The sequence below is a fragment of the Glycine max genome, chromosome 13 (genome assembly GCF_000004515.6).
Source record: "Glycine max cultivar Williams 82 chromosome 13, Glycine_max_v4.0, whole genome shotgun sequence".
NCBI lineage: Eukaryota > Viridiplantae > Streptophyta > Magnoliopsida > Fabales > Fabaceae > Glycine > Glycine max.
Window position 1 is genome coordinate 38,296,952 of NC_038249.2, and position 72,089 is coordinate 38,369,040.

The following is a 72,089-nucleotide window of genomic DNA, read 5'->3' on the forward strand; positions in this document are numbered from 1 at the left end:
ACCCCCATCACTTAGGATGGTGGTTATGCTCGTCATGTTAGCACTTTGTCAGTATTGACTAAGTCCAAATCAACCCTTTGACTTTGACAAAAAAGGAAAAAGAAATAGAAAATAAAATAATTATATATATTAGTGAATAACTCTATTTTATTGTATTTCTTTATTGGCTTTGTTTATTCTTTAATGAGATTTTATTTTTGTCTTGTTAGTTAGTTTAATTAATATATTGTAAATATCTCATTATTCATCTTATTACTAAGTGTATTACCCATTCATTTGATTTCGTAGGACTGCCAATTATTTATTTATTTTTACAAATTCACATTAGCATTCTTTAGTACATGTTTTATACTATCTATACTCTATGTTGGGTCTCTGACTTCCTTAATGATATCTTCTCTAAAGGGTAACATTCTCAAATATATTCCTTCAATGTTACAAACACTCCATATTGGATCCTCGACTTGCTTGGTAGTGTTTCAATAAAGTGATTAAATTTTGTGAATGTCATGTCATGCTAGGTCTCCGACTTGGCTTGATTCCACAAAGTTTATCACAAAATCAAAATCTTTCAAAAAAAATAATGAAATAAAATCAACCCAATACATAAATTTTTTTCTACGATTTTCTTTTTCTAATTGCACGCACATGTAGATAAGTAGGAGCGAGGAAAATCCATCGTCCACCCACCTAAATTTTGTAATTCATGTGACATTGCACCTATTATTCAGCAATTTTTGTTACCAAATTCCTGAAATCTAGTGATCTAGTTGTTCTAGGAGAAATAAGAATTTTTAATTTACCAAATCCCTAAAATCAAGTCACCTACTTGTTCTCGGAGATACCAGAATTTGAATTTACCAATTTCCTAAAATCATGTGATTTAGTTGTTATAGGAGAAATATGAATTTGAATTTAATTAGCTTATCGCCTTATCCGCTGTATAATTCTAAGGCCAGGTGACGAATCCATAATCTTTATTCTGTTGTCACACAATTGAACATCTTTTGTTTTCAGGAATTCCTCTTCATCTTTTCCCCCTCATTGTAGTATATGTTACGGACTAGCTAGCCTTCAGTTTAATGTTTTGATTGGATGGAGGTTGTAAAATGTGGTCTATCTCGATTGGTTGTAAGATGTTTTAACCACCAAACTAATGCTGTTTTTTATTTTGGTTTCATTTATCATCACAGAATGATATGTCACAGAGAATAATAATAGCAGCGGATCCTTGGCATTTTCTTCTGAACAGTCTGCAGATACTACTTTGTGGGACTCTAGTTCCATAGACGTGATTTTTGAGTGATGGATTCAACAAGCAACGAGCGAGCTAGGGACCTTTTTATGGGGTTCTCAATATTTACCGAGCCAATGAAAACCGAAATCATCGAGCATGCACGTTCAGCCATGGAAGAGTTGTTAAAGATAGGCACTGCAGGGCATCTTTTATGGAAGCCGCAACCAAAGGATAGATATGACATTTTAAATCAAATTGAATATATGAGACAATTTGGTCAGGTTGATTCAACGCTAAATTCACCAACCTTTGCCACATATCAAACCGAGCAGCCAGCATCAATGGAAACTCCTACAGTAGCCCTACAAACTGAAGCTTCACGAGATATGGCATTTATTAACATGTCCCCAATCAGCATTGTTGAATTACTAATGGATGTGGTAAGTTTTTATTTCATCATTTTCATGGTTCATGCCTAGTAGTCAGTCGTAATTTCACTTATATTGCAACTGTTCAAATGGTGCTATCGTGGCATATAACTGCAAAGCTTCAAAAACTGCCTTTGCTTGCGATTGTGGCTTTAACTTAAAGCTATGGTCTCTTTCTATGAACATATTTTTTTTTTTAATGTGATTTTGTGATTTCTATCTCTCTCTAACTCAATTTTTTTGGGATCATTTTGTTGGTTATTATCTAGAATGAATGGTCGAGTGCATTTTACAACATTGTCTCAAAAGCAACAATTGTAGGAACTTTGTTAGGAGCCCAAGGAAGCTATAATGACAAATTGCACGTGGTAAGTTCAGTTTGTTATCCATTCTTGTAAATACTACATGTTATATGGTTTCATTTAGCACATGCATTTGCAACTTGAGTTCTTAGTTATTATCATGAATGCTTACTTGTTGTGCTCATCATATATAAATGATGATTAATTATATATTGAGATGATTTATTTTCAGAATCTATTTGAACATGTCAAGATTAATTACAAGATTATTTGAAATTAAGTACAAATTAAATTATCAAAAATTTATATAAGAAAATTCTATTTTCACCACGAAATATAAATTGTGTTGAAAATGTTAAACGTAATGATCTTTTGTACAAATTTACATTCATATACTTTTTAGTCTTATGTTCTATGTATTTAATTTTACTTAGTGGGATAAGATGATTGTTGTTGTAGTTGTTATAGTGTCATTATGTTTTTTTTATAATGATTATGATTGAGTACACGTGAAACTCATACTTATACCATTTATGTGTATATATTTTTGTTAAAGTGCAAACTATTTATTGTTTATAAAGAGATCATTGCTTTGATGAATCAGTATCATAGGTGGTCCACGATGGACCATGATTTTTACGTTATAGATTAATCTTCCTATCATGAATTCTTAGTTATTACATTTGTCGTTTTTTTCTTCTTATTTCTCTTTTCTTCCACCTCAAATCCACCACCAAAATGGAATGAACAATTATCTTTTTTCCTTAGAATTACACATCAAACAGATGGCTCCCATCTGTTCATCATAGGTGCTGTGCTAGGTATTGCTAATGGTATTTATGCAATATATATATATATATATATATATATATATATATTATAAGTCTTGCCTACTTTGATTGGTTTCAGTTATGCTAATCCTTAAGTTCTTCTCATTCATATACACATTTTTACAGAGAAATTTTATATATGTACAGCATTCTATATGCATCTGAAAATGCCAATCTTACACCAACTTCAGTCACACGCTTTTGTAGATTAATAAAGAATGCTGTTCATTAGAATTTCAAAATTAATGTGAATCTTCTAATTTCAATGCTGTTCTTTTTACAGATGAGCGCAGAACTTCATTTACCTTCTACTACTGTACCGATTAGGGAGTATTATTTTGGAAGGTACAGCAAGAAGTTCTCTCATAACATATGGGGAATTGTGGATATATCATTGGAGAAGTTTATTCCTTCCCCAACGAGTAATTTATTGAAAAGACCATCTGGCTGTTTAATTAGTGGAATGGCTAACGGACATTCTAAGGTTGTTTTCTTATAGTATTTAATTGATTGCATATTGTTCTTGATTATGTTCATTTTGGTAAGCAATAAACAAGGAAGCTAGTTAGTTATAATTTGTTTGCCATCTTTAGGTTGCATGGGTTGAGCATGTAGAAGCAGATCATAGTCATTTGGACAATTATTTCAAGCCTCTAGTCGCCTCTACTCTAGCTTTTGGTGCAAGCCGTTGGCTTAATTCCTTAAACAGATATGGTGAATGGTTACAAACTCTAAGAGCAACAACATTTGTTGCAGATGAAGGAGGTACACATCTCTCTCTCCTTTAATCTTTTTACGATATTTCATTATATGACTCTGCATCCTTTTTTTAATTTGTGCTTTCTTTTATACAAGTACTACTCAATTTCAATAAAAATACAAGCCTGTTCTTATTTGGTTTAATATCTTCTATTTTAAGTAAGATTAATATATATAGCACGTTTTAACTGCTTTTATTAAATTTGATTGTTTCTTTTTATATGAACAGTTCTTATACCCCAAACTGGGAGGACAAGTTTCTTGAAGCTGGGAGATAGAATGATGAAAACCTTTTGTGCAAATGTGAGTGCTACCGCAGACAATCCATGGATGAAAATAACTAGTTTTCATGGTGATTCAGATGTGAAAGTCATGATCAAGAATAATGTAGAAGATACTGCAATGCCTCCTGGTACATCTGCGGTTTTCACTACTTCTGTTTGGCTGGAAGTCTCCCCAAATCGATTATTCAACTTCCTACGTCATGAGAATTCCAGAACCAAGGTATGTTCAATAACTTTTTTCTGAACCTAACAAATATTAATATTAGCTTAAATTATTTTTTTAATCATTTACTTTATTATTTAAATTCGATCTAGTCTTTTAAATTTTTTGAGTTCAATGTGATTTTCTAATTTTTAAAGCTATTTGATCCTAAAATCTAAATTAAATTAATGATATTAAAAAATGTGATTTAATGATAATTTTAAATCGTTAGAAAATATAATTTTTTTAATATTATTGATTCAATTTAGACGATATAAGATCAAATTAAATGAATTTTAAAAATTATAGGATCAAATTAAATCTAAAAAAAACTATAAAACTAAATTAAATCTAAAAATTAAATTAGAGAAACAAAACGTAATTTAATGTTATTATTAATAGAGATATAAGGAGTACTCCAACCTTATATGTACCAAGAGAAAATACTTAAAACAAATATTAACCTAATTATTGAATATAATTCAATTAAAAATATTTATAAAATAAAGAAAGCTTAAAAATTAATTGAAAAGATAAGGCGCTTCAACGTAAGTATAACTGATATACTACCTCGGGTTGAAAAAATTAATTTTTAAGTTTTCTTTAATTTGAAAAATGATTACACTAGAGGCATTTACCATGGTGGGGAACTTTAATGCTGATTCTGTTTCTTTTTTTCAACAGACTAATTTAATTATGATGGCATCAATAAAGCTCAATGTAATGCCATTTATAGTGCCACATGTTCTAACGTGTTTGTTTGTTGATTTCGTTGAAAAATTACAGTGGGATATGCTTTCACATAGACTTGTTATTCGAAAAGTCGCGTCCATACCTAAGGGAGAAAATCCAGGGAATTGTGTTTCCTTACTGCGTGCAAATGTAAGCATCTGTAGTCTATCAGCTTTTACCTTTCATTTGAATTTCTTCAAACTCAATCTAAAACCTAATTTAAACCACCCTTTATTTGCCCTATATATTCTTAGACCTCACAGGGCAAGCTTCAGATCTTTTATCTGCAAGAGAGTTACACAGACTCAACAGGTTCCTACGTGGTATATGCTCCACTAGACGAGTCAGCTATCACAGCTATTGTAAAGGGAACAAACCCTGATAGAGTGATGATTCTACCATCAGGGTTTAGTATACTTCCCGGAAGGTTGCAAGGAGATGAAGATAGAGGCACCACTGGAAGCCTTCTAACTGTTGCATTCCATGTATTTGAAAGTGTCACAAATAAGTCACATATCCTTCCTGAGTATATCCACACCATGCGCAAAGTCATTACAGATACCGTTACCTCTATAAAGGACATAGTGCAGTATCATAATCGACCCAACAATTGGATGGAGGATTCAGATTTTCTAGTCAGATTCTAAATGGCTATATGCAGCTCCGGGTTTTATGTGGCAAAATGTAATGTAGTGTGTAGTGTAGACTATGATGTTACTTTGTTCTTTTGGGTATTTCAATGCTGAAGCACATGTACATTGCAGCTAGGTATTGTGGAAGTTGGTATATATATACTTTTCTCTCTCTCTTTTTTTTCCCGTGAGTAGTATTTGTACCGCAATGAATTATTGTTGGTTATTATTTTGAGAAATCTAGTAGGATGACCAAATAATGGTGAGGATGGTGAAAGTGTAAAAACACAAAACAGACTTCCTGCAATGTTTCGCGTGAGTTTGTTTTCCTTGATAATGTCTTGCTAGGGATCCAAGTTGGATTTCACACTCTAGTTTTTTTTTTTTTTTGAAGGTGGAAGGAAATTTCATTGAATAACGAAGCCATATTCCTATACGTCAGCAGATAAAGCTGAGTGAATCAGGAAACTCCTCCAAAACAAAGTAAAGGTTTGTAGCAAGTAAGGGAGCTACCATATTGCTTGCCCTACGTGCGTGCATAATATTTAAAGAAGCGAAAGTATGAACAAACATTTTTTTTTCAAGGAGAAATTAATTGTTAATTTATTAATTTTTATTAAAAAGAAGAATAAATTCACGATTTTTTTTATAATGTCTTTCTTTTTTTTTAACCACCAACTAATCTTATATTTTTCTCAACAATCATCTTACAATCATGAATAATAATCATAAAAAAATAATTAAGATTTGCTTATATTTAAAATTAACAAATGTCAATTTTTTTATATAAACATATATTAAAACTAATTGAAAATTTTATTTGATTGTCCAATAAACATATTTTTTTTTCTTGATACCTTTTTAAAATAAATAAAGATTTTATTATTTTTTTTTATTTTACACTTTTCAATTACTTCAACAATTAATTTACTAAACAATTCTAATTTAATAAGTTAGTTTTTCAGTTTCCAACTTATCAGCTAGTTGTGTTTATGTTTGACAAAATATTTCATTTAGATTTTAACTTTTTAACTAGTTGAAAAGTTTATTTGACTATTTGGTAAACACGCTTTTTTTTGTAATAATGTCATGTCTTGATAGCTTCTATCATTTTTTAACATTAATTTCTAGCTTTTAATATTTTCTTCCCTTTTTATCGGTAATATATTTATCAAATATTTTGCTTATCCTTTTTAAATAAATCATAATTTTATTATTTTTCAATCATTTTATATTTTTCAATTATTTTAACAATTAATTTTATTGAATCCTTAAAAGTTAACAAGTTAGTCTTTAGCTTCCCGCTAACTTTCTAGCTAGTTCTCTCAAACATGACTCGAAGGGCCAACCCACACTATATAATAAATATTAAATAAAATATAATAACTTTTTAATATAATTTATAATTTTATATTACATGTTATATTCTTTTAAAAGGAAAAACATATTCATTAAAATTAAGATAGGTGTCTACTAGATTAACAAACCCAAAACAATATTATTAATTTGACTATTCATTAGACATAATTTAAATGATTTTGTCAATACTTGTTAAGTGGCATGATGCATAATAAATAATTTTGTGCATTTGGATTTTATTTTTTTTACATAGAGTCATTTTTTATTAATTTTTAAATTGGCCTAATGGCCCAACAACCGGACATAGGACTGGACTAGGTCTAAGAAATTTCAATCTAAAAGAATATGGATTAGACTTAGATCTTTGGTTTAATTGGACAATCCCACTCATCCATTTTGTTAGTCCTAGGCTCCTAGTACATGATGAGTTAATTATATGAATCTATAAAATTTTATACACTGTTAGTGTATAATCCTTCTTTCTTTTAATATTTTTAGAGAAAACTAGTGTTATCTTTATATAGTAAAAGATATTTCTATATCTTTAATTTATGGAAACCTAGTTTACACAAACCTAATTAATATTTAAAATTATATCTTTAATTCAATAATTTTGCTTTATCATCTACCGAAATTTATATAGTAAAAGGGGAATAATATTTTGTTAAAAAAAGAAAAATACCATATCATATTTAAATTTATTAAATTTTAAAATATTATTTTATTTCATTAATTTATTCTCATTATACACTTTCTCTTTAATAAAAGAATGCCAATTATTATACTTTATTAATAAAATAATAATTTTAAAATGGTAATATTTTCAAATAATAAGATAATATTATAAAACATTGCATATTCCAGAAAAATTTAATATATGAAAAAAAAGGTATTTAATTTTGTAACTCTCCTTTGTTAATTTTCATATCCACCCTTTGTTACGAAATCATATTTTTATTTTTAGAAACAAACAATACTACTCTTTCCTAATTATTACTTATCTGATTAATTTTAAACATTAAAATTGTTATAAATATTTTTTTAGATTGAAAGTAGTTGAAGTTAAATTGGTTATTGTAAATCTTATTATTAATTAAATTTTTAAAATTCGATTCATATATCAAACATTTTTAAACTAAGAATATAATTTATTTTTATATATTATTACCTATAAATTAAATAAATTGTTTTGCCTCTCAAAAATACATTATTAATTCCATGCATAGCATGGGATACACACGCTATATATTCACACACACACAAAAAAAAAATATCACGTAATTTAATGGACATCACTCATCATGCAACTGGGAGCACAATCTCTCCTCATTTATGGTTATCATGCAATTGCATTTAATTTAATATTAATACTAATTAACAATTTATAAGGATCATCAAATATATAAATTGAGCATTTTCCATCTCCACTCGTTGCAACACTCAACAAATGTCGACAAAGGCACTCACAAATAACATGGCCATCATCTTCTACATGGCTCTGATTTTGTCAGGCATTACCTGGATCGCATGTATGAAGGAAGACACACACTACTCCAACACTTACCTCCTCCATCCTCGGCAACTTCTTCAAGAGTCATCATCAGTTGCAGATCCAAAGATACCTATTATACCGATTATTGGTATAGCTATCATAGGGGGTATCATTGTGCTGGCTATTGTGTATTACTTAGTACGTAGGTTTTGTTTTCCACCATCCTCTTCTAATCCTTCCCAGCCGAATTCCCCTCCACCAAGTCCATGATGGAGACACAAAATAATACATGCTACAAAAATAAAATTTACACGCGCACATATAATGTAACAATAATGTATCTCATTATAGTGTGTAGTTTATCAAAATAAAATTTATGGTTATCAACAAAAATTGTTTGTCTTCTCAGTTTTTTTTTTTTTTTTGGATTTAAGTTTCTTCTTTTTTCTTTTAAATTGCCGTAAATCTTTTAAGAAAATTGTTTTTTTAAATTTGTCGGGTTTTTTTTTTCTATTTCTTAAATTGTAAGGCTAAATGTACATAATATCACTTGGTTTGGTTATTGCACTTTTGTTAAATCATTGTTCATATTCTTTCATTAATTTTGTAAAGTTTGGCCAATTATTATGTGTGATCGATATTCAAAATTTCAATCATTTCTTCTCAAAAAAATTCAATCATAATTGCATCTTTGCTTTGTCTTGAGAAATTTAATTTATACTTTTCTTCACCATTTTAATTATGTGAATATGAATAAAGATACTAAACATATTTTAATTAATTTTATATCGATAATCTATATAAGATAAAATTATTTGATACACTATTACTTTTTTTGAGTTGATTACTTTGTATATATAAAATTATATATTTGAAAATGCTAAGGATAAAATTTGACACAAAATTTAAATGAAAATACATTCATATATAATTATTCTTAATGCACATTATAATTAGATGTTGTTATCTCGTTGGCAAGTACACCAAATTGTCGTAGTAAAGTACTCGGAAGTCCGAGTGTCGAATCCACAGGAACTTTGTTTGTACTTAGATTAATGCAAATCCAAATTTACAAGCAAGAGATAATAAATTTAAAATAAAAGATAAAGAAAGATAATAGATAAGATAAAAGAATTAAAGATAAAAATGATAAAAGATTAGAAAGATAAAAGATAAATTCAAGATAAAATAATATTAGGAACTAACTTGTCTTGTTTGCATATGATGTATGAGTTTATGATTTTTTCTTTACCAATTCAGGTTATTCTATCCCATACCCACATTTATTCATTTACTTGTCCCTGATGCCTCACAATGACAAGCCTATTTTATCTCCCAAATGTCTTTGCAAAGACTCATAGATAAAATACATGAAAGTTTTAATTCTAGATGTTTGTTTTGAGGCATGGGCATAATGCAATTGCTCTATGCCTATCAACGATTTTATTATGATATCTTTTTTTCTTGTTCTATTAGAAGTTATCCTCTCCTGAGCGTCTAACCCCTAGATCTTAAAATCTTGTTTAGAAGTTACCCTCTCCCGAGCATCTAACCCCTAACAGAATATAAAGATGAATATGTAAGATAAAAAACAGAAAAGAAAATAGGAAAGAAAAACCTGGTATTGCATTGATAAATAGTGAAGAGTACATCATACATCGCGTTGGCTTTTTAGGCCTGCCAGACCCTAACTAAGGGTTTAGCCACTCATGGCCATTGAGGGCTTTACAATGAGAAGGGGTGAAAGAAAGAGAGGGAGTAAATGAAACCCCTAGGAGAGGGGTTGTGTCGTAGTGTCAAATCCACATGGAATAAATTTAAAATAAAAGATAAAGAAAGATCCCTTGGACTGGCTCTCTATTTATAGCTGCTGAAGTGAACTTTGGGCCTTTGTAGGCGCGCTTAGCGCGTGTAGATCGCGGGCTTAGCGCGCGTGCTTCTATTGGATCGCGGGCTTAGCCTGCTTGTTGCAGGCTTAGCACATGTGCTTCCTGCCCGCTTAGCCCATGACGCGTGCTGAGCGTGCGTATTGGACTGGACCTTCTTCAAATTTTCTTCTTTTCTTCAATTTTTCTGCCCTTTTTGCTTGTTACACCTCTAATTTTTATATGTGCAACTAAAATCCAACAAAACATCAATTCTTTAATATTTAAGCGCAAATAACTGCTAAATAATTATTTTTAAAGACAATTTTACCTTATTTTCTATTATCAAAATACAATTATTTAGCAGTTATCAGATGTTTTTAAAATTGTATGAATAAAAATTCACTAAGGGTGCGTTTGGATACAGAATTTTAAGTAAGGAATATAAGAGAATTTAAATTTCTTTAGTCTAACACTACAAGAAACAAGCTCGTTTGCCAGGGGCGGATTCCCTGGGAAAAGAACAAAAAGCCCTGGGAAATGGACGTTTGCCAGGGGCTAAATCCCTGGGAAAAACGCCCATCGCAAATCAGTTTGCCAGGGATTTCACCCCTGGCAAAAAAACGAGGGGCTGGCCCTGGCAAAATCCCTGTCAAAATCCCTGTCTTAGCCCCTGTCTTCTCACTGACGCATCTGCACACTTTTCTGACGCGCTGCTGTACTGACACAAGTCAAATCATACAGTGCCAGGGGTTTTGCCAGGGATTTCACACACACTTTTCTCACTAACTTGTTGAAGCTTGAGAGAACAAATTCAGAGAGCAAGGAGCAGCAGGAGGAGGCAAATTTGGACACTGATACAATAAAAAATATTTATGTTAATAAGTAGTAACAAATAAAAACAGAAAAATATAATAAGTGAAAAGAGTGTTACCAAATTATAGAACAAGTGTATGAACTGAATGATAATGGACTGAAAATGAACTGGTGAGGATGGAAATGGAAACCGAAATTTTTTCTAAGTTTCAAAAACACAACATTGAGCATGAGGATAAACACGCGGTTTGGCTATATAGTGTAAAAAAACCCAGAGAATAACTCACGGAATGCCCCTCACAAAACAACAGAGTCAAAGGCTAACCTCCTAGCTTCAGCTATATGAGCAGAACGGTGTAGCTAGGAAAGCAGGGATTCCTTTTTGCCAGGGGCTGCAAGCCATTTCCGAGGGGTAACACCCCTGTCACGTCTGGGCCGCACAGCTTTTTGCAGTGCATGGTCATGTCGTGTTGACTTATGGGAAGATTCCGTCAGCTTTACAGAAAACGAGGGCATACCCGTGTGTTTGGCCGTGTGAAAACAACATGCTGTTTTAAAATTCATTTCCCGCTCTTTTTTTTGCCAAGGCTTTTGTATTTTTGCGAGGGACAAACCCCTGTGTAAATGTAAGTGGTCCCAGCCTTCTCAAATGTCATTTTGCCAGGGGTTTCCTTGGCTTAGTCCCTGGGAAATTTGCCAGGGGTTAATGTCCCTGTCAAAAATCCCTGGCAAATGGGCATATTTCTTGTAGTGTAAAATTCTTTGTTCAGATGTTTTTTATGAAGAATTTAAAGTTTTTAAATTTGAAAATAGAATTTTAAACAACTAAAAATGTGAAATTTTAATTTCTTCCTAGAAGCTGGAGAATTAAAATTCTCTTCTTAAAGAAAACTTTCCAAAACCTGTATTTCCTTTATAATCTTCATCTTGTTGGTGAACTATATTATACTTCATGACAGGATGATTTTAAACCTGTGCTACGTGAGCTTTTGGCAACTCATCCAGGGCTGGAGTTCCTGCAGAGCACACCTGAGCTTCAAGAGAGATATGGTTTGTCTTCCATCTTGGTTATAACCTTGCATTTAGGGGTTTATGTAAATTTAACTCTAGATATCAATAAATAAATTTGAAATTCTTTTTACCACCGTGAATGCTGGAAAGAGTGAAAATTTACAAGTATTGATTGACTTTTATTTTTTCCAACATTTTTACAGGATTTCTTGTCATTTGCTACTAAGGGAATCAATAATCAAATTGAGCAAGCTATCCTCAGGGCTGATAAAATTGGGGTTAAAGTCATCAGCCTTGCTCCATTGCTTAAGGTCTGCACGTTGAACTTTTTTTTCTTATTTAATCTGACAAGCATAGTAAAACAAACGGGTTAATTTATTGAATCTGGCCTTCTCTGAGCATAGTAAAACAAATTGAGCAAGCTATCCTCAGGGCTGTTGCCTTTTGTTGATTTTTTTAATGAGTTTTTTTTTTATTATTGCAGGAAAAATGCTTGGATGTTTTTCTGGAAAATGCTCTGGAAGCATCAGATCCATAGTCAAGCACCCTGAGCTACCTGTAATAGCTTCTTGTGGTGAGTGCTTCTCTTTGATTTCCCTTTATTGCATATTCCTTGAATATAAGTAAGGCTCTCTAATGCAGTTTTTGGGTTTGTTTCTAAAATTATTTTGGTTTTGTGGAACAAATTTATATCTTCTATTTCGTTATCTACTTTTTCTTGATTGCTCCTAAAGCTCATCCAAAATATACAAGGCGTGTAGCTACTGGATCTCATTTTTTCTTGGTCTGATAAAAATATATTAAGTTCCTGTCATCAATTCAATTTCATATTTTTCATTTCAGGACTGGACAACTATTTACGCCTTTGGGATACAAAGACAAGACAGCTTCTTTCTGCTGTAGGTTTTATACCCTATTTCTTTTTCCATGGCAGCATGCTATATAGTTGTTGTTAATGGGATATATATGTATGCCTGGAAAGTGGAAACTAAAATGATTTAGTGATATTTGTCCATTGTAATTTCTGAACTATTTATTGTAATATCAGATAAATTGACCCTGTTATAAAACCTATAAACTAAAGCCTATTAACCTGTGTTAAGATTAAACCTTTATTCTGGTAGGGACTGTTTTGTATTTCTTTTTACTTCAATTATTCCTATACTGTTAGAGTTACGAGGACCAGGGAAAAAAAAGTGGTATATTGTGAACAAACACAGGTTTTTTATGGCTGACATGGAAACCTTTCTACACTTTTCTACACTTGAACAATTGAACTAATTAACTAGGTCCCAAGAATCATTTATTTAATTTTTTACCTGGGCAGGTTTTCTGAAGCAACTTATAGTACCTTTTATTGAAAAATTGTGTTAGATTGTAGATATTTTTTTTAAAAAAATAGAAGATTATTTATCTAAAAATTATTTTAGAATAATACCTTTTCTAATATGCGATTTTAAGAATCCTCGGTGAAAACAGTCTGAGTATGCCAAAGAATCGTCGCGCTATTTTTTCTAATAGTGCCAATATGTTAAAGACGAAATACAAAAAAAAGTTGTCAGAAACCATATTCAAAATCTAAAATTTTCAGAAAAAAAATGTAATTAACTAAAATGCACATCTTTTTTTTCAAATCATGTAATAACTAAATAACTTTGAATCTTAACTATAGAGCTATTCCTCAAACTGCGAAACAGTAGTAATTCTTCCCCTTATAATTATTGAGTTTTGTATAACTATTTGCATCTGTAAGCAAGAAAGAGCAAATACATTCACATACAAATGATTTAATTTCTAAATAAATTCACATTATGTTTTAACACACATGCTATGCCTTTATGAATCGAGATGGGAGAAATAAAAAAATGAAAATAGATGAAAAATAAAGTAAAAATAAAATATATTGAGTCAAAGAGAAATGAGAAAAAAAGATAAATGAAAATTACTAAAAAAATAGAATAAAAAAAATACATATGGAAACCCACTCACTTCTATTTTATCATTTCTATTAAAAAAATAAGCCTAATTATTAAAAAAAAGATAAATGAAAATTATTAAAAAAAATTCTCTCATTTCTATTTTATCATACCAAATAAGCCTAATTATTTTCACCTCCTCTCCAACCCAACAATCTGTAAATTCACATTAGATTAATTCACAGCCAGTGAAACTCAGAATTAATTTAGAGTAAAGCACGAAGCTTGTCACACAAAATATCAACATGGAAGGACTCTAAATTGTTGCTTAGCAATATGTTTCTCACTTTTCTGTGATTTTCTCTCACCTGTCTCCCAAGCTCATTCTCATCATCCATCACAATTTTCACAGCTTTACATACACTTTCTTTTGTGAACGACCCATCATCTTCTTCACTTTTCTCCACTTCCACCCCAACCTTCAGCTCCCTACTCATCATTCGTGCAGTGATGACATAATCAGAACCTAGGCGAGGTAAAAACACCAACTGACACTCACTCACAAGTGCCTCAGTTATAGAACCAGCCCCGCAGTGTGTTATGAAACACCCAACAGAAGGATGCCCTAAAATCAATTGTTGCTGCACCCAACCTTCATACACAACCCCTCTTCCTTGAACCCTTTCTCTGAACCCTTCTGGAAGTGCTTCTTCAATAGACTCAAAACCATTAGGAGGCTTAAGTGCTGCAAGAAAGGGAAAGCCTGTTAGTTCAAGACCAAGCAACAACTCTAGAAATTGATTTTGCTGTAAAGTGGTTTCACTCCCATATGCACAGAAAATAACAGAACCAGGGTTGAATTCCTCAAGCCATTTGACCCATTTTCCCTCTAAAGTAGTGTTTGGTGGCTCAGGTAAAAGAGGCCCTGAAAGTAAAACAGGCTTCCCATGTTGTGTTTCAAGATAATCTACATAAGGCCCTTCTATTTCTCTGCAACCTTTGAACCCAATTGCATCCGACAACCTAGTACCGATGTCGAAACGGTCGTACATCAAAACACCACTGCCGAACTCCACCTTCCCCATGCGAACGACGAATTGAGCTTCGTGTTCGTGAAGCGTGATCGAAGAATCAGGGAACCCCGGAGAGGGTTTCGTGAAATCAGTTTCACTCAGGTCTCTTCCATTGTGATATCTTTCCGGGGAACCGAAGTAAGCCACTGAAACTGCATTAACTATGAAGTATTGGACGCTTTTGATTCCTAGGCTCCGAGCCAGGTTTGGAAGCCAGAAAGAGAAATCAAAGAAAACAATTTGCGGCTTCAGTTCCCTCAGTAGAAGCTCGATGTCCTTCTCTATGCGATCCATAGCGGTGGCAAGAAGAGGGAAGAAAGAGAAGAGCACGTCTGAAGTGGTTTCTGCATCATGAGGAAGGCCATCAACGTGAGGAACTGTGATGGGGACAAGGGTGATGAGGTGTGGGTGTTGGTTGAGATGTTGTATCTTGGTTTGTGTTCTTTTGGGGACTATGAAGGAGATTTTGTGACCTCTCTTTGCTAACTTGTTGGAGAGGTGAAGAAATGGGATAAAGTGTCCCATGGCAAACCATGGATACATTGCTATGTGCATAGGATTAGGAGGTGCGTTCTCCATGGCTAACTGGGGTTTTCTGCAGTATAATAAGATCACATTTATGAATGTTTGTAATCGTCACATTTATTTATGAATGTCTTTCAATCCATCTCTAGGAATTACTGAATCTTTCTTTTTATCCAAATGCTGAACCAATAACATTGATTAAAAATATTTAAATCAAATATTTTTATTAGGAGATAAAAAATTATATTATTCAATTAATATTTTATTATTTTAATTCTTTAACCAATAATTTTAAAAATGACTTTTTTTATTATAATTTATCTTCTTAATTATCATTTAATCTGTGTTATTTACAAAGCATTCTACCGCCACTTTTCAATTTAGTTTACTCAATATTTATTTCTTTCTCAAAAGCAACCTAATATAATGGCACTAGTGATCGCAGTCTGTTCCCTGGATATGTATGTGTATCCACGACTGGTTTGTCTGTCTTCCACCCATTTCCAATTAGTCTACTGTTCTATATGCGATTCAAAACGAATCTATCCTTTGTAACTTTAATTGTTTTGGTGTTTTTTCTTCGTCTGGTAGTTAATGTTGGTTGGCACAAATTAATTGCGATGTGATTCGGAAGTGATGATGACTGATGACAAAGAAATTCACACCTTATAGTCTCTCTATCAGCTGCAGGAAGACAGGAATGGAGTCCTGATATTGAAAAAAAAAGAGAATTAAAAAATTTATAAATAGGATAAGTATTATGTTTAAAGAGAAACTGATGTAAAAATGAGATAGAAGAAAAAAACTAAGAAGTTCATAATATCCCTACTAATTTATAAAATTTAATTTTTCAAGAAAAAATTCAATTTTGTTATATATATATATATATATATATATATATATATATATATATATATATATATATATATATATATATATATATATATATATATATATATATATGATTTCACTAATAAATTTCTTATTTTTTTAGTATAAGTGTAGTAACTAGTTATCACTAAATATCTTAACATATATAAGGGTATGGCCTCTTAACCTACTCATAATAAAAAATATATAAAATATATAAGAGTGTGTACGTTAATAAAGTAGATGTTGTTTGTGTGGGATTTGTTAATGTGGAAACTCTTATTTATTTAATATGAGTATGTTAGTTAACTCTAACGAGATAATATCTTAAAATATATTAATGATAAATATTGTATTAAAATAAAAAAAAATTAAAGGAAAATGATACAAAAATGAGATAGAACAAAATTAAGAAATTCATAATATCTCTGTTCATTGAAAAAAAAATTAATTTTTCATGATAAAATTTAATTTGATTATATATCTATATATATTTATAATCTTTCATTGTTTTAATATGAGATAAAAAAAATTACATATACTATTCTGTAATAATTATGAGTGTATATTATTATTAAAATATATGATTAATTTCATATATAAATTTATTAAGAATTCAATTAAGATGATGTGGCAATATATTGTAGATTTTTTTTAATTTCTAATTTTTTATCAATATGATCTATATGTTTATCATGAGGTGATGATGTAGCAATGACAAAATATAAAAATTAAAAAATTTAAGGATCAAAGTCAAGATTTTTTTTATTAGGAATTAAATTCAAAGTCTAAATAGTAAAAACATCTAAAAATTTCAAGAAAAAAAATCATATTTAAGACTTATAAATACAAATCATTAGATGTTATTTAAAAGGTGACGACTAAAACAAATACACAAGTTTTCCAAGTGATCATGTATTAAGTAAATAACTTTTAATCTTGAATATATATGTGTATGAGAGATTTTGCTAATATGTACATTCTTATTTTAGTATAAGTGTCTTAATAAATTATAACTAAAAAATATTTTAAAATACACAATATAACTTACTAAAACACCCATTCTACAAAATAAAGGTATGTATGTTAATAAATATTTGTGAGATTCATTCAATACAATACACACTTTTATTTTTATTTTTTTTAGTAAGAGTGTTTTAATAAACTATAACTAGATAATATCTTAAAATATATTAATTAGTATAACTTGTTGAGACACTCATACTAAAAATAAGATAAGAATGTATATGGTAAAAATTTATATATATATATATATATATTCTCATTTTTAATCTCCACAATAAGGTTATTCCTCAAAGTATGCAACAATAGTAACTATTTTACTTATAATTATTGAGCTGTGTATAATTATTTTTATCTGTAAGCTGCAACAAGAGCGTATACATTTTTTAACATACATGCTATGCCTTGTTTAATAGAGATCGAGTAGAGAAATAAAAAAAAATATAAATAAAAATAGGTGAGAAATAAAAATAATATAAAATATGTTTAGTTGAAGAGAAATAAAAAAAAATATGAAAAAAGAAACAAAGAAATGAAATAAAATAGATGAAAAACACATTAAGAAATTAGTGCATATGAAAACCGATTCAGAAAATGAAAACCCATTAAGAAAAGTACATTAATTAAGAATAAAAATTCTTCATTGTGGAACATTAATCCGATTTCCAAACTGCTCTAAACCTCACGCGGAAGAGATTTTGTCCATCTCACCCGTAATTTAATGCTGTTTCTCGGATCATTTAACCAGTTATTCCCCTGCATGCATGGTCTCATTCATTTGAAGCATGAATAGGGAAAATCCAATCAAGTGACAAATCTCTTTATTAAGCATAGTCTTGACTTGTTAAATTCTAAAGGGACTTTTCACATATTTGGTGATTCTTTTTTTTTCTTTAGTTGTTTTCTTTGATCTCAATAGTTCAACAAAAAAAATTATAGATAAAAGTTAACGTACACAACAACGTACGGGTACAAGTCCCAACAACTACGTGAGATCGTCGGAGTCTACGAAATGTGTGCTTTCCACAACAAATATTTGTTCTTTAGCTAATTTAGGACCAGACCGTAAATGTTGATGATATAGTAGTGTCTTTTACCTTGTCAGCACTGGAAAGTAAGTACATGCACCTTAAGAGGATGGTATTACTCTCTATGTGTATCGCAACTAGTTGTGCAACGCACAGAATATTTGATATCTTTTTACAAAAAATATTTTATATAAAGTAATAATAATTTTTAAGTAGATTATATAATTTCATTGTCAGCGTGAGCAATATCTATATATTGAGGTAAGGATTCAATATAGCCTAAGTTTTTTTGTGGGCGAATTGGTATAAAAATTCCCAACGTAGGATCCCCTAATGTTTTGTGCGTCCGTGATTGCCTTTATCCTGCGATTTCACGTGTCCTGCCTATTTGTTTTGTTGTTTTAGTTTTTTGTTTTTTCTCCAACCACATAGTGCTTTAGTGTTGGGTAGGAGTAGGACCACCCATCGATCTATATGTTTTCTTCCTCTTCTTTTCTTTTCTTTTGTTCTCAGCTCAGCCATTAGGACTTTATTTCATAATATATATATATATATATATATATATATATATATATATTATAATAATAATGGGAAATATACAACAACAACAACAACGCCTTATCCCACTAGGTGGGGTCGGCTACATGGATCAACTTCCGCCATAATGTTCTATCAAGTACCATACTTCTATCCAAACCATTAATTTCGAGATCCTTTTTTATAACCTCTCTTGTCTTTTTGGGTCTTCCTCTGCCTCGAATTGTTTGTCTTCTCTCCATCTGGTCTACTCTCCTCACTTTCTCTCTACATGCCCAAACCACCTAAGTCTATTTTCCACCATCTTCTCTACAATAGGCGCTACTTCAACCCTCTCTCTAATAGCTTCGTTTCTAATTTTATCCTGTCGAGTCTTACCACACATCCACCGCAACATCCTCATCTCCGCTACACCTACTTTATTCTCATGTTGGCTCTTGACCGCCCAACATTCTGTTCCGTACAAAATCGCCGGTCTTACCGCAGTCCGATAAAACTTTCCCTTTAGCTTGATCGGTACCTTTGCATCACATAACATCCCCGATGCTTTTCTCCATTTCATCCATCCTGCTTGAATGTGATGATTCACATCCCCTTCAATTTTTCCATCATCCCGTATTACAGACCCAAGATATTTAAACCGTGTGACTTGAGGGATAATATGGTCTCCTATTTTCACCTCTGAGTTAGAAACCCTTCTTCTTTTGTTGAACTTACATTCCATATACTCCGATTTACTTCTGCTTAGGCGAAAGTCATGTGTGACAGTTTAATTAATAACCAGATCTTCCACCGGTCAATGAGTACTGGAACAATTTTTAAAACATTGATTCAACCCAAGAAAATATAAAATATTTTATTCATCGGCAGCGTAGCTCGTATGTTTACATACTTATCAAGAAAAATCATGAGGTCCTTGGCAGAATCTATCAACACATGACGAGTCTTTTCAAATTAAGTAAATCATGAAGTCCTTTGCAGAAACCATCAACACATTCTGACTCTACGTTGTCGCTTAGTAAGAAGTTCCTCAGTTTGCTATGATTTTCTCTCACTTCTCTTCCAACCTCATTCCCATCATCCATCACAATTTTCACAGCTTTGCATACACTTTCTTTTGTGAACAACCCATCTTCTTCACCTTTCTCAATTTCCACACCAACCCTTAACTTTCTACTAAACATTCGGCAATTTATGAGTTGATCAGCACCCAGATGCGGTAAGAAAACCAACCTACACTTATTCACAAGCGCCTCTGTCAAAGAAGCAGCTCCACAGTGTGTTATGAAGCACCCGACAGAAGGGTGTCCTAAAATCAATTGTTGTTGCACCCAACCTTCATCTACAATCCCTCTTCCTTGAACCCTTTCTCTGAACCCTTCTGGAAGTGCTTCTTCAATAGACTCAAAACCATTAGGGGGCTTAAGTGCTGCAAGAAATGGAAAACCTGTTAGCTCAAGACCAAGCAACAACTCTTGAAGTTGATTTTGCGGTAACCGGCTTTCACTTCCATAAGCACAGAAAACAACAGAACCAGGGTTGAATCTCCCAAGCCATGAAACCCATTTTCCCTCTAAAGTAGTGTTCGGAGGCTCAGGTAAAAGAGGCCCTGAAAGTAAAACAGGTTTCCCATACACAGTTTCAAGATACTCAGCATATGGTCCATCAATTTCTTTGCAACCTTTGAATCCTATTGCATCTGCCATGCTCGCTGCAGTGTGGTACCGATCATAGAGAAGAACCCCACTTCCAAACTCGAGTTTCCTTACTCCAACGAGGAACCGAAGCTCATGTGGCTGAAACTTGATGCATGAATCAGGGAACCCCTGAGGGGGCACCATTAGATCAAGTTCAGTTAACTCTCTTCCTTTGCTTTTCCTTGGTCCGTTTGCGAAGTACGCTGTTGATAACGGATTAATAATGACATACATAACACTCTTGATGCCTAGTCTTCTAGTCAAGTTTGGTAGCCAATGTTGGAAATCGAAGAAAACAATTTGTGGCTTCAGTTCCCTTAGGAGAATTTCGATGTCCTTCTCAGTGCGATCCATAGCCTCGGCAATAAGTGGGAATAAAGAGAAGGGCACATCTGAAGTAGTTTCAGCATCGTGAGGAAGACCATTGACATGAGGAACTTTGATGGGAACAAAGGTGATTAGATGAGGGTGAAGATTGAGGTGTTGTAGTTTGGTTTGTGTTTTTTTGGGGCCTATGAAGGAGATTCTGTGGCCTCTCTGTGCAAGCTTGTTGGAGAGGTGAAGAGATGGGGTTAGATGGCCCATAGCAAACCATGGAAATATTGCTATGTGCAAAGGAGCTGCATTTGCGGTATCCATGGCTGCTCCTGTTTGAGTTATTTGCTTACTGTCTTCGAAAATAACGCATGCACGCGTTCAAATTAAATAGTCTCCATCAACTTTCTGTCTCTCTCTGATTGCAGAATTATCAAAGTTTGGTGCCACGTGAACTTCTTGCATCCATGTAATTTTTCTATCTTCATTGCCGGTCACATACTTTTCCCAAGGATAACACCACATGACTAGGTCAATTAAATAGATAGATTAAAATAAATCATTTAAATTATAATTATAATCATTATAATGATGGATTAAAAATAATTTATTTATACGTTTATGATCCATTAAACACTCGTTCATAATATGTTTGATAAAATCTATCTAATCCATTAAAAACTCGTTCATTATAATGAGTATCGTTTTTCGAATGAATATATTCAATTGATTCTTTAAGTACTTTTTTTAAAATTAAATATTTTTATAATTAATCAAAAGTATTCTCTCTATTTATATACTCAAAATATTTTTAACTATTCAAAAAATTATAAACTTTTTTAGTTTAATTAAATTTAAAAAATATTATTTGTTCTATTGATGTGTGATGGAGTGAAACATGAGTGTTGAGTGTCTCATTAATTCCTAAAAATTAAGAAAATGTCAATTTTTATTAAATCAACTTATGTGGTCACAAAGAGGCTTAGTACATATTGATATATAAAAAAGTACTAATGCGCCATAAACCCTCAAGCCAGAAATAATGAAATGTCAAAAAGATCCTTACATAAAGAAAGTAATAAAAATAAAGGCTTGATTGCAAAGTTGTGCTTTCTATTTTATCCCAGCTTATCAATTTGGTTTTCTTATAATATAATTCATCAATTGAATCTTTTTTTTTTTTTTACAAATCCAATAAATTTAATCCTCAATTCCTAAATTTAAATATTAATTTTTAATTTTTTACGTTGATCGTTACATGTCATGTTTTTATTGGACTTTAATTAAATGTACGAAATTTAATCTCCAATAAAAACATAACACATGCCGATCCATGTAAAAAGTTAACATTCAAATTTAGGATTGGAGATGAAGGAGATTTTGTGGCCTCTCTTTGCTAACTTGTTGGAGAGGTGAAGAAATGGGATGAAGTGTCCCATGGCAAACCATGGAAACATCGCTATGTGCAAAGATGGTGCATCCATGGCTGCCAGGACCTTGTTGCAGGTTCAACTACTAAACCAAATGAATGATTAGCACTAAACCCATTCAGCCATTTATCTATTAAACTAAAAGTAATTAAATGAATGTATTTCCAATGAAGTATTATACTAAAGTTGAAAAAAATTACCTCTAGCAAAAGTGGTGGCGGGCATCTAGAGTAAAAGAGTAGTTTCTCATCAACGTATGCAAAACTATCCATCAACAACTAATTGCTAATTGACACAGAAATAAAAACAGAAGAAAGAGAAAATTATGGATTCAATATATAATTTGACTAATCACCCTGGTAGGAATGAAAATGGATAGGATAAGACAAGGACCACCGGTTACTCACTCATTAGAGAAAACCTTTGCCCGCACATTACTTCTCGAGTATCTGTTTGAAAAATATTTATGGATTTTTTTTATACCAGCAAGTATTTATAAATACTCATAAATACTTTAAATTTAAAAAATAATAAATATGTTTAAAAAATGATTTTTAACATTAAGGAAAAAAACTAGTAAATTGAAAATCAAGAGCAAAAAAAAAAACAATGCATCACAAAACTAAACATGAAATAAGTATCTCTTTAAAATAAATAAACATAAATTCAAAGTAGAAATAAAATTACAATATTTAAAAAATATAAGTTCATAAAAAATATTTATATGATAGTATTTTTTTTAACTTCATGGGTAATGGATATCCGAATACTATAATATCCGCTTCCTATCCATTTATGAGCAGCTAAAAAAAATACCTACACCCATAAATAAAAAATATCCATTTAAAGTATTCATAATCTATTCATAACAAATTTTATCCACCAATATTAACATATACATATATTTTTTTGTCATCCCTACACCCTAAGCACGAAATTTTTGGAGTTAGCTCACTAGATGGTTCTTTGTCCCATTTTAACAAAAATCAATGTTAGTATAAATATTAGAGATTAGAGATTTATGCGATAGTATAATGATCATATAAATAAATTTAATAGACTTATAAATATATCAATTTTGTTTACTAACATTTTTTTTAATTAATATCATATATTATTTATTTAATATAAATATGTAACAATGTTTTTGTTTCTGTTAAATAAAAACTATATAATAAAAAATTAATCTAGTGTTAAACATTTAAACGTGACTTTTTTTAATGTTAATATTAATAATATTTTATATGTATTAGGTAGAGTCTTACTACTATATATTTTGTTAACTTTAATATTACTAAAGACGTGAGCAAGAATTGGGTGACGAAATATTTAATTTGCCATTATTGGATTGAGAATCTGATCAAGATTTGTGTTGTTTTAAAAATCTGCTGTTGAATAAGTATGAGAGAATATTCCAAGATAATGATTCCCATTAATTAATCTTTGTTTTAAAAAAATAATTAATTAATCAAAACTTGATCCTCACAGGCTTTTTCCTAGATGTCTCGTATCTCTCTATCGTTAAATTTTTGTTCGTATCTTTTTCATATAACACGACAACACACCTATATTAGACATTTTTTTTACCCAAATAATACAAATTAATTAATTATTTATCTAAATAGCTAAAAATTATTTACATGAATAATACAAAATATTATTTAAGATGAGAAATCGATTTGAAATCAATTGGCTTTTTGTCTGATGTTATATTATACTCATGACTCATCTATGTGGGCAGCAATTGTGTTAATTTTGTTGTTGCTGCTAGAAAATTGCGTCAATTCTATTTTAGCAGCAGTGATGAGCTTCGGCGTGTTGCAACCAATTTGGATCAATATATCAATCAGAGTTGAAGAGGTAAGTTAGAGTTTAGATGAGAAAGAAAGCTTGAGAAAAATAAGGAAAAAATGAAGGTAACTTGATCTTTAATTTAAAAGAATAACCTTTCTTTCTCTTTTCTATCTAGTTTCGGATGTATTGATATAATGAGTGTGTTCCACATTCCCCCCTCCCCTATTTCGCTTTATAAAATATTCCAGACTATAATAGATGATAGGTACATCTCATGCTTTTTTTTCTCGTTTGTCTATATAATTAATTTGTCTCTCTTGATTTTATAAGAGTGATATACATATACTTCATTTTATAAGAGTATTAATCGAATTATATTGATTCGACTAAATTTTACATTAGTTTGTATTACTTAGCTAATTAGTTTTTTTCCCTTTAAATCTTAGTCAAATTAATTGTAATTGATTTGGTTTTCAGATTGTTTTTTAACTTGACAATACAAAATAAACTAAATAAATATATTGTATATTTTAAACTTTAGAACAGTTTTTTTTTTTATTTTTGTCTTTTACTTTTACCCTTTCTTTCTTACTCATTCATTTTAGTCTTCTTATAATCTTATGTAGTATTAACAAAAATGTCTTAATTTGGAAATATTTTGTATGTGATTTTCTTTATTTTAATTTGTTCTCTTTTAACTATTAAAAATATCTTTTACAATGATCTGACATCACAGGGTGCTTGTAAATTTTTTCCACGTTATTTTAAGCTAAAATAAATATAAGAATAATTTGTAACATCTATATTTTAAGTTCTTAAAAAAAAATTGATAAATTAAAAAACTTTCATTACTAATACATAAACTTGGTAAAATTCTTAAATTGATATAACACATGATCAAAACAAGAATTAAGAAACTCAAATGTAGTTCAACATTGGAGACAGTTTACAAAGGAATAGTAGTTTAAGAAAGCTTGAAAATCACTTGAGTAAATCTCGAAGCTTCTGACAAAATCCATCAACACATGCGGACTCCAAATTGTGGCTTACTAAGAAGTTCCTCAATTTTGCATGATTTGTCCTCACTTCTCTGCCAACTTCATTCTCATCATCCATCACAATTTTCACAGCTTTGCTTACACTCTCCTTCGTGAACCAGCCATCTTCTTCACCCTTCTCCACTTCAACCCCAATCTTTAAGTTTTCACCCATCATCCTTGCATTAACTATATGATCACCATCTACCTGTGGCAGTAACACTATTTGGCACTTATTCACTAGTGCCTCAGTTAATGAACCAGCACCACAATGTGTTATGAAGCAACCCACTGAAGGGTGTTCCAAAATCAGCTGTTGCTGTATCCATCCACCGTGGACAATTCCTCTCTCTTCAACCCTTTCCTTGAACCCTTCTGGGAGAGCAGCTTCAAGTGTCTCAAACCCTATAGGAGTTTTTAAAACAGCCAAAAATGGAAGGCCAGTGAGTTCAAGACCCAACAGAAATTCTTGGAATTGATCATGTGGTAATTTCCATTCACTACCAAGAGCACAGAAAATAACTGAATCAGGCTTGAACCTTTCAAGCCATGAACCCCATTTTCCCTCTAAAACAGTGTTGGGTGGCTCAGGTATGATAGGTCCTGAAAGCAGAACAGACTTCCCAAACTGTTCTTCAAGGTAATCAACATAAGGCCCTTCAATTTCCCTGCAACCTTTGAATCCAATTGCATCAGATAGGCTTAAACCGCCGTAAAGACGGTCATAAAAGAGAACACCACTACCAAACTCCCAATTCCTCTTAGAAGCAAGAAACTTAGCTTCATGTGCATGAAGCTTGATGGATGAGACAGGGTACCCAAGAGGGGGTTGCATAAGATCAACTTCAGTTAAGTTAACACTGTTTTGCATCCTTGGTGGGGATGCATTGTAAGCTACTGTTGCTGGGCTAACAATCATGTATTGAAAAGATTTGATTCCCAAGCGGCGAGTCAAGTTTGGTAGCCAATATGTGAAGTCAAAGAAAACAATTTGTGGCTTTAACTCAATGAGAAGAAGCTCTATGTCTTTCTCAGTGCGATCCATGGCTGTCATAATGAGTGGACCTAAAGAGAAAGAGACATCAGAAGTGGTTTCTGCGCCATGGGGAAGGCCTTCAACATGAGGAACATTGATAGGGTAAAAGGTGATGAGATGTGGGAACAGGTTGAATTGCTCTAACTTGTGTTGCGTTCTTTTGGGGATGAAGAAGGAGATTCTGTGTCCCCTCTTTGCTAATTTGTTTGAGAGGTGAAGATATGGAGTTAGGTGTCCCATGGCAAACCATGGAAACATTGCTATGTGCATAGAAGATGCATCCATGTTTGTTTGCCTGGACAAGTTTGCAGCTTCTCTGCACATAATATTCAAGTATATTAAGCCAATGTCTCTACCTGAATCCTTAATTTTTTATTAGTAAAATGTAATAACTAAAAAACACATGTATGCTTAAAATATGAAGCGTTGAATTGAAAGCTACTTTGGATCCTTCTAGGAAACAACGGTGGTTTGATGCTTTAGTTTATATAAAATTAAGGTATGAATTGTAACGTGAGGAGTGACTGTGATTTGAAGTTTTTTTTTTCCACGTTCATGGTGATTTGAAGTATGTAGTAATATAAAACCAAACCAATATACATCTGTAGGATTCTTGAGATCCACAAATCTTCTACTTTTGAATTGAGATAAATCCTTAATTTTTAATTAAAATTAATGATCCCCAGTTGTTTATTAATTTGAAAAACATTTTATGTACATTTGTTGTTTATTTATGAATGAAGTGTGCCTCAGTTTTCTTAAAATAAAAAATAAAAAAATGTGCCTCGGTTGTATGATTGTGTGCCACAGCCATCATTATGGTCTGTCAAGCCACTCCATTCTCATTCGATTGAAATTTTGTGATTCTGGTCTGTCAATGGGCTTTGCTTGAGTATTGCTATGTGCACTCATTCTTTATACTAATATACTCCTCTTTTGATTTTATTTTCCAAAAATATCCTAAAAATGCACTCCTCTTCTACAACATTGAGAAACTGAAGACATGTAATAGCATATTAGGATTGGATTGAATTTTTTTCCAAAATCAATTCCAAAACCGTGTTGAAAGTCAAAACAACAAATGGTTGTTTCCACTTTTTCACCATGATTTAAAGTCTCATAATCGATTCTAGTAGTTATCCAAACAACTGTAAGTTGACTTAGACTTTCAGGTAGGTTTATGGTGATGAATTTGGAATGTGTATGTCTAGAAAAGCAAGATTCTAGAAACCAAAGATCTCCTATGTTGAGACACTCATTAGTTCATTATGCAACAAATCTATATAGCCTCATATTGGTGAGATGGTACTAACTAAGTTTTTTTGCCACAACTAAAGGTTTTAGAGGTTCTTAAGGTATCCAATTTGCTTGGTATGGATCCAATGAGGGAGGTCTCTTGAAAATAAATGTTTTGGAGCCTCATGTAGTCGCCAAGTTCATTAGTATTTCACCGAACAATAGGAAAGTGTAAATGGCAAAGGTTTCAAGGTTCTTGAATGTTCAACAGTGGTTGAGAAGACAAAGACTTATGGAGAGTAATGAAAGGGAGTGCATTTTTCTAGGGTGTTTTTGGAAAATGGAATCTAAAGGAGAGTGTATTAGAAAGAAGGAGGAGTGTAAGTAACAATTGCTGTTTTGCTTAACCCATTTCACTCCTTGAATTGAATCATCATGTTTTGGTTTTGGTCTTGGTCCATGCTATTCACACTCTCCTTTTACTTTTTGCATCCCAAGCGATTTTTTTTTTTTGTATTTGGTTATAAAATAATTTAATAGAAATTAATTTCCATAGTGTTCAATTATATTTAAAAAATACTTGTTCATATCTATAAGGAAAATAACTTTTTTAATTTAGTTAATTTATTAATTATTGGTTTAATTTAATTTTGATACATAAACGGAAGAAATGTCCAAAATCAATTTCATTCCATGTGAAGTTGTACTAGTTATCATAAGTGAACACTACGCTGGGTAGGCCTCTATAAACCAACTCATGAAGTTCAATAGCATGCGATAGTTAAATTACTAAAAACAAAGACTCAACATACGATTATACATGCAACTTCATAAAATTATTGAATTATTGTAAAACGATTGCCAGCCATGATTGAATTCATACGATGCATATCTCTTAAGCCTAAGGGCTATGACTGCTTTTCCCCCAACAAAAAAATCCATATATATATATATATATATATTATCGAATGATTTAACAATGAAGAAAAAACTTAAAACTTATGCATATGCTCCTCTATTACAAACATAAGGACTCTCCGTTGTTGTAACTACACTGACAAAATCAACGTATCCAATCACTAACCTGTATTTCATTTAAAGAAAAACCATAAAAGTGGTTTGTCTTAAACATTTTTATGACTTATTAAAAGTATGTGGTTGCAACAGTAAAAAAGAAAAAACATCTATGACTGGTAGCTCAATTTTATGCAACACATGCACACGGGATTACCACAAAATACTCACAAACACCTAGCTATTTGTGCCAAATATATATATATATATATATATATATATATATATATATATATATATATATATATATATATATATATATATATATATATATTTTAAATATTCAAAACATTTATAAATACTCAATAAATTGCACTTTTAAAAAATAAATACTACCTCCTATCCTTATTAATTATAAGGTCGAATTAATTATTCACCAAAAGATTAAAGAATTTATATCTTAAAAAAATTAAAGAATTTAATTAATTTAGTTAAAAACATTAAATTTATTTAAATTAATATTTTCTTCCAAAACTATTATTTATGTGAAGAAAACTAAAAAGATTATTTATTTGCACATTATCCATCAACTAAAAGTTATTGTTGGTGTGATCTTTTAGATAATTATAATTAAATTTAAGAAACTTATTTGTAGATTGTAAAATTGTTTTATAATACGAGTGTATTGTGTATAATTTATTTGTTATAATAATAATATTATTATTGTAGCGTGGGTGGTGAGAAGGAAAAAGCGCGTAAAAGTAAAAGAGGGAAAGCAAGAGGTGCGGGAAGAAGGGAGAAAGGAAAGGAAAGGAAAAGAAGAAAACAAGAAGGGTTTGGTAGTTTGTTTGATTATCTACGGGTTGTTATCATTTCCATCCATTTAATTCCCCACAACCACGCTCACCTAAGTTTCAATTTCAATCCCTTTTCTTTTTCCGTTACAAAATAATTCAAAATTCCCTCCCTCATTTACCCTTGTTTGTGTAAAGTAGTAGCAGAGTGAGACTAGGTATCATCGATGGCAGGGTACAAGGGCGATGACGAATACGATTACCTCTTCAAGCTGGTTCTCATCGGCGATTCCGGTGTCGGCAAGTCCAACCTGCTTTCGCGCTTCACGAGGAACGAGTTCAATTTGGAGTCCAAGTCCACCATAGGGGTTGAGTTCGCCACCAAGAGCTTGGACATCGATGCTAAGGTCATCAAGGCTCAGATTTGGGACACCGCTGGCCAGGAAAGGTTCTTCTTTTTTTCTTTTCCTTTTCCTCACTTTTTAGTTAATTGCTCTCTCTCTCTCTCTCTCTCTCTCTGGAAACTTCGATCTTTGCTTGTTATTGTGATTGGTTTTTCTGTTGTGAAGGATTGAGAAAATTTTATGACTTTGTGATATCGGATACTGCTTAGATTGACAAGGACATGAGTTTGCTTGATTAACTGTTTTAATTGCTTTATTGATTGCATTGTATGGTGTTATGTTCAAGGATTGAAGTTTTGTTGCTCTGGTACGGCGTTATGTTCAAGGATTGAAGTTTTGTTGCTCTGGTACGGCGTTTGTGGATTTGTATGCTGAGAATTTACATATGGTCTAGAAATTAGAGGTATTTTTTTTGTGAGAGTGTGATCAAAATGTATAGACGTCGTGATTCGTGAATCATTGATGACTGGTGTAAAATTCATGCAAAAGCACGGCCTAACTATTCGACGTTTTGAGGAAATACTTGGTTGGGGAATTTACTTCTTTGAAATGTATTTCATGTTATTGCAAGGAAAGTTCTGGTTGTTTCTTATAGCTCTGGTTGATTTGATACTATGAAGTATGATAAGTTCTTCCGAGTTTTTATTTTTTATTTTTTAATATTAAGTCATCTGTGGAATTATTGTAAGTTTGGTGTATCTGATAATGCTTCAATCGATAAAAAGAGCATGAGATTGGTTGTGTAACGGGTTATTTTGCAATTGACCATTTAAACTGCTTGATTACATTTTTTTTTTTAAAGAGCCATGTCAAATTTTATTAAAAACTGCTTGATTACATTATATAATGTTTGAAGGTTGTTGTTCCTCTAGTACCCCTATATAGATTTGTAAACTTCAAATTTTTGTGTATACTTGAGAGTGTTGGGTGTCTGAGTATAGATGTATATATTGTAGTTCTTAATCCAAGTAGCAGTTTGGAGTGGTTGACCCCAAAATGCTATGCATGATAGTGGGATGACTGCTATTTTGAAGTTTTAAGATACACATAGCATAAATCATGTAAGAATAAAAATCTAAAATTAATGACATTCATAATTAATGGTCAAACATCAGAATTTGATAACTAAACACACATTTTCTAAAATAGCAAGGCTGAAATGGTAATGGGCTGGCCTGAACAGTGATGAGCATGCTGGAAAGTGGTTGACAAAAGATGTGTACCAACAGAAACTGGTCAGAAATTATGTGTGCTGCCAGAAATCTTGCCAAAGAGAGCTGGGTCTTAGTTGAGGATGGTGAGGCTAGGGTTTCAGACTTGGGGGTGCACGAATGATGATAGTGGGACTAGACATGACAATGGGGCGGGGCGGGGACGGATATTGTCTCCCCAATCCCCGATCCCGACTCCCCAACATATCCCCATACCTGTACCCGATATCTGACGGGTTAAAATTTATTATCCCATCCCCGTACCCGCTGGGTATCAGGTATCCCCGACCCTGTCCCGTAATTCAAATTAGAAAAATAATTTTTTCTTGTAAAGAAAATATTAAAAATTTGATTTTAGAAAAAATAAATTGATTGTTAAACATTTATTTTTAACTACTTATATATCAATAAATTTATCATAGCGCATGTGTCTACAAAAATCGTTAAGAAAAGAATATTAAATTATGTAAAAATTCTAAAATAAAATGAACTAGTAATAAAAATTCTAGGCCTTTTGATTAAATTATGCAAAAATTCTAGAATTTTAAGTGGCGGGACGGATCCGGGTTCAAGGTCGAAGCGGATGTAGTAATCCCATACCCGACTTTTGGTTATCGGGGAAAACCTGTACCCATACCCGGTTAACTCAGGTATTACCCGTCAAAGTCGGGACGGATTCGGACGGGTACCCACAGGTATGGGTTTTCTTGCCATGTCTAGGTGGGACCTGGTTAAATGAGCAGGTGGTGATGGGGAGGGAAAAGGGTTTCTGACATGATTTCTGCCACAACTACTCACTGATAGTCTTTGAAGGAACATTACTTCAAGTTTTGATTATAACCAAACAGACCAGATCAATTGGTTCTGCCTAAAAATTGGTGAACTGTTTAGATGTCTAGTTTATTTAGCCCACAAAACTGGATGAACAAATAACCAGAAGAACTGGATAAACCAGTTGAAATAGGTGAATTGGTGAACGCCAGTTTATGTTTAAACTTTTTGCCATTTAACTAAACTATTTTTGGAGTCTAATGAATGCCTGTGTAAGAAACAATGGTTTGCTCCCATCTTAGCTTTCGTATATGTTGTAAGCGTGGATGCTCCATTCAATATCTTATGTGAAAACTTGCAAGTATACCTCCTCTTAGCTTTAATGATTAGTTTGATTTTGAAGAAGCATACTCTGATGTTGATAATTAGAGTACACAAGTTTATTTTTAAGTTCATATAAGTGTTTTTTTTGCTTAAAAATGATTTTAATATCTAAATATTGTTAGCAAGTAACAAGTTGCACAATGTACACTGTCACTTCTGTGAGGTATTACTCTTTGCATTGCTGAGACTGAACCTTAAGGAGCTTCTAATTTCATATTATTTTGAAGGTTAGTTTCTTAACAACATACAAGGTTATATAATATATTAATAATATAGGATAACATGAAGATGCTATTATCTTTTATCTTATAGCTTCCCTGTGAATTTTTTCATAATTCATTGTTTTAGGAACATAATCAACATGTACATGCAAGCATTGAAAATCTGAACATTTGGCCAAGGAATATATGTCATTTTTCCTTAAATTCCCTTATTTGGACAGCAGTCCAATTTGGCTCTGAATGTACATTTGTATCTTGCAAGCCCCATCCATACTAATTATGAGCCCCCGATGGACTTATCTTACCTAGGTGTGATTAAATTTTTATGTGGCTAGGATAATAGGGTGGAGCTGATTACATCTTTCACGTGTTGTAAGTTATCCTAGAAATATCTATATATAATTATAATACACTAAGGGGCATTTGGAACAGCTTATTTGCGCTTATAGAAGATTAGAAATGGCTTATGACCTTTCTATAAGCTTTTTAAAAAAAAACTTATTTTAATAAGTTTCACGGAGAAGCTTTTAGCTTTACTCAAATAAGCTTCAATTTTAGATGCCCTCTAAATAGATATATGGAGAATAGAACCAAGTATGTAGCTGCTGAATCTAGTTGCATTGACTCCCATTAATCAAACAGGAGGTTCCTATTTCCTAGTTAATATGAATTCCTGCTCCCCTAAAATCAGTTATTTACCACTTATAAAAATGGAATGAACTTAAATGAAGTTAGTGTTCCATATGGATCTGATGATATTCTGTCAAATCTACTCTTTAAAGATAACATTTTTCCAAGCAAACTATTTTCTGCAGAGGTTGTTCTAATTTTGAAAAGGATAAAATTTAAGTGTTATTCTTCAATTAAACTTGGTTTTTCCTGGGTCATGCTGAGCTGTAATTCCAACCATTAATAAGCAGATTAATATAGTAAAACTCCATTTTTTATTGAGAAAAACAGTACCACTAGTACTTAAGATACTACACTTAAGTTTTGTCTTTTTAAAAAAGCATCCTCTCTTTTCTCTCATGCCTGTCATTAAGACTTAAAAAGTACAAAGGATTTTCTGATGTCTATGAGAAGCTGAACTAGACCTAAATTTCTGTTGCAATGCAGTAATAGAGGGTGTTTAATCATACCAGATTAAATGGGCGGAGAAGTTTCTCTATTGCTGTGCCTGTTATTACATCTACTCACTTGAATTGTGTGTTTCTGTATTAGGTACCGTGCCATTACTAGTGCTTACTACCGAGGAGCTGTTGGTGCCTTACTTGTCTATGATGTCACACGCCGTGCTACATTTGAGAATGCTGCAAGGTGGTTGAAAGAGTTGAGAGATCACACAGACCCCAACATTGTGGTCATGCTTATTGGAAATAAGTCGGATCTTCGACACCTTGTTGCTGTCCCAACAGAAGATGGAAAATCTTTTGCAGAGAAGGAATCTCTCTACTTCATGGAGACTTCTGCTTTAGAAGCAACAAATGTTGAAAATGCATTTACTGAGGTTCTTTCTCAGATATACCGCATAGTGAGCAAGAGAGCAGTTGAGGCCGGCAACAATGCCAGTTCTTCTGCTGTCCCGTCCAAAGGACAGACAATAAATGTGAAAGACGATTCCTCAGTTTTGAAGAAAATTGGATGCTGCTCAAACTAGATGCATCATCTATGGCAGTTGGTTTTTGTAGACTGTTTCATCTTGTAAATGCCTACACTGGAATCGTGATATCATGTAGAATAAGGCTAGTCTTGCATATTGTTTTGAATTTACAATTTACAAGCATCATCCATACATAGGATTATGTTTCCGTGAAACGGTCATTCTAAAGACGTGCTTGAAACAAATAGGTCTACATCAAAGTTCATATAGCTTAAGTTTTATTTGAAGGATTTTGATATTTGCTATGCTCTAATTATGGTGCAGCTAGTAACAATTCGAACGTCTGCTTTAAAATTGAAGTTTCAATGTATGGAGCTTGTGTTTAGTTTCGTTGAAATGTCTTCAGACAATATGGATCTTCGTGGTCATGGTAGAAGTTAGTTATTATTTTTTATGGCCAAATAGAAAATTAAAATTAAAATCTAAAGTTAATATATTGGCTAAATTCATTTGAATTCGATTTAGTAAAGTTTTCTTCCTCTTTTTAGTTTCCTTCCTTCGGTGGTTATTCTCTTCTGAAGTTTTTACGGAAACGATAAAATTACTACCACTTGAACTTTGGGCTTTTATTTAAACTCTCACTCATTCTAAACATCAAAACAAGGCTTGTCAATCATAACAAACTTTTTTTGTTTCTGCCAAATATAACTTAACAAATTAATTTGAACTTTTTATCAAGGCTGAGCTAAAATTCACTTATGAATGACTTGATATTAATATATACTTTTAAAAGAATAAAAAAAATATGGATAACCTTTTGTTAATTTGAATTCATCTTGTACTTATCATTTTAAATTAAATTTAGTATAGTGGAAATAAGTTAAGCACTGTAAGGTCAAATAAGTTGATGTTTTAGTTATTAAATTGTTAAAAAGTTAAGATACAATAGCTTCGTCACAAGTTATATTCGTGTTGTCTTGTTTATACGATGGAGACATCTCGTTATGGACCATGGAAGGAAAGGTTCACGAGTTGCGTATAAAACATTACTTGCAATGGAGGAAAATGCTACGAATTTCCAAATGACGATGAGCATGATGAGCATATACGGGTGGAAATAAGTAAGGTCGACCTACAAAGACGTACGACCTGACCTACATAAAGTTTGGTTTGAACTGGCCTATTTAATTAAAAGGTTAGACTCATTTTTTTTTTAAAGTCTATTAAATTAAATAAATCAGGCTTAAGCTGATTAAAAAGTCTTATAAATCTAATAGGCCGATCTATATAAATATATATATATATATACATTTATATTATTTTTTGAATACAATTAATTTTTTTTAAAACTAGCACTTTGATTACACATTACTGCTCCATAACTTTCATTTCTATAATCAAATAAGATTTTAATTATTAGGTGTGAGTCATGTGCCCTTTATATTCCTCATTATTTTTTATTGACTTTCATATTTTTCGCGATTAATGTTGTCTTTTTTATTAGGTTTCCTTTTCCTTTTAATTTTCGTTCCTATCCCTATTTCAGATCAAACAAAAATCATATTCTTTTCACTTGCTTTGATAGAGGTAAAATTTCAAAACCTTACCATTTTTTCTTGCATATTCTTATTTCTTTAACATTTTTTATTTCATCTTCTTTTTACCTTTTCTTTTTCATGCATATATTCTTTCTTCCCAGTGAAAGACTACTAGCTCTTCTCCTCCATGAAGGAATATTAAAGATTTAATGTGAAAAATACTTTAAAAAAGACTATCAAAGCTTTTAAAAAGACAAGGTCGAGCCAAAATAAAAATATTTGATAGGTTATAGGTCAGGTTCAGCCTCAAGAATTCATTGTAGGCTAGACTCAAGCCTTTTAAAGCCTGATCTGACCTATTCTCACCCATGTTAACAGATTCCCTGAAATGACACTATATGAAACAAATGTGAAACAAATGTTTAACTCGCATTCCTTCCAAACATTCTACGGAATAAAAAAATGGTAATTATAAGAAAGGAATTTTTTTTTAACATAATATACAATTGATCACAAATTATATTGCATATAAGATAAAGAATTCTTAAATAAATGATTTAAGGGGGAAGGCCGCCCTTGAATGCAAATGTAGTCGCCCTTGTACATGACAGCAAAATAACAAATAATAGGAATTTTCCTATAGTTGAATTTATTTGTAAGGAATTTTTATTTGTACTTTTTATCCTACGATTTAAATTTAACTTAAATGTTTTTAATCCTAGAATTATGATGGTTTCTTTTAACTCTTTATAAATATTATATCAAATTTCAGTTTCAACATTTAATAAAAGTAACGTGATATAAAACAACATAATTTTAGCAATTATTGAACATTAAAAATATATTTTTTATAAAAACTAAAAACTAAAACTAAAATGCATCATATTCTTATGAATTAGAGATATAAACTAGAGTGAGAATTTAGCTGTATTACGGATAAGATCCTCATTTGTTCTTCCGGAGAGAATCTCGGAACAAATGATGGTGGATTTTCACTATAATGAGGTGCATGTGGATGCGGTGGTGGATTCTAAATTCTAATCTACAAAACAAGAAAAAACAATGGCTGATCAATTCTGCAGAAGAAGAAGGTAGCTTGCTGTAATCAATTGTTTATTCAAATGTACAACGCAAGAAAAAAAAATCCATGAATTATAAATTAATTTATTTAATTAATTATTTCTTTACTTTTCCAACTTTTTTTTTAATAGCGCACGACTTTCAGGCGGCGAATATAATATAAATCACTACGCAATGACGCGACACAAAAGAAAAACGGGTCCACCCGCGTTATCCTGTGATGCCGCCGCACCGGATCGCGCTGGTCGCCGGAATATTCATCCGCCGGAAAACCGCCGAGCACTCCGGCAACTCGCCGAGATCGGCGAAGAGCGACTCGTCCTCCTCCCTCATCGGCACCGCCACGTCATCCACCTCGCCGCAGATCGGGCTTTCGAGGACGCCGGTGGACGTCACGTCATCGAACCACCCGAAGTGGTGGTGGTGGTGGTGGCTGAGCAGAACCGCCGCGTCGCCGGCGAGTTCGAGGTCTGAGTCCGTCGCGAACACCTTCATCTCCTCCTCCGGCGGGTACCTGGCGGCGGAATCTGCCGGTGAGGAGGAGGTGGCGCCGTCGCTTACAGCGGCGGAAGCCGCGGAGGAATTTGATTTTGGGAGAGGGAGGGAGTGGTTGTGTTCATATGCGTAGGTGACTATTAGCTTTGTGGGGTCCACACGGCTTCGCTCAACTTGCTTCCTTGCGGGACACCCCTTTGAACTGCTGCATCGGTAATATCCCCTGCATTTTCAGATTCAAATTAATTATTAATTAATAACTACCTAATTGCTAATTAATTAAAAATTATGATACTATGTGAAAAGAAAATTAGTAATGGAAAATGTTGAGAGAGAGAAGAGTGATGTGGATTGGTATGATAATCCAAAGTCCAAACCAAATGAAAATGGCACTTTCATGGATTTTGCCGTATCTTAAGCGCGTGTTTCACAATCCCTATTTCTTAATGGAGGGTTACGTTCAACTTTTTCTTTTTCTTTCAATTTTTCTCAATTAATCATTGTGCAATGCCTAACTATTAATTAATCATTACTTGAAATGTGAAACTCGAATCCGGAACCCCCCCTTTGCATGCTCAATATAACGTGCTATCCTAATTATTTCATTACATTAACATTTTTTTTGTAACAAACTGTCATTTATTTTACAAAAAAATATTAAATATTTACAAGAAACGAAATTAAAAAGAATTTTACAAAAAAAATGATTTTATAAAATTCAAAGCAATAATAATATCTGCTGCAAATGGTTGTAATTTTTTCTTCTTCTTCGCATACATCTCATTTTCCCATACATTTATATGCAGCAATTATGATAAGTAGTGACAGATATGTATGTGCATACAAAAGTTGACATCAGATTATTCAAAATTCATTATTTGTTGCATAAAAAAAATTGTTTATTTGTTGGCAAATGTACTGATTTTTGTTTAGTTGCCAAGTTATCCTAACTTATTTGATAATGCAGTTGACGCAATTATAGACACTGTTGCCTGTGTTGGTGCACACAATGTTGCATGAAAAACATACATGCACAATCTCACATGCTCTTATTCTGGTTAGTGGTAAGCAAAATTTGTTTACCTATGTGAAGTTCATAAAACACAATTATATAAATGAAATGAGATAACTGAAAAGAAATGAAGAAAAAAGTTGTTCTCATTCAGAAACAAAAAAAGATCAAACATAGATAATGACGGCTTCCGGCTCCAGAGATTTTTATATTCCGTAATTATTGTAGCGTGAAGGCAACGCGGTTCAGAGCCCGCGTGTGCTGTCATAGCACCCTAACTACCACCACAACCCCGATGCGCATTTTGGCACAGCCGCCTCTAACCGGGTTTTTCTACGCTAGCGGCGGCGCCGGCCACAAATTCCACCGTGCACTTCCACTTCTAGAACACAACTTTTACATAATTAACTTCTAAATTGGATTCTTATTCCAAAAGATATTTAGCATTCTTCGTTCCAATTCACACCCCCTCAAACTTAAGATGATTAACATGTGCTAATTAATTACTTAGCTAAAAAATCGTGGTTAAGGAAAATAATTAAGATAAATGAATGTGTATATATTATAGTTATTACCTTGGGTAAGGGGAGCCTTTGATGGGCTTTTGGCCGTACTTCCTCCAGGCCCATGAATCCGACGGTGGATAATTTTCTCCTTTGCTCTTAGATCCATCCACGTCACCGATCGGTATCGTCACCACCCTCTTCTTCATCTCCCTCCTACGTATGGTTTCATGAACATACATGAACCCCTTCAACGTTTAACTTCCCAATTCACATAAAAACAAAATAAAATAGAAAAAATAAATAAAAACCTTTTCTTGGGTGACGGTGCTTCAGTTTTTGTGTCTTCACCGGAAGAAGGAGAAGCAGGCCCAGCTTCTGAGGCGGGCTCGGGCCCGGACTCAGGCTCATCTGGGTCAGCCACATGTATTAATTTGCTGAATCTACGGTGATGCATGATGGGTTGGAGTGAAATTAAATCTGGGTGGTCGATGTATATATATAATTTGCTATTGCTATGTTATAACTATAACTATAACTATAATATGATAGAAATAGTGAATAGGTGAGTGGGGAATGGATTGAGGAGAGAAAAATGGTGAGAGTGAGAGTGAGAGAGGAGAAGGGGTAGGTGTTTAATAAGAGCCGCCATGGTGACAGATTGGCAGCAGTGTAGTTTATTGTGGACGTGCGAGCAAATACTCAATTAATAAAAGCGTACTACATGGGAGGGGTTTTATTTGATGGAGTTAGGTTCATGATAAACTTTACTTTTGGATTCATTCATTAATCGGTTGCTCTCTGTCATGACCATATTTAGTCTATGTAATAATAATAATAATAATAATAATAATAATAATAATAATAATAATAATAATAATAATAATAATAATATATGTATGTATATTGTATTATTAGCTAAGGTTAGTAGATGCGTAATTAATGCTACAATATTATCATATTTTCGATCATATTATATATAGGTTGTGTTTGGTGGCACGGCATCAAGGTTTAGAGATCAAGTGATGCGATAATACCAAAATATGTGCGAGTGTTTTTAGTGTTTCTGGGATTTATGGTGTGGTGCTTCGTGGAATAAAAAGTCTTTTTGGTCTTGTGCTATTAAAACTAACAAGTGAAATTTCTGAGATTTTTTCAGTGACTTGTGAAAACAAAAAATTATTTTTAGCTTGTTTATGATACTCTTTAATAAAAAAATTGGACTGGCTTTCATCTTTTATTGATATAATTAATGCTCCTCAGCCTTTTTTATATATATTTTTTTTCTTTGAATCGAACTCTCGAACCTAGTCGTCGTTAATAACCTTTTGGGTTAATCTTTTGGGCCGAGTTATTGTCGACCTATTGAACCGATATTTTGAGTCAAGTTGTTGCAAACCTCTTGAATCATAATTAGTACTATTGCTAACAATTCTGAATATACTTTGATTGTTAGAACCAAAGCATGGGACATGATCACACGAGGATATATGCCCCCGCTATACAAATAGTTACTTTAGCTTAGAGATAAAGTACTCCCTCAGCACAACGCCCAAATAGATAGGCTAAAACATACTCAAATGAGTAAGCCATAGAAGATCTTCGAATTAATCTCTAGAGGTTTTTCGTGATTCAAATAATTTTCATATCTATAAAATACAAAAACAAACTATGTGTTTAGACACCTTTTAAACACAACACTCATTAAACATGGGTTGAACACTCTTCTATCACGTCATATTAATTAAATAAGCCTTCAAGAAAAAGTTGAAGATTAGGACAACTTGTTTAGCGTGCATGACAGGTCTAGTGTGTCTTCTCACTCTGTGGTCAACTTCGACTTAGCACGAAGAAGACCCGTGAAGAAGCTTAAAGGCCCGCTTAGTGCGATGTCGAGTGAATTTTAAGCTACACTAAACCTATAAAAGGAGAAGAAAGCAAAGGAAAAAGACACACAGAGACTTAAAGTTATCTAATTAATACATTCAAAGTCTGAACATCTCAAATAGGGGAAACCCTTCATCTTTAGTCATTCTCCATTTTTCTTCCATTATCCATCACTCTTCTTCTTCTATTTGCATCAGCTCCTAAAGTGTAAAACCTCCCATGGCAATGAGAAGCTAAACCCTCATTGTTGGGAGCCTAAGAGTCAAATGCCCTTGTAATGTAATCTTTACTTACTATCTATTGAATGCAATGCTAATTTTTATTGTTTCTTTCATGTGTTTTATTGTTATTATATGTGGTTTGATCATACATGCATCTGTCTAGGGATTAAGTATTGGAAAGTGTTTAATTTCAGGCATCTAAACAAATCATTGGTAGGGATAGAGTGATATTGTTTAACCTATGCATACATCTTTAAACTTCATGCAATTTACTATTTTATCTCTGCAAAGGGATTTGAGAAAAAATAGATAAATTAGTTTATTCAACGTGAGGGGTTAGGATTGGGTATCTTAATAGATGTAGGTGAAAATTGAAATAGTATTAAATACAAAAACACATTAACATTGCATCAAGGGTAGTTAAGTATGTTAGGCCCTAACATATTTAAATTCTGAAGTCATCTTTTGCATTCAAATTATTGTTTATTTTTCTTGTTCTTTTATCTTCTACTTTTTTCTTTAATTTTTCACTTTCAATTCTTTATGTCTTTCTTGAAAATTGGGTTTGCACCAATCTAAATACAAGCAAAGTTCATGTGGACTCAATACTCGAACTCCCGTTTTACTTTATTACTTATGACAATTTGGTGCACTTGTCAATGAGTTAACAATCATATGTCATATTGATTATATGTATAATAAAATGTGCGTGTGTAATTTGATATGAAATTGATTTATAGTTAAACATGTTATAAGAACTTAGTACCACTCCTTTAATTTCTTTCTAACACAAAATTCCTATTAATTACAAGTTTTTTTTTATCAAGCACAATTAAAATCGTTCAAATGAACAATGGAGGGGAAACCGGGAATATGATGGTAAATTAGAGGGTGTCAGCCATGCTGCCGTGGGATCTCCTTGTGCATGGTACATCAAAGAGCAGTACAAAAGAGCTAGCATGCAAATGGAATGCGTATTGGATTTATATTGAATTATATATGTAGAATAATATAAAAATATTAATTAATTAATATGGTTTTAAGTAAATGATTAGATGCTTGATTTTCAATTGAAGAATTAATTAGGAATATAAAATTAATTTTGAATTGAAATAACTTTATTATCATATTATTATATTTTGTTATAATAAAGTGAATTTCTATTAAATACCTATAAAATTGTATTTGTATATAAATTAAACTCTATAAAAAATATACTCATAAGTATTCTCTAATAATAGTCTAGTTAATCCAAAGTAAAATGCCTGGAGTTTTAAATTAACAAGAATCAATTTCACTCAGCCCTATGAAAAATATAAATTTTGTTCTTGTTGACGCCCTCATATCTCGGGTTTTAAATAATTCATTTGTTTAAGTAAACTGTGTGCTTAACTCCTGTTTTGTAATCAGGTTATGCTAAAAAAGGGACAAATACTAATAAAAAAAGTGACAAATTTCGGTTCAAATGTTTGTTGATAGAGATGCTCACATTTGATAATTTATGATACGAGTAAAATTATCTTTTACAAAATATTTTTGTGAGAGAAAAACCTGAATTAATAGTATAACAAAACTGTAATTGATGTTTTGTCAGCTAGGGAAAAAATGTCCGTTTAATTTGATCGTTTATATACTTCCGCATTAAAAAAAGGCCTTATTTTAGTTTTAAAAAAATGTTCTTATAAAGCAATAATAAATAAAGTCTTATTAGTTATTACGTATACATGAATGAAGACATTTTGATTTGTATATGACTAATTATTGCTCCGATTCTTTCGCTTGGATTTCATTATCCTTTGGTCTAGTTGACTTATATATAATTAAACTGTTGCAATCATATCCTATAACTATGCCAGCTGGTTGTTTTTTTATCACAGCATTATTTTTCTAAGGTACTATATACTTAATAATATAACGTTGTGATATCTACTCGAATAATAATAATAATAGCATTGTGATAATGAACGATTATTAAAAGGCTAGGTCTGACATGAAGAAATATATTAGTTTTTTTTTTTACAGAAGACATATGTGTTAGTTTTAGTTACCTTGTAATTTGGATTCAAATAGCGATTAGATTAAGCAAGAAAGTATTTGTTTTCTTCCTTGGACGGGTGGTTGGGAAATTAAATAAGAAAATAATTCATTTTGAATTCTAGGGTTTGAAATCCACCTAATTCTGTTGGGACTTTGGGCAAATTAAGATCGCAAGACAATGGAAAGTCCGGAGAAGTTTGAGATTAATTAATTAAAGCATTTTATTAATATTACATTCCTTTCCGTTGCATCACATCTGGATAAGGATGACATCAAACGATTTTTCTTTTTTGAAAAAGATCAATAATTTATGAGATTTAAAATTAAGAGCTAGAGCCTTTTATTTGCTTGTTTTTCCCACAGGAAAAATATATGTTCTGTAATACAGAATCTGTATTCACTCAGAAATGTCAGATTTAATCGTAAAATAGTTATTAGAAATAAAATAAAACTACGCCATATTTAACTTTAACAAGTCTATTTTATTTAGTATATGGTATTCATTTTGGAATTTCCTTTTATTGGTGATCATATTGTCAATATTAATACTTCAGCTTAATTGTTATTTTTACTTTCGTATCATATGATCAAAGGAATTTTCGGTGAACGAAGCAAAACAAGGAAAACAAAAAGTATTTATTTATTTTACCATTTCAAGATTCATTTTCCAGTGTAATGACAGTGATAAAATTTAAACTTAAGAGCTCATGTTAACTATCCAAATCATTTCAAAACTCATTAACAACTTCCACACTGTGCACTTTATTGCGATTAGTTTTATATATAGGGCACTTTAGAGAGATTTTTTTTATTTTTAATAATGTGTTTGATATGATTAAATAATATTAACTATTTTTTAGTTAGCACAAAAATGAGTTAATTTTTCATATATTTGAGTCAGGCGGAAGTATATTAATAAGAATTTGATAAGATTTATTCTCTCAAAATAAATGCATCCTATCAATCACACAATCACTTGTTATTATATATAGGAACAATGATATATATATATATATATATATATATATATATATATATATATATATATATAACTACATAATATTTCTATTAAAAAAAACTATACAATCATATGTAAATGACTAATACTACAATTAAATAAAAGTGATCTTGATATATAGTTAAAATTTATTATTCTCATAAATAAGTGGGAGTTAATAATTCTCACTAAACACTTTAATTACAGTCACTCATTTTGATTAAATGACACTAATTAACGATTATTTTTTCATATGTTGTCACTTGACATATTTTCTAAATCCTGATTAAAATCAGATTATGAGAGGAAAAGAAGAAGGATGAGAAGAAAGTGTTGCAACTAAAACTTTTACAAGAATGATGTATGTGCTGGTCACCCATATATGCATGACTCATTTTAGATCTGATAAGAGAGAGACTTACGTATCACATTATTACAAATAAGACATATAACAAAATAGAATATTTTTATTAGAGAAATTATTTTCTAGGGTAGTGGCCGGGTTAGCTAGCTAGCTTTCACATGCAACAATTCTTTAGGTAAACTTTACCTCCATTAATTTGGCCATGTGAGAATCATGGCTTAAGATATGTCTCAACAAACAATTCCTTATACAAACTTTAATTACCTCCATTAACATGTAGATTAACATCATTTAATTTCTGCGTTTTGTTGATATATATAAGTATATTTTGTCACATCTGTTTGGAGGAGGTTGGCTAGTCATTGTATAAATTGTACCATCCTTGAGACCTAAACTAACAATATGTCAGGTCTTGTAATCTCAACAGCATATATAGCTCGGTATTCCTCTTTGTTCATATAGAACGTTTTCATTGGCTGTGTTAAGTAAAGAGGACAAAGATACGTGTATTATAAAGTGTTTGTGGTGCCTTTTCTTTTCCGTAAATTAAGCTGTACTTTTCTAATTCCGTGATTAAAGTAACGCAACAATCTTCGTCAAAAGAATTTAATTGTTAATGTTCTTTTTTATATTTAGACAATTTATGGAGGCAAATAGTTGTATTATAATCATACTTAATTCAATGATGGATGATGAAAGAGTTGGAGATATTGACAAACAAGGAGTGCTAGCAGCTTAGCAACTTATATTATATTTCTTCATTAGCACATTTAGTTAAAATTTATTAAAGATTATCAAATTATAAGTGAAATTAAAAAAAACAATTGTGAATTCTAATAAATTTATCTAATAATAAAAAAATGTTAAAAAATTGTGTCATTAGGATTTTTCATGACAGATTTATGTGTTGCCGCAAGAACACAAACATTAGCTTTTGGGGGTTAAGGCTGAGCTTAAGCACACAAAAACGAAGCTTACTTAAAATCCAATAATTCTGCACTAGTCACAATTAAATTTACTATTATCATTTAATTTGAATTTCACAGAAAAAAATCCATAAATAAACTATTCTAGCATACATCGAATATAATTTACAATACTGTTGGGAAAAAAAAATTGCCAATATGTAACGAAGTCCGTCGTTAAATGCAGAAAAACCCTGTCCTTCGTTAGTTCTTATTTTATTTTTTTTTATTTTTGGGTCCAAAATGCATTAATTATTGTTTTTATTTTATTATTATTGTTAAACCTATCCTTCGGCCATAGTCTTGGGGCGCTGCTTGTTTACTTGTGAGGTCAGGTCCATTTCCATTAATTATTATTGTTAAACTTGTCCTTCGCCAATAGTCTTACAGCTTCTTCTTTTTTTCTGAATACTTGCAGCTTCTTCTTTTACTAATCATCTTAATTTATTTTTTTAAAAAATCCCAATTTAATTGATGAAATGGAAAAGAGCCATTTATCCCTTTTTTTAATACAGTAAACACAAGTTACTTTAGCCTTATTGGAGACCTAAATAACTTACAGTCTATTTAAATTTATTTGTTGAAATAAATATTTATTTTAATAAAATAAGTAATTTTCTATTTTTTTGTGTTTATATAAATTACTTCTACTTAAAATATTAGATTTTAGCTTATTTTAATAAGCAAATTTTATATACTTAAAAATACTTATATAAAAAACATTTATTTTAAAATAATTTTTTAAAAAATTTAAATAAAATCGCCCTGAATTTAGAAGCATAGTAGTTATATTTATTAAAAGTAGTGCTTAAAGAACTAAAGCTAATTCAAAAGATTGTATTTAAGGATTTAATGATATCTTAGAAGTGGTTTTTTTTTTGTCCGAGTAAGAAACTATGAATGTCTTCTAATTTATTATATTAAAAATTAATCTCAATCATAATACATGATTGTTTTTTATCTAAAAAAAATTATATAAAAAAATTAAACATAATATTTTTCGTTAAATAGACTATAATCACTATAGATTATATGCGGGAAGAGACTACTCAACGAGTTCTATGGCATGAGATAATTAAATATTTTTTAAAAAATATAACCACTAAACAAAATTACTAGTTAAATGAAGAATATAAAATTACACACATGTAAAACACATTCAATATAGAGACTTTAAATTTAAATGAGTTGAACTAACTCATTCTCTCACATGCGGACAAGTCTCTACCTAACTATAATACACATGAAAAATCAACAAGTATTTTTGGATGAGGGTTTTGAAGAAAGAAACGGTATTTTTGAGTTATTAAACGTTTGTAAAAAAAAGAGAAATTATTAAAATTTATATGATATTTGATTTTGTTTTTACTTTTTAAAATAAACTAATGTTTACTTAAAATTAAAATTTGGCCTTTTTATTTCAAAATCTTCAAACTTTCCCTAAAAAATCAAAATTGACGTTAGCATATAAGTTAAAATGTCTATTTAAGTATCATTTTCGTATTCTAATATGCACGTGATATAAAAATACTATACTAATTGGTTTTGTGTCATCTCATTTATTCATTGTATCATCCTAATTATTATTGAATCGTTTATCTCTTTGTAAAATACATCGGTAACATGTAAACTTCGTGGCAGAGAGCATTCAAAAAAGAAAGTTTTTTGCTTATAGTTCATATTCACACTTATATAGGAGGAATGAGGATTGATCTAGTGCAATAAGATATAAAATGTCATGATTTAAGGTTTAAACTTTTTATTAAGAAAGATATGTATGGAATTGTATCATATGAGTTTTGGGTCGACATCTCCAATGCCGATCACTCATGGCCTACGAGGCAAGCACTTCGAGGATTTTGGATAATCTTCATATTAAGAATTATTAGAATTTTAATCTCATTTGCTTGTTTAGCTCAAGATGGAAAGATTGTGTATCTTCTTAAATTTTGGGACAATCTTCTTAAGATTGACCACTCATGCTTACAAGATCAACCTCTTCAAGACTTGAGACTGAACTTGTATTTATTTATTAATTAAGTCTAAGAGAGGGACCTGATAAAAAGATAAATATAAGTTTTTTTAGAACAAATAAATATAAGGGACATAATTAAAAAAATTAAGAACCTAATTAAAAATGATCAAATAGCCTAGGAAAGTGACCTAATTAAAAAAGGAAACAAATACAAATTTAAAAATCTGATCAAAAAACACTTCTTGGACTAATTAAAAATTATCAGACAATTTAGGATATACAGATTAATTTATCTTTAAATATTTCCTCATTCCATTTTTATTTATTTTATTTTAAATTCAAAATTTTAAAATAGTTTGTCTTTTAGTATAGGTATGTCATTGGACAAAAAAATATCAAAGTTTAAAAATTACTAAACAAAAATTTAAACAACGTTAAAAGATAATTAATTTTTTAAAATAATTTAATATATTACAAAAATTATTAAAACTAATTTCATTTTAATTATTATATATATTAAATTTAAATTAGTATATATTTGTTAGATTTTTAAATTTAAATTTAATTTAATAATTAAAAAATTATTTTTAATTACAATATGTTTCATTTTTATTTACCTTCGTATTAGGTTCATACCGCACTACATTTAGCACCGCTTCCAATGACATACACGTTTGAATTACGATCACAAAAACACAAGAGGATGAAAAAACATCCTCAATCTATTTTTTGCTTTTTTAGTTTTTAAATATTTATTTTGAAAATAATTTGATATCTTAATGGATTTTAGATGATAAATTAATTATTAAATGAGAAAATGGCTTATTCATATTTTTTTCACTAAAATATAAAAAAAACTATATTATCATTTAATTATAAATTTATCAGGTGATATTTATATTAATAATAATTTTTAATTAATTAACAGTAGAAAAGTTTTACACCGACCATACATAATTATTAAAATTTTATTAAATAACATAAAATTATTTTAAAAATATATAATTTTTAAACATTTTAATTAAATTATTTATATAAAAAAAGTCATTTTTATATTATTATCTAAAATTTTATCTTTTTAAACAAAGGAGTTGAAAAGATTTTATGATTCAATTTAGGACGTATCATTGGTCTCATTCCATTAACCATACCTTCCCGGTATCCAAGAGAAAACAACCGATCCCATGCCACCAACAGAAAACAACTCAATATGAAGGTTCAACCAAAAACCAAAAAAAAAAAAAAAAGGGAGAGAGAAAGGGGAGCATTGATGCCAGATTGTAGATTCCTGTAGCGATGCCTTGTTCAAATGTATTCGTGAACGGAGTGATGCAATTAGCAAACCACAAGAGCTTGTTGAAGGGTTCAAGAAAACAAAGGATCCTTCTAGTACTGATCTAACCATAGCTTTGGAGGGGCTTGATGTCGCCACATTGCCCCCTCCACGCAAATAAATCTAGTTGGTTTTGAAGGGAACTACGGCCAAGTTGAGTTTGGGCATGAGCTAGCTTCTATTGGAGAAGCTTTTGAAGGTTTCAATGATGCTTGCCGTGATCGACTTTATCCTTCTTTTTTGTTGGTGAGGTGAGTTGTTTTTTTTGTTCGATAAGGGGAAGAAGGGATTGGAGGAAAAGAAAAGAAAGTGATGATATGATAAGAATCTGATAAAATTTGATGATGTGATATTTTATCGCTATCATCTAACAAAAAAGGAACTAACAATGTATTAAATTGAAATATAAAATTTGTTTGGATACTTAATTAAAAAAATAAATATTAAATAATAATTTAAAAATGATTTATTTTTTAAGGTATGAATAACTTAATTAAATTTTTTAAATAAAATCTTGGAGAAAAGGGTTCTAGGGATCCATTAGTGCACATTGCAATAAAATGGGAGCTATAAATGCACAGAGTAAGGAGCAATCAAGCAATGTCACTCAGCATTAATTCTTGATTATTGGATCCTCATCTTCTTGTCCCCCAAACATTTATATTTTATGCAGGCCATTGTAATTCATCTGAAAGCAAAGCAATGGATGCCAACTGGTTTGAGACAACAATTTTCACCAACAAAACCTCTCCACCTTTTCATTCAGCACTGGATTCAACCCCAGAGTCTCATGTGAAGGAAGTGCTTACTATAGATTCAAAGCTCCTGATCAGCGTTCCAACACTTCAAGTGAGGTCTTTTAGTGACCAAAACTTGGGGTCAAGTATAGGTGTTTTCTCTGATTTTCCTTCCCCAAATTCTGTCCTCACACCTCAGAAGCTGAGGCCAATTCTTTCTGGGAAGGAAGTGGAAGATTTTCCAGAGGAAGAAGGTAATGGAAATCATGAACTTGAAGTGGAATAAGTAGCCACTAAGAAAAAGCTAGGTCATGGTCATAGAAGAAGAAGAAGATTCAGAAAAGGAAAAGCAACTAGGAGCCTCTCAGACCTTGAGTTCAAGAAGCTAAAAGGGTTTATGGATTTGGGTTTTGTGTTTTCTGAAGAAGACAAGGATTCAAGATCGGTTTCTTTGATACCAGGGTTGCAAAGGCTAGGAAAAGAGGATGATGGAAGGAACTCAGAACAAAACATTGATGAAACTGTGATTTGCAGACCTTATTTGTCTGAAACTTGGGATGTTTTAGACCAAAGGAAGGTTGTGAATCCATTGTTGAATTTGAGGGTACCAGTTGTAGGCAATGAGATAGGCATGAAGGACAATCTTAGGTTCTGGGCTCATACAGTTGCATCCATTGTAAAACATTGAAAAAAGCTTCCTTTCTGGTGGATCTTCTGAGTGCAATCTTGTTTCCTTTGTTTTGAATGTCCTTAGTTGTATATGTGTTTGACTCTATCTACAATCATAGATGTACATTTTCCAAGTTATTTATGTACCCTTTTTCCCTCTATTTTTCCCATGTGCAGTTTTATCGATTTGTTTGGGAAATGAAGCATGTGATATGAAGAGAAGGTACATCTGGACTGAGGGATATGCCTTGATATTTGTTTTGGTTTGGTCCATTTTGCCATCTTGTTTGGATCAGAAAATTTTCCTGAAAAGATTTTTTTTTCCAACTGCATTGAGACACTCTTAATGTTCCTTTAATTATTTGTTTTCTCTTTTCTAGATAATTGAACAACTCAATGGGTTGAACATTAGGTTTTTAATCATGTGGTTAACACAGCTTCATACCGACCCAAATTGCATAAATAATATTGTTTAGTGAAAAACAAGAATGGCTGGCTGGGCCTTAGTGATGGAAACAAGAAGATAAGCAGGAGCACTAGTAATTATTTACACTTGAGTGGATGCAGCCACTTTTAGTATAATGTTCTATTGGCTAATTTTAAGACTCATGTTGTTATCGCACTTTAAATAAAATAAACAAAAAAGGAAGTCATCTCCACTTTCCATCCACTCATGCAACTCCACTTGCAAATGGGGTCTGATGATTGTATCAGACAGTACTGAAAAAGCATTCTTTAAGGAAGTTATAGATTAAATTCAGACTTTTTAATGATTATGTTTCTCATTTCTGAATAGGTGATGTTGCTCCAATACCTAACCAAAGGCCAACTACACTACCGATAAAAAAATGGTGATTGCTACTGGACGATCAAATGGGTTTTAGAATTTATTAACAAGATCAGTCTTATTTTGATATCTTAACTATTTTTTTTATAGATTTCTCAATATTATATCACTCTCAAGATTTTCTCCATTATAATGATTTTAGCAGTAAATCTCATCTTAAAATTTTAAACCATTTTTGTAAGTCTCCATGAGACCTTCAAATTAAAATCTCTGACTGAAGACTATCCTAAAGATGCATACCTTACCGGCCTTAATCTGATAGAGTATCTCCAATTAAAGTTGAAGTTAATTAGACAATGAATCAAGTATTATACATCATTGTGAAGCTCCATACATTAAAGTCCATTATAAATGTCGTGAGAACTAAGTATATTCTCTCAACTCTCAAGTATTGCTATGGGCTGGAGTATCGGGGTGCTCTGCTCTCAAGAGCATATAATAATGCTAATAATTATGTGATGATACAAATTTGATTATTCATGGACAAACTCAGACTCACGTACTTCTTCCTTGTCTGTCAAGAGCCAGCCAGAAGTGATTATCTTAAACGATTCTATAGCTGGTTCATATGCTGTAGAAAAGATTTATCATATATGATCTCACATGATTTTGATGTTTTACTAGTATACCTTGCATTACATGTTCGTCTATATTAGGTTGCATTATTAAATTTGCAAAGAGAATTTAAGAGAAAACTCATTTGAAATTATTGTGTAAAGAAGATGCACGTGAGAGAATATTCTGCTACCAGGATTCAAGACCAAGCTATTATTTAAAAATAAAAAAGGATGTGCTTAAATTAAGCAACAAAGTAAAGTATTCGTTCTTTGAAATTTCCCCAAGAATTAAGCATCGATATAGACCGAGCACACTGCAACCATAATTATGATTTTATAAACAAGCTTTCTTATATTTTCCAAAGTATTACTATGGTTCATCTATTTCTAAAAATTTACCTTAATAGGAGTTGCTGCATATACAATCATGGGTAGTAGAATGAGAAAGAAGATCTCATTGGTTTAACTTAGGAGGCTATAAATGAACTAATTACACGGGACTAAATGATATAGTAGAAGGTAAATGAAGTACTGTTCACTTGTCCTTGCCAAGGCTTGCCTCTGGAAGTTTAAATGTGGGAGGCTTATCAACACCTCTACTTGAGTATTCCCTCCATCTTCGTGCCGCTGAAGCAGCTCTTTTTGCTCTTTCTTCAACTTCCTCATCTGCAAAATAATTATCATTTGAAAGACTAGACGATAATCAACATAATCCTTGTACTTATTACAGTAATTGTCACAGCATATGGTAAATATGGCCGCTAGGGACAATGTTTCTTAATAGAAACTTCCAACATTTAGAAATTACAAATATTAATCCTATAACAGAGATATTTGAAATCAAATTGTTATAATTTCCAATGATAATTTGAAGTTTATATCACTTGTGTACTTTCACATCCCCCGTACCTGAACTTTGATAGTCTTTCTGTTTGCCCCAAAGATTGTCCCAGTACGAATTTTTCTTATCAGAACCTTCTTCCCTCATCATTCTCAATTTTGCTTTTGCCTGCAAGAAGCTCGTGAATATTTGATTGTGCTTGAAACCAAATTAATCATGTGCATCAAATGTTTTAGAGCGCTGAAGCAAGATTGGAATTTCACATGACAAAATTTGAGATTTTGTAGTTCCTTAGTCAGTTAGTCTGTTCTTAAGAGCTTGGTCTAACGTATAATATCACGAATTTTGTACCAGTTCTGTACTGTTAAGCAATTATTATTTATTACAACATCTTAAACTGCAGAGCCTCCTATTTTTATCTTAAGGAAATAAGGAATAGCATGCCAGAAGTAAAATGATCTTTTACTTGTGTGGACCACTATGGATTGCATCATTGGATTGTTTAAATTTCTTCATTTAAATTCAATATTAATTAACAAGTCTATTCAGACACACATTTTCTGAACCACTCATTAGTCACTTGCACTTAAGCTCCGAGTAATTAGTCACAGTGACTTATTAAAGAGTAAATCATATCAGCACAATAAGGACCAACTAATTCAAACTTCTCAAATATTCATTACAAGGAGAAAATTTATGCACACTGTCTTTTAACTTTGTAATTTCAAATTGTTTAAGTTCCCAATTCCCATCCACTCTCCAAAGAGTAAAAAGGAAAATCTTTTATTATTTCAAATAATAATATGATCAGGAGCCAATTCAGGAATAACGATAATAAACAATTCAGATTCCAGAGAGAAGTAAACACAATCATAAAATTTAATTGCATGTAAATAAGTGACGCTTCACATATTAACCAAAAAATGAAGGCATTGAATATAAGAGTTCTAACCAAGACTTTTGACTGCCTCTTTTCCCATCTGGAACTTGCCTGTCAATAATACATGCAGATCGTGTTAGACGAGAACAGAACTAAGTCTGCTTGAAATTTAAGATTGAAAAATGAAAAGCTATTACTTATAATAATATTCTGAAAAAAAAATGTTTTCTCAATTCATGTTACGTTGACCTTTTAATCACTGCTTTAAAGTCAGAACAAAGAATGTTCTATTCACAGTCTTGCGATATGGTCATACATTATGCAGAATATGATTGTTGCAACCCAAGAAATTATCAACCCACAAATATCCACTAAATTTAGATAAAATAAAAAATACTAAATTTGAAAAAAAAAACTGTGAACATTTAAATAATCTTGATCTTTTAGTCATTGGATTATTCTTACCATTCTGAAAACATCAATTGATGCTGTTCCCATTCCTGATACCATTAGGGCAACCTGCTCCAACAAGAATCGGTAGATATATAAATAGTATGAAACACGTACGAGATCATAAGCATTTCCGTGTCCAGAATCAATTTAGGAAGAGAATGTTATAGCATTTAGAGTATACAACAAAGAACCTTTAGTTGGCGGGAAAACCTATGCCAGCAATTTTCCCTTCCAAATCACTAGTTAGTTTAATAATTTCATAGAGAAGTTGAGTGTCTATTTTTCTTTTAAAAAATTAACTTAGGAGGTAAATCTCCATGTATTAAAAACAATGAACAAGTAGTACGCTAGAGACTTAATATCGAATAACGTTGAGGCCATGCCTGATTATACACTAATTTATAAAATAAAAAATAAATAAACAAAACCGTTAAGATAGTCAAATTTGAAAACTTCAAAAGCATGTACCAAAAAGGAAGTGATGATTTTGTTTCTTTTCCCAAAGAGGTGATTTTTTTAACAATGTGAAAAGAACTTCTTTTATTACCATAACAAAGGACCACCATAACTGGTACAAGATGTGATGAAATTATCTTAGATAGAGATTGAGCTGGAAAAAAAAAAAGAATCTGGAAGAATTATGTTATAACTGAGGCCTTACATTGACTCTTTCTACACGGCGCATCTCATCTTCCAGTAATGATAGCTGTGCAGAAGATGTCCAATGAATGCAGCTAACAGGGCTTTATTCAAAACATAATAAAAAAAAGTTAAATTAGTTCCAGCAATCTTCATAGGCTTAGTTGCTTCTGCTTTCAGAGGCGATAGCATTGTGCTACAAAAGGTTCTAAACCTCAAGTACCTACCAGTAATAAGAAATTAAACTACATACCATAGAAGCTTGATTTATTAAAGTTGAATGGATTATTGTTGTCGGTATAGTTATACAATGTAGCCCATTGGTGAGAAATGTTTTTATTTAGAAAGGCATTGGTGAGAAATGTTTAATCTTAAATTCTTAATTTTTATATAATAAAAAGGGGGAAATCAAAAGGAAGGTTCACATTAAAACAATAGTGGCAATTTTAAGACATGTCAAATTATGTTAATCATCATCCAGCATTTTATGGTTCCTTATTTATTTAGATATATTATTTTCACCCTAAATAGTATGAAAGCTAATTCAGATTAATTAGAGTAATACGCATAGACATACCAACTGTCAATCGCCTGTTGAACTAATTCAGGGTCCCCACATTGGTTGTATGCTCTGGCTCTTCCAAAGTCTTCCTCAATTGCAAACACACCAGGGGCTACATTGGCACAATTTTTGCAGCCTGTAGAAGGATTTGCAGCACCGCTATATAACATGCTTTGTAATTTCTCAATGCAAAACTTTCTAGATGTATAATTGGTGTCCACAATGAAGCATCACTTAAGACACAAAAGAGTAAAGCATATATTATGTTAAGTACTTAACACACAGAAATTTAGATGTCAGTGTTTGTCTATATTCCATGATTTTACTGAATCCTGATAGATTGAAAAAGGTTTATTCTATTCTCAAATTTTTTTCTGTTTATCTCAGTGCATCACATCACTAATTTTATCACACATTTTTATCTCTTCTCTTCCTACTCCTAATTGCAGAAAACATGAGTACAAGTAGAATTTCTTGTTGAAAAATTGTTTTTATCTCAGAATAATTAAGGTAACAATGAATGACTGAGCAAAGTAAGTACCTATGCAGCTGAATTCATCAACAAAGGCATGATCCCTTGGGCTTGAATCATCCAAGAAAGGATTGATTGAAGTTAAAGAGTAGCCATGAATTTCATCATAAATCATGCGTTGGACGGGATCGCTGAGCACCTGCACTGCAATAGTCAATTTCCAATAATAGCACAGGACAAAACTTCAACAACATTTACCCCAAAGCTTAAACTCTAAGAAATTTAAAATAGAACCAACCGTGTAGACTTCATTGATGAACATGCAGAAATTTGTGGTCTCAGGATCATTTCCACTCAAATCCGGGTGGCAAGATTTCATGCAATTGTAGTATGCCTTCTTGATCTGCTCTGGTGTCGCATCTGGAAGCTGATAAATCAGACCAACCAAATATTAATTATTATACATGCTATATAATATATTACATATATGCATGTATTAGTATATATCTCATTATCATACATAAGATTTAGCAAAATTCACCCGACTTTACTAAAGGGTAAAAAAAACTATACTTCCCTTTATCAAAAATATCAGATCATAGCTAATGATTACAATAAGCTCAAGCCTCTTAGTTTTTTTTCCTTCTCAAAAAGACTTCTTAAAGTAAAGGGGAAGGAAGTGATAGTTTGATGCATCACCAGTCCAAGAACTTCATAATAGTCATCTGCAATGGTCTCAGAGGGAGAAACTGAGTCTTCAGCAGTAACTCTTACTTTGCCAAACCCTCTTCGCTTACTACCACTGTGTGTCAGAAAGGTGCAAGGACTTGCACCCTTCACCAGCATCCGCCATGAGCTTCTTGAACAAAGATTCAATGATGGATTGTGGATTTTCAGAGCCTCCATGCATACTGGTGACAATAACTGAGCCATAATTCTAAAAATTCAATTGTATGGAAAAGAAGCTTATTCCAAACAGATGTGAACTTCGGTTGCTGAAGTTGTAAAATACTGGACACAATCTCAGCCATAAATATTGCTACAATTATTATTATTATTATTATAAAGTAAAAATTAGACAAGGACTGTTGAATGCAAATGCTGCACCTAAAAGGATGCTGAAGTTGAATAGAAACATAATATAATGTTGATTAATGATTATACAGTTTATTGGAAAATTGTATATTTTAATTTTTGAGGAGGAAAAAAATTTGGCTGAGAAGTGAGAATCGAGAAAAGGAAAAATTGCTGACATGTCACCCTTACAGCCACAAGGCATCCTTAGAATCTGAACAAAACAAAATTAAGGTGAATCTAGCCAGCACGAAATAAGAGGCATTCGGCAATGATTCCAAAAAAAGAACAATAAAGAGGCAATGAGCCTTTTAATTTGAACCGTGCCACTTGCTTTTCAATTTGGATAATCCGTTGTAGCTCGGTCAATTACAAATTAAATTTTTTTTCTTCTTTAATTTGTAACAGGCTAAGTATAGTTTAAGTTGATAAATAAATATTAATTAATTAATTGTTACCAAAAAGAAATGAATGAAATATAATTGTTAATTATGAAATTTGTAAAGTTATAAATTTACTAAGATGAATCTGTATCAAATTGGATCAAATCAAGCCCGATTAAATGTTAAATTCGACTACAGTATATTTTTCACTTTAGTTTTATTCATTTAGTCCAAATACTTTTGTCATGCCGTGCACGCTTGGTACGTTTTGTGTAAATTGTCTACGGTCGACACATGTTTTGTTGCTTCAAGCAAAAGATAGCATGCAACCGATATTTGAATGGAGTATTGGAATTTAAGGCAAGAAAACAAAACAGATATTTGATTTAAACTTAAAGCTCGTTTGAAAGTAAAAAAAAAATTCATTATTTTAGGTTGAAAAAACCACCCGAATTCTGGTTATCCTTATCCACAGGGATGGATTGAAAAACATAATAAAGTTTCACATTCAAGAACGGATCTAAAGGATAACAGATAAGGGTCTGAATCTCTCTCTCTCTTAAAAATGTATATACATATATTTTTAAATTAATTAGTGTAAAATTATATAAAATTAATTTTGTATGTTGTTAGTATAATAATGATTAAGATTAATTAATATAAAATTGTGTAAAATTAATTGTATTTATTGCTTTTTTAATGTTTAAAGTGATAATTAGTATATGATTGTATAAAACTAATTGGATTATTGTTGTTATTATAATTTAATATAAAAATTAGTTTTAATTTTATATGTAAAAAAATTTTAAAAATGTTATTTATTAAAAATAAGACATTTAAACAATATCTAATCCCTCCTCATGAGGTTTTTAGATCTCACATTGGCTGAGGGGGTTGAGTTACAATAATCACCTACTCTTGCTAAATATACCTTAGTGATTGTTAAGTTAACCCCCTTTTTTTAATTAAATTTGTTATTATCCATGATACCCTTTTAACCCTGTTTCTACACCCTCCATGAATATGTTCTTCCTTTAACCTAGAATTCACACGTTACAAGCCATAGTGAAATCTTCTTCTTCAGTCGTTCAACCCCAACAACTACTCCCACACCCCCTTCTGCTATGCCGCCATCACCGACCTCCTGCTCTCACACTCCCTATTCTCCGTCACCTTCTCCCTCCTCTGCCACTCCAACAAACTCTCCGACAACCTCGTCTACAGATTCATCAACGCTCTCGGCCATCGCAGCGACATCAGGGGCACCATTCACTGGTTCCAGAAAGCCAAAAACCTAACAAGAGGACGATGCGCATATTCTGCAAGGTGATTAGAGACCCGTCAAAGTATCGAAGAAAGCGAGGGTTTGAATGGGAACCTTCGATTTTGCCGAGGAAGTTGCTCGAGCCTACGACGCCGCCGCTCGGACTCTCCGAGGTCCCAAGCCAAAACAAAAATCCCTCTCTGACCTTTTTGCTACAACCCCACCATCGATCCTTTCTTCTACGCGGGTTTCCCCACTTACCTTGAAGTCTGCCACAGCGGCTGCCACACTTCATCTTTCGTCAATGACGACGACACTATTTTTAATTTTCTTCTGCTTGATTGTTCTTATTTTACTCTTTGTTACAAATAATTTGAGTTTTGCAGATGAATGATGCTTGTTTTGAGTTCTGTTATACTGTTAGGTTCGGGTTTTTTTTTTTTTTTTTCAATTTTACCGAGCTTTGGGTTTTAATTATGATTATTTTTTTGTATGTATATATAGGTCATACCCATTTATTGAATTTTTTTTCCCTAAAACTTCAAATAATATCATTAAATATAATTACCTCACTTTTTTTTAATCCGTGTGAATAAAAAACACTAACCATTTCTCCTTTATTATCAATATATATATTGACAATTTACGGTTATCAACGAAACAAAACTCCAAGCATTAAATGTCGAAGTTAATCTCAAATTTGAACTTTACATTTATGTTAATTATTTGTTATCTAAATTATTTTAAATACTTGAATTTGATCCTGAAAGTTTTTAATTTGAATTTATTTATCAAGTTTTAAAAAATAATCAATTTAGTTTTCAAATTTTTTTCAAATTTCAAACACATTAAACTTTTCAAAAATTTGGATAGCAAATTAAATAATTTAAAATAATTTAGAAACTAATTAAACCTAATTATTTTATCTATGTTCTATTGCTCAGATTAACTGTACAGTTAAGAAAAAAAAAATCGTTGCTATATTATATTCATGAAAAATATAACCATATTGTTTAATGAGTATATATTGTTTAATATGAGTATATGACTATATATTATATATAACAAAAATATAACTTTAAAAAAATCTTAGTCATTGTATTTAATTCATTTTAAACATAAAATATATTTAATTAAAATTAATACTATGTTCTATTTAATAATAAAAAATTAACATTTAAATTCATAGTTTAATTTGATTCTATATTATATTGAATAAATACAAAACTTTTTTTGATGCCAGGTGTTAAATTTTACTTATATAAAAAATACTATTCAATATAAAAAATGTTATTCGTAGTTATATGATTAGTAAATATTATAACTACATTATACATGTAATTTTTTAATAATGAAAAATTTAATATATTTATTTAAAATATGTCTGTACGAATAAAGTAATAGTACATATGCAAGGAACAAGCATGGCTTAACTAGAATGAAATATTAGACATTAGACATAATCAACATTTCCGGGTTACACTGAGTTTCCAGCACATGTATACATCTTCACAAGGGGAGAAAAACTGTGCATATTTAGGCATAACCCCTGTTCTATTTTGACCACAAGCAGGCCATGATGTATTTCACACTAATCCACTAGAACGGTTGACTCTATGTTTCACTATCTCTTTACATTTGGGTTTGGGTTTCTGCCGAGTACAGGAAGCCGAGACCAGTTTGCCGCCTGACGTGCTCTGGGATGAGCTTAGGAAGCAGTTCAGGGGGCGCTCCATCTAACTGCAATCAAAAGTTTTCATTACAAAATTATTAACATATATGGATATCATGAGGGAAAAAGAAAATACATAATCCTTTCAGCAGTACAGTGCTGTTATGATTAACTGATATTCAGTGCACACTGATGTGTATAAGCATTCGACAATGCAATTTCTGTTTTGTGTTAGATACATACTTCCTTTTTAAAGTTGAAAAGGGGAGGCAGTGAACGACCATTAGGTAGCCGGGCATTGGGCTCGCGAAGCTCCTCAAAGAAAGGATGTGCCATTGCTTCCACCTTTAAAAGAAGCCACCAGTGAAAACTACGCTAATTCTAAAAATAACTTTTTTAGTATTGTATGAACAATGAGCATAATGAAACTACTTTATAAAAATACTTAATGTGAATAGTTTTCATATCAAGGGTGGATGTTTTAACTTTTAATGTACTAATATAAGGGTTTGCCCTACTTACTGCACTGTAACGAAGTTTTGGGGAATATTGGAGAAGCCTTGATGCAAGGTCAATTGCTTCAGGAGGCATTCGCTTGTGAAAAACCTGAACCATGGATCGTTGCACCAAATGCATCAGTGCCCGCCCCCCCAAAAGAAAAGCTCTCGGAAGAACTGTTATTAAACAAAAGCAAAAAGAAGTGACAAGAAACGCAGTTACCTTATGCCAAGGATGAGCTTTGATATGGGGGAATCTGAAATCTGTATAATTAGGATTCATGCATCGAATTTCTTCTCGGGTGGGAGTGCCAAGAATCTACAAGAAAACACATTAGTAATTATCTCTCAGCAGCTAGATTCATCCAATCCAGGGTAACATTAACAAAGACAAGGAATCACCTTGATAATTTCCACGAGTTGATCGACCTGATTTTCTCCTGGGAACAAAGGCTATAAAGAAATATTTTGAAACTATGAGAAGCCAAGATAACATTTCTCATAAACAAAGAAAAACATATTATGTATGAACAACATTAGTGCATAGGTTGCCTAAAATTTTAACAACCTGGCCTAGAAGAAGTTCTGCAAGGACACAACCAGCTGACCAAATATCAACAGAAGTTGTGTATTCTGTTGCACCAAATATTAGTTCTGGGGCACGATAGTACCGTGAGCATATGTATGAAATGTTTGATTCACCCTCCACCTGACATGAAAATAAATCATTAAAATCATACCATATGTTTTATTAGCATAGCAAATAACCGTAAGCAAATTAGCATGTAACCCCAACCAATGACCTTTCTTCTATTTATTGAAAAAAGAATGAGTTGGGGTCCAGATTAATAGCAACATTAGTGGCTATTTACTGAAATGTCAATTATCAAGTACATAATTAAAATTGCACTTGTGAACAGATCTTGAAAGAGCTTTTCGAATTCTATGATTCGGGGTAGGTAGCATATGATATTAATATTCCACGTCCACTGTTAACATGGTAGCATACATGTATAAAGTAGTGAAATGCACAGGAAGAATACCAACATACCAGAACTTTTGCACTCCCAAAATCACAGAGCTTGACTTGGTGTGTGAGTGGATCAACCTACAGAACAAATGGACAATAGGTTTATAATAAATAAATGCAACTCCTTGAGGAAAAATAGCAAATTAATAACTTACTAAAAGATTTTGAGGCTTCACATCCCTATGGCAAATTCCTGGTACAGTGTGGATATACGCCAGTCCCCTAAAGATCTAGACATCACATCCCAACTCAATCATTACAAAATTTCAAAAGAATTGAGGAGCAAGAACAACATATCAAACTAAATTGCAAACAGAGAAAACCTCATACTTGATATGTATATAATTTCACATAGATTAGGGGCATTCTCTGTTTCATACTACTGTAGTGCTTTATAACACGGAAGATCGTCTCAGGGACATATTCCATCACCAAATTCAGAAAAAGTTCATCTCTACTTGTTGTAGAGAAGAAATAGTTACTCAGGGTAATTATATTTGGGTGATCCATCATGCGCATTAACTGCAGTTCACGATTTTTGTATCGCCTGTCCTGCAAGACCTTTTTTATAGCCACTGCCTCCCCCGTCTCCAAGCACTTCGCCTTTGTTTCCGGTCAAAAAGGAACATAACCCAATGGTGTGAAGCAATATGAGATACTTGACAGCAGGGAAAGCAAAGTAGGAACAGTTATCACCTAAAGAGGTAATTACTTCACTTATCCTTACCTGGAAAACAATTCCGAATGATCCAGTGCCAACAACACGTTCAGCCATGTAACTGATGGTCTGCAAGTGGCATTCGAGCACAAATTTATGAAGAATAGAAGAAATTGAAACCCGTGGATGTTATCATCAATCTCAAGCATTTAATTTTATTCAAAATTCTTCAAAACTGTACCTTTTAAGGCCAAAAATGGGGAACCAAAAACAATCAAACAATAGAAGGGGGAGAACAAAAATTAAATTAAAAAAATAAAGCAATTAGATTAGATAAGCGTTGAGGAAATATGCCTGCCAACTTCTAGCTGACTACCAATATTTTTGGATGGATCCTTAATTAAAAGGTTTACTAAGTTTACTACCCAACCAACAATGTAGTTCCTGTGAGTCCCAAAAAGGAAGTAAATATTTATATATAGTACAAGATGATTTTTTTATATAAAAATTGGAAGTAAAGAAAGGTTAGAACACGCCGCACTTGTTTAGGTTCACCATTTTTGCCTCCAATTGTGGTTGAGATTATGTGACCAGTGAGCGCATCATTACCATCTGCGACAGGAGCTGACATTTCCTGCAATTTATACCAATAGATAAATATATTTAATGTGGTAAATCAAATGTCTTAATAGAGAAATAGAATATCAGACTCTTCTGGATACAATATCAGAAATTGTTTATGGAGTTATTTTCAGTGAACTTTGTCTTAATAGCAATTATCACCAATAATTTGGTTTAAAAACATTTAGTTAACATGACAACGTCATATGCCTATGGACATACATATGCTCGACCTATGAATGACTTGGCAAAGTCACTAATGGACATACATACATATTTACATTTTACATTAACAGCAATTTAGCAGTCAATACTTTGCTTTGGGCACCTACTCCTATGCTGCTTGATTAAAAGTTTTATATGACAAGAGAAAAACACAACAATGCAACAAAACCAGCAGAAATGAATAGATAGTCACCAATCAATGGGCGAAGTTGAAGATAGATCAAGTGTAAAGAGTTCAAAGGTATTAAGGTATATGCACAGACAAAGTCAAATCAGGTTACCATGGTCCACAAGAAAGCATCAAATGCCAAAGAAAAGCTTTGACATCAATTATGAGACAACACAGAGAGAGAATCTAGGAACACTTATTCCCTCAAGCAAACAAAAACCGTTTGAACAACAATCCCTAATAAATGAAGGAAACCTCATTTTAAGCAAGGAACCCAAGCTTAAAATAGAAAATATACAAAAATTATACAGCAAACAATATAGAGCCAACTTTAAAACAAAATCCACAATATTGTTAAAGCCAGTTTAATTTCAAAGCAAAGAGATTAAGAAAGAGTAATTTGGCCTGTTAGAAAAATTACAACATCAATAGCCTCAAGGTTTTAAAAAACAGTCCGCGACCACAATTTCGGCCACAACATCAAGGTTTTTGGGGGCGTCCACGACCGTAATTGTCGTATCAACCCATTTTTTCACAATATCAAGAAACGCGTCTGCAAATAAAAACCCTGAATAGCCTATTGGAAAAAATTAAAAAATCTGGTAGGAAAATTGCAATATATTCCAACCCCATAAAGTGTCACTGGAAGAAAAAAAAAAAAACTCAAGCAATGAGAAACTCAGGTACACTCAACTTAGCCAACTTGAAGTTCAACTAAGTACCTAGTCATATTCACTCTCTCTCGTGTTGAAGAAATGAAAAGCCCAAACTAAAGAACATGATTCCACATTTTCACTTCACTCGATTCCATTTCTCTTTTCTGGACCACCAAACGGACAGCTACACAAACTTCAATTTTTCAACACTAAGATCTCAACCATTAAACACAAATAAAAATCAAATAATAGCAGCAGCAACAAAAACAACAACCATAATAATAAAACAATTAATCCATGCTTACAAATTTTACAATTCCATAAGCAAAATAAAAACGCCAATCCTTCAAGGCAACGCCAGAACCACTCCGACCGTCGCCGAAGCCAAATACCGGCGACCTCCGAGCAGGCAAAAACAATGCCGGAAATGAGCAGATCGCCGAAGGCTGAGCTCATACCGAGACCTCTCCGGCGGGTCAACTACGATCCAAGTTTCCAAACGGCGGGTCGATTGCGCGCAATGAGAGAGTGGTCGAGAGTGAAAATTACCTTTTCGGCGCTGGCGTCGGAGCCGCCGCGAGAGTCCACTTTCATCGCGTCATTCTCCACTAGCGGCGGCGGCGGTTGAAGCAGTTGCTGCGGCCGCAACGGCATAGAGGCCATGAGAGAAAGACACACACTACACTCACACAGTCTTTTCTTTCTCTCTCTCTCTAAAAAACACACCAACACTTTCTCTCTCCTTTGAGGGAATTGTAGTGCCTGGGTATGGGTCCAGGCTCTGCAGTATATAAAGGGCGAGCGAGTAAGAGAGAGAGAGTGTGAATCTGTGTCTTTTCTCACGCGCTTGAGTTAGAAAGTGAAATCCCACGTTTTGATATGCACCGTTTGATTGTAATCTGTAATTGAAACCGACGACAGGATGCGTAATCCGGTGTTGCAGGATTTACGGGTGAAAAATACTTGGCAGGGTGACGTGGAAAATCGAAGGGAGACAAGGATTACATCAATGTTTGCATTTACGGAAAATAATACGTATTCGGAAGTAGTAAGTTGACGTAATGGCTACATAAAATACTGAGGTTTAATACTCATTAAATTAAGTCAGAGTTCTACTTGGTTGGTGAGTATAGTTTATTGAGTTCGGGTTATAATATTAATACTTTTTAATGTATAAAATCTATGAAACCAAACCTTGGAATTTAAATGATTATTTTTATACAATGTCATGTCCTTGGTTCGTATGGATAATTGGGTGTTTGGTTTTATTTATTTTTCATCCGATAAATAAGTTGCTGCTTGAAAGTTTTTATATTTTCGGTTCTTGCTATTTTTTAATTATAGAATTAATTATATAATGATATAAATTTTGTGCACGTAATAAATGCATATACTTTTTTAAAAGAATGTTGATATAGCGGTGGAAAGTATAAAAAATGACGCAATGATATTTGAATAAAGATGAAGAAAGACCAAAAAACTGCGGAGAAATCGGAAGCGGCAAAGTAACAATGGATCAGAAGCGGTGGATAAATTTGTGAGTAATTAATGTCATTAAAAATGCGTTTACTTTTTTTTTAGAAGAATGATGATATGACGGTGAAAAGTATTGAAGATGGTGTAACAATGTTTGAATAAATATAAACAGAGACCGAAAAAAGCAGGAAATTCAAAAGTGGCAAAGACCTTAAGTTCATCACAGTATAGGCACAAAAATGAAGAAAACAAGCTATTAACGAGGATTAAATTATCCAAATTTAGGCACAAAGAAGGGATGGGATTCTTTTGTATATGGAGAAATCTACTAAGCCAACTTGAGGAGTAAGTAATGAAATTCAAAGTTAACTATTAAAATATAAAATAATATAAATTTTATAAGCAATTAATGTTAATTATGCATTTGTTTTTTTGACAAGAATAATAATATAACAGTTCAAAGTATCAGTGAAGATAACACAATGACGTGCAAATAAACATGAGAGTGGAAAATCAGAGAAATCAAAACAGCAAGACTTTAAGGACATAACGGCATATTGTTTATAAAATGAGTTTTCTTTTTTTTTTTTAGAAGAATAATGATATAGCGGGGAAAAGTATTGAGATGACGCAATGAAGTTAGAATAAAGTTAAACAAAGACCAAAAAATTGCAGAGAAATCGGAAGCGGCAAAGACCTTTAGGTAAAAAGCAACGATGAGTAAGAAGCGATGAATATTTTTTTGAGAGTAATTAAAATTATTTAAAATGCATCTACTTTTTAAGGAGAATGATGGTATAACGGTGAAAAATATTGAAGATAGTGTAACGATATTTGAATAAATATAAACAAAGATTGATTTTTTTTTTTGAAAGCGACAATAACGGTAAGGACATAACGATATACACATAGAAATTAAGAAAATAAACTATTAATGAGGATTAAATTATTCAAATTTAGGCACAAAAGAAGGGATGAGATTCTTTTGGATATTGAATAATCTACTAAGCCAACTTGAGGAGTTAGTAATAAAATACGAAGTTAACTATTAGAATATAAAATAATATAAATTTTATAAGCAATTGGTGTTGTTAAATATGCGTTTACTTGTTTTTAAAAGAAAGGTGATATAATAGTTAAAAATATCAATAAAGATAACACATCAATGACGTGCAAATAAAGATGGCAAAGAGTGAAAAACGACATAGAAATCAGAGCACAATAACCTTAAGGACATAACGACATATGCACAAAATTGTTTAACAAATTATGTGTTTACTTTTTTTTTAGAAGAATAACGATATACCGGTGAAAAGTGTTGAAGATGATGCAATGATGTTAGAAAAAAGTTGAACGAATACCAAAAAAAACTACAGAGAAATTGGAAATAACAAAGACCTTAAGAACTTAATGACATGCTCACAAAAATGAAGAAAGCAACCAAGTAATTATGCAAATTTAGGCACAAAAGAAGGGATGAGATTCATTCTTGGACATTGAGAAATCTGTTAAGCCTACTTATGGAATAAGTAATATAATACATGTTAAATATTAAAATATAAAATAATATATATTGGAAGCATATAATCAATTAATGTTATTAAATATTCCTTTTATTTTTTAAAAGAATGGTGATACAACAGTGAAAAGTATCAATGAAGTTAACACTGCACGATGACATGAACAAGGATTAAAATATGACAAAGAAATAAGAAGCGCAAATACTCTCACGTGGTACCATGGTGCCATACAACCAATGTTATGTGTGTCATTTTTAGTCAGTATAAATTTTTGAAATTCAAAATTTTTTCCTGGTCACATTTCAATTTAGTCCTTATAACATTTAAATTTTAATTTTTAGTCATTGATTAAGAAAATCTTACTTTAATCATTTTTAGAATTTCCAATATTTTCTTTATTTGCTTTCATCTTATCAATATTGTCACAGAAATATCATTCAAACAATAATATTATTAATTAGGGAATAATAGGAAAAGAGGAAGTGGAACCACATAGTCTAAACATTAACCATGTAGCCTAAATCTAAATATATACAAAGTACACAATATATGAAATGCAAAACAATCCGTGTATCATAAAAAATAGTTAGTGAATATAGTAATTGTATCGACTAAAAATATAAAAGAACATTATAAATATTTAATATCTCGAGAGTTAAAAAGTAATACTATTTAATATTTTCACTTAACTAATTAAAATATTAAACTAGTTTTGTAGAATAATTAAAACATAGATATTAAAGACAGTAGTCATGATTGCAATCACTTTCCCTAAAATGTAATAACAAATTGCATATTTTGGAATTGAACAAATAGTTACTGAAATATTTTCTTATTGTGAAAAAAAAAATATGAAACTATAAGAAGAGAATCAAGAGATCAAATTGGACTCGTCTGGTCCACTTGCAATCTGCTAAAAATATGAGGTCAGATGGCTGCAAGAATTAATGAACTATACATATTAGCACTGATGAATTCCATTGGTAGACCCTCGAGCTAACTCCTTTAGCCACGGATTTGTAAGCAAAAATTCTTTTGCAATTTCTTTTGTTGCGGATTTGGTAAGGAAAACTTTCATTGCTAATCAGTGTTAAATTTAGTGACAGAAATCTAATCGTTAATTCAAAGTTGAATTCAATTAAATTGAGGTGTATTACCAATACATTTTGATAATTTTTTATCACTTTTTTGTTGCTTAAATTTACGTAAGTCCTACTAATTTGAGAATGAGACTCGTGTATTTAATAGGATATACATGAAGTTCACTCAATATAAAAGACTCAGTTAAATCATACTTTTTCCATTAGTTGAAATTTATATAATTTTTACAGGACATTCATAAATTTCACTTAATAAAAAATGTGTTTTAAAAAAATTAAGAGTGCATTAAGTAGTATTTTTTCAATAAAGTTGCAGAGGATATTGTCAGTCACAATACCATTGATAACTCGTTGACGAGTATTATGAAGTGTAATAAATTTCTAGATTTTGTCGGTAAATTTATCTTCGATCCCATGCCATCACAATCTTAACGGTAATTAAACTATATCTCAGTTATAAAGACATGGACAAATGAAATTAATTAAAATGCCATGAAATAACATGGTACCGTCCGGTCTCTTTAAATAAAGTTTTAGATTAAAAAATTGTGAATGAAAAATAAAATTGAGAGAAAAGATCCCATGAATTAGGTTTTAAAAAAAATTAAAATATGATGAGAATTGAGAATATAACAGTTTTTGCGTTTGTAATTTAATCATGAATTGTGTGTAGTAATTAAAGAGTAGTTGAATCAATTGATGTAAAAATATTTCATCTTAACTAATCATTTCAAATTCGAATTCTTGATAAATAATTGCATTAAATACCTCTAATCCTCTGAAGGATAGTTGTGGTTTGAAAAAGAAAACTATGAATTGTCTCAATATATATTTTTTGGTAGAGAATTGCCTCTAATATAATTAAAAGTGCAAAAATATTTATACTTAATAGGAATAACTACATAATTATCATGTATATTCATTACATACATACTATATAAGTATATATCACTAATTATTCTAAACAAAAATATATTGACGTTATATGTTTTACAATACTTGCAGCGACTCCTCCACGTACGTACTATGAGGATGGAGAGAAGGAAAAAAAAAAAGAACTCTAGAATTATATTTAGTGATGATGATGACTCTATTCTTGCCGTGCGGGGTGCTCTTAAATTTTTTTTTTTTCCGAGTCAATTACAAATTAATTTAGTTCTTGAAAATGTAGTGGTCAATTATGTTGGTGTTTGAAATCAATAAAATAGTAAAACAATCCTGAAAATTATAAATTAACAATAATTTAATTTCTAAAAAATTATAATAATCGATCAAGTTGGTTTTTAGAATTAAAAGTAATAAAATAATCCTTGAAATTAGTAATAATTAATCAATTTAGTTCCTCCATTAATATTTGGTGTCATCTAATGCCTTTAAAAATGCTTAATTAAATAAATATAATGTCAGGCACTTATTATATTTTCATTCATTAGATAGAATTTAATTAGGGTGAGGAGTTTACTTTGATCAATTTTAAAAACATGGAAACTAAAATAGGATGTGGTACGTACATGACTTAAAAAACAAACTTGCATTGAAATCATATGAAGTCAACAAAGTACGAATTGAAAAGTATTTGTAAGATTTAACCTTTGTCGTATCAATATTTAAAAATTGCTCTGCGGTATAAAATACTTTATTTGAATTCAACTTTAATTGGTGTGACATAGTATTTGAATTCAACTAAAAACATTCATTTCTTTCAAATTACCAAAGGAAAAAAAAAAGCACTAACAACATTAAATTACTAATATGTCCAAGATCTAGTCAGTGCTTTATGACCAAGACCTTGTAATTAACCGGTCACTCAAAATTCAAAATAAGTAATACCTCTCTTGTTATTACCCCCCACATATACAAAAAAAAAATGACACTAACATATAACTAAAGATTAAAAAATAAGTTAATATTTTTTTCTTTCTTAACTATTCAATCAATTTTATATCTCTAAAATAAATAAATAAAATAATTATATATTAATAGTATAATTTTTTTTACAATATTATTCAGTTATGAATCATTTATATATATATATATATATATATATATAAAATAATAAATTTATAGACTTTTATTTATTTTAAAAGTGGTGTGAGTGTATTTATGTTAAACTCAAATAAATAACTGTCCATGGTGTGAGTGTATTTATGTTTAACTTAATCAATTATTCGGTGTTTCAAGCACACTAAGTGTTTATTTGGCACAATTGAAATTTTAACATTTTTATGAAGTGTGTTGGGTAACATGTTGAATTGCCCTCAATTTGGTTTTCTGAACAATTAAATTATTGCTTTTATATTGATTTCCCAGTAAATGTGGATTTCCAACGTGTTACTAAACACTCGTTAATTAAATATATGAATGTTTACTTAACATTATATTCTCTGTTATTTTAAGAGAAATTTTATTTGTACATCAATTCATATATAACCGACTACATAAAAATCAAAATTAATGATAGTTGTAAATTAAAATATAACAAATTATACAATAAAGAGAGAAAACGAGAAGTATAAAATTGATAAATAATACAGTAAATAAAAAAACCACAAAAAACATTTTTATTATATAAAATATTATACAAATGATTGTATGAATACCACACAACTTCTATTTTAAGGTGATTTTAGATTATTCAATATCGAACCAAACGGAGAGTTAAATGATGGTGAAGTATTGAGTTAGGGAGTGGTGAGTGAAAGCTAAAAATGGAAAACACACCACGAGACAAGTTTGATGGTACTTGTGTTTTTCAGGTTTTTAAAAGGGGAAGATAACGAGTGATTTTTCTCGAGAATGAGACAAGGCTGACATCATACTTTGATTGCATTAACCATAGTTTTTATTTTTATTTTTCTCGTGATTATTGCTTTCTATGATGTAATTTTTTGTGCAAGGCATGTTTATTGGGAAGAGGGAGACCCCACAAAATTACGAGAGTTGACATGGTGATGTTAGGAACAAGGTTTGACGTGTGAGAGGGAAAAGTAAAAAACCGAAAGTGGGGAACAAGGTTTGAAAATATGCCCATGCCAAAATGAGATGTTAGGAAAAAAACAAACATCAAGTTAGCTTAGATATATGCTCCTGAGAATGACTGCAGGTTGGAATCTCGTTGTAAGATTTCAATGCATTCTCAACGGGAGCAGGAAAAAACCTAAAAAAAGACAGTATATTTTTCACATGTTTTTTATACAATTATTTAATTGCCTGTTTAGTGTTTACACTTTTATATAATTGGTACTTACACTGAAAGTAATATTAGAGATTTTCGGTAGAGAAAGAATTCTTAAGGATAGTATCATTTGACGCTTTTCAAGTTTTTTCCCTTTTATTTTCTTCTTGATTTTTACAACATAATGTAAAAGTAACACATAATAAATTCTTTATTACAAAATAAGATGTTTATTTGAAAGATTATGTGTACAAATATTAAAGTGAAATTAAAAGCTTGGAATTTTTGGCCTATTTCCTTTTATGACCCGAAATCAACTTTCCAAGTCAAGGAAATTTGACCCAGTTTTCAGATCCATTGCGTACATAGGTGAAAAGAAATATATATACTACGTATATGTAATGGTATACGTACATGCATAACATAGTATAATAGATTTGGTAGTATATTTTTGGCCACTTTCTCAACCCCAATTCCTCTCATAAAAGCCTACGCGCACGAAGCAACAACATGGAACATGCCATGGAGACCTCCGCAACAGAGTTGCTCTCGTTCTTCTGCGACATGTTGCTAATGCTTAAGACTCCGTCTACAACACCAAACTCATTCGCGGCTTCTATCACTCTACAAACGCTCAACCTTGATGTGGTGAACCGCTGTGGCTTCTCGAATCCACGAGGACAATGTTGCTACGCGACCTGATGCAACATCGGCGATGCAATGTCGATGTTGTGACGACGATGGTGCTGCGACAACCAGCTCCATGGCCAGCACTAATGGAGCTTCCCCCATCACCGCCACCCCTTCATGGCCATCATCGGATCTCTCTAACCCCTTTGCCTTTTCCTCTTCTTTATTTATCTCAAAGATTGGAATTTTTTTGTTGTGGGGGATTTTGGTGGATTTGGGATTGTGATGATTCTTTTAGTTCTCTGGATTTGGTTTGTTTGATAATTTGTTAGGGTTTGTGGAAAGTTGTTGAAAATTTGGGTTTTGGACCACGAGGGACACCGTTGAATTTTTTTTAGTGGTTTATTATTTTTAAAATAAAATAGAGATAATGACCGTTTTAAATTGTTATTATTTTATATTAATTATTTTAAAATTTAAAAATTAATGGAGTGTGAATTTTTTAATAGAAAATGAAAAAAAGTGTCAAAATAAAATTTTTAAGAAGATAAAAGACTAAGATTAAATGTTTAAAATTTAAAATATCAAAATGAAATAAATGTTAAATTTAATCGACCAAAAGTGTGGTTGACTTTTATTTTGCTTTCTTTCCTTTGATAAGACTTGCATCAATATCAATTTAATTCCTATAGCAGGAGCCCAATTCGTACACTGATGGTTGATCACACGGATAAGTCCACTGGATCTGAGAAACGTAGTGTATGCATAATAATAATAATAATAATCCATATAAAAAATGGTGTTAGAAAATATGATAATATATCCATCTCCTTTTCTTTAAGTACTATAATTATTTTTATGGCTCCTTCAAAAGCGATAAACTAATTAAACCTAAAACGTGTAAAATTTTGAACCCCTATACAATTTATATATCAAGTGAGTATTATAAGAAGAACAAACAATAAATACAAAAAAAAAACTGAATAGTTATAATATTGATTTTACTTAAA

The 72,089-nt window shown here is 31.5% G+C and overlaps 8 protein-coding genes and 1 pseudogene across 12 annotated transcripts; 3 read left to right on the plus strand and 6 right to left on the minus strand.

The window, feature by feature from the left end:
• Positions 1–1,305: 1,305 nt before the first annotated feature.
• Positions 1,306–4,221, plus strand: LOC102662817 (homeobox-leucine zipper protein MERISTEM L1). The gene is made up of 5 exons (XM_041007945.1): positions 1,306–1,677; positions 3,081–3,281; positions 3,391–3,562; positions 3,786–4,060; positions 4,201–4,221. Exons 1-5 carry the CDS (start codon positions 1,306–1,308, stop codon positions 4,219–4,221), a joined length of 1,041 nt encoding a protein of 346 aa, XP_040863879.1.
• A 9,418-nt stretch (positions 4,222–13,639) lies between these two features.
• On the minus strand, positions 13,640–15,601 carry LOC100807403 (UDP-glycosyltransferase 79B30-like). The gene has a single exon (XM_003543251.5). It carries the CDS (start codon positions 15,515–15,517, stop codon positions 14,132–14,134), a length of 1,386 nt encoding a protein of 461 aa, XP_003543299.2. The 5' UTR covers positions 15,518–15,601; the 3' UTR covers positions 13,640–14,131.
• Positions 15,602–19,751: 4,150 nt separating this feature from the next.
• LOC100807938 (cyanidin 3-O-galactoside 2''-O-xylosyltransferase FGGT1) lies at positions 19,752–21,403 on the minus strand. Its single transcript, XM_003543252.5, has one exon. It carries the CDS (start codon positions 21,255–21,257, stop codon positions 19,851–19,853), a length of 1,407 nt encoding a protein of 468 aa, XP_003543300.1. The 5' UTR covers positions 21,258–21,403; the 3' UTR covers positions 19,752–19,850.
• A 3,580-nt stretch (positions 21,404–24,983) lies between these two features.
• On the minus strand, positions 24,984–26,625 carry LOC100808470 (cyanidin 3-O-galactoside 2''-O-xylosyltransferase FGGT1). Its single transcript, XM_041008429.1, has one exon. The coding sequence runs from the start codon at positions 26,552–26,554 to the stop codon at positions 25,139–25,141; it is 1,416 nt and encodes a 471-aa protein (XP_040864363.1). The 5' UTR covers positions 26,555–26,625; the 3' UTR covers positions 24,984–25,138.
• Positions 26,626–29,430: 2,805 nt separating this feature from the next.
• On the plus strand, positions 29,431–34,003 carry LOC100499822 (uncharacterized). The gene is given in 2 exon segments (NM_001249558.2): positions 29,431–29,722; positions 33,487–34,003. Coding segments are annotated over 2 exon segments (657 nt in total). The 5' UTR covers positions 29,431–29,501; the 3' UTR covers positions 33,923–34,003.
• A 2,474-nt stretch (positions 34,004–36,477) lies between these two features.
• WRKY52 (WRKY transcription factor 52) lies at positions 36,478–39,099 on the minus strand. The gene is made up of 3 exons (NM_001250797.2): positions 38,805–39,099; positions 38,566–38,709; positions 36,478–37,201 (listed from the first exon to the last, which is right to left on the minus strand). Exons 1-3 carry the CDS (start codon positions 38,948–38,950, stop codon positions 36,694–36,696), a joined length of 798 nt encoding a protein of 265 aa, NP_001237726.2. The 5' UTR covers positions 38,951–39,099; the 3' UTR covers positions 36,478–36,693.
• Positions 39,100–47,957: 8,858 nt separating this feature from the next.
• LOC100787774 (uncharacterized) lies at positions 47,958–49,916 on the plus strand (annotated as a pseudogene).
• A 1,445-nt stretch (positions 49,917–51,361) lies between these two features.
• On the minus strand, positions 51,362–55,934 carry LOC100809007 (DnaJ and 4Fe-4S dicluster domain-containing protein). The gene is made up of 9 exons (NM_001255129.3): positions 55,629–55,934; positions 55,228–55,356; positions 54,999–55,128; positions 54,473–54,593; positions 53,918–53,999; positions 53,269–53,322; positions 52,876–52,914; positions 51,992–52,091; positions 51,362–51,748 (listed from the first exon to the last, which is right to left on the minus strand). Exons 1-9 carry the CDS (start codon positions 55,860–55,862, stop codon positions 51,618–51,620), a joined length of 1,020 nt encoding a protein of 339 aa, NP_001242058.2. The 5' UTR covers positions 55,863–55,934; the 3' UTR covers positions 51,362–51,617.
• Positions 55,935–59,079: 3,145 nt separating this feature from the next.
• LOC100788319 (shaggy-related protein kinase zeta) lies at positions 59,080–63,946 on the minus strand. Of its 5 annotated transcripts, none has more exons than XM_006594753.4 (12): positions 63,245–63,946; positions 62,049–62,141; positions 61,577–61,636; positions 61,180–61,452; positions 61,005–61,079; positions 60,871–60,927; positions 60,388–60,528; positions 60,222–60,272; positions 60,043–60,138; positions 59,845–59,928; positions 59,566–59,667; positions 59,080–59,390 (listed from the first exon to the last, which is right to left on the minus strand). In XM_006594753.4, the coding sequence occupies exons 2-12, from the start codon at positions 62,136–62,138 to the stop codon at positions 59,283–59,285; spliced, it is 1,137 nt and encodes a 378-aa protein (XP_006594816.1). In that variant the 5' UTR covers positions 62,139–62,141; positions 63,245–63,946; the 3' UTR covers positions 59,080–59,282. The 5 variants fall into 5 exon arrangements, with proteins under 5 accessions (XP_006594816.1, XP_006594815.1, XP_014621431.1 ...); XM_006594752.4 differs by having other exon boundaries at positions 63,728–63,945; XM_014765945.3 differs by having other exon boundaries at positions 63,484–63,713.
• Between the last annotated feature and the right edge of the window lie 8,143 nt (positions 63,947–72,089).

Coding starts and splice junctions, on each gene's coding strand:
- LOC102662817 (XM_041007945.1), top strand. CDS start 1,306: ATGGATTCAACAAGCAACGAGCGAGCTAGGGACCTTTTTATGGGGTTC. Junction 1,678..3,080: donor TTGAATTACTAATGGATGTG/GTAAGTTTTTAT, acceptor TTCTTTTTACAG/ATGAGCGCAGAACTTCATTT. Junction 3,563..3,785: donor ATTTGTTGCAGATGAAGGAG/GTACACATCTCT, acceptor TTATATGAACAG/TTCTTATACCCCAAACTGGG.
- LOC100807403 (XM_003543251.5), bottom strand. CDS start 15,517: ATGGAGAACGCACCTCCTAATCCTATGCACATAGCAATGTATCCATGG.
- LOC100807938 (XM_003543252.5), bottom strand. CDS start 21,257: ATGGATACCGCAAATGCAGCTCCTTTGCACATAGCAATATTTCCATGG.
- LOC100808470 (XM_041008429.1), bottom strand. CDS start 26,554: ATGTGCAGAGAAGCTGCAAACTTGTCCAGGCAAACAAACATGGATGCA.
- WRKY52 (NM_001250797.2), bottom strand. CDS start 38,950: ATGCATCACCGTAGATTCAGCAAATTAATACATGTGGCTGACCCAGAT. Junction 38,710..38,804: donor GCACCGTCACCCAAGAAAAG/GTTTTTATTTAT, acceptor AACCATACGTAG/GAGGGAGATGAAGAAGAGGG. Junction 37,202..38,565: donor AAAGGCTCCCCTTACCCAAG/GTAATAACTATA, acceptor CTGAAAATGCAG/GGGATATTACCGATGCAGCA.
- LOC100809007 (NM_001255129.3), bottom strand. CDS start 55,862: ATGGCTCAGTTATTGTCACCAGTATGCATGGAGGCTCTGAAAATCCAC. Junction 54,000..54,472: donor CAACAGGCGATTGACAGTTG/GTATGTCTATGC, acceptor TTTTGAATAAAG/CCCTGTTAGCTGCATTCATT. Junction 52,915..53,268: donor CAATTGATGTTTTCAGAATG/GTAAGAATAATC, acceptor TATTATTGACAG/GCAAGTTCCAGATGGGAAAA.
- LOC100788319 (XM_006594752.4), bottom strand. CDS start 63,841: ATGGCCTCTATGCCGTTGCGGCCGCAGCAACTGCTTCAACCGCCGCCG. Junction 62,142..63,727: donor CCGACGCCAGCGCCGAAAAG/GTAATTTTCACT, acceptor TATAAATTGCAG/GAAATGTCAGCTCCTGTCGC. Junction 59,929..60,042: donor AAGCTCATCCTTGGCATAAG/GTAACTGCGTTT, acceptor TCCATGGTTCAG/GTTTTTCACAAGCGAATGCC.